A 72,089-nucleotide genomic window follows, 5' to 3' on the forward strand; every position below is an offset into this window, starting at 1 on the left:
GACCTGTCCACGACTGTTGCAATTGACGTGTACGCGATACTGCGGAAGCCGGTGAAATCTGTCCCAAGCAACCACAGATATCCTTCAAGAATCCAGTATACATCCGTTTCGGATGTAATGGATATCCATTGGAGATCCATAAATCTCCGCTGGAGCTCAATCGGACGTCCGACAGATGTTGAAAAAACACTTTTGCAGATTCACAGGATATCCAGAACGGGATCTTGTCGTGGACATTTATGGGCCTTATACGTATGTTGTACCTGAATGTACAGTGCTCACAGATTGAAACACGGCAGACATATTAAGACAAGCACAAAGCAACACTCAAATAATTAAGAGACACGTACAGAGCAAGGGCGTCTATGTTTCTGTTCCTTACTCGAGCATTTCTTTACATTTGTTCAGATGATCAAGTTATCACCAACTAGCCCAAGTGTCTGCATCAGAATAACGACTGGTATGTTCAAGTTAAGTGCGTTATTGCTACAAATGCAGCCACCAAAAGTAATATTGCCTCTGATATGAGGGTTAAAGTTAAATTTACACCAATATGACACGAACTGAAGATGCTAGGAATGAAATTGCATTCATAACTTAGCTTTAAATTGCAGAGTTTCAACTTGTACAATGCCTAAGTGTGAGGGAAGCATAAGGTTGTGGGCCCAGAGCCACTCACCAAGGAACGCAATCGACACCCCAGTGCACTCAGGCAAGTATATTATACCGGGTGTTCAAAATTAAGCTTTATAGCTTTCTTAAAATTCAACACTGGGAGGTACGTGAAAACCACCTCTGCAGATAAGTTATGTATCCAGGGGGACACAAAGTGAGACAATATTGATCGCTGTCAGCAGCCCAATTAACTAAAATTGAATAATGAACTTTTTATTGAGTGCAGCAAGCGGCCATGTTCGTATTAAACGGTTGGAGGCAGTCGCGTTTCTACGCTGTTCCAGCTGGAAGAAATCTTCTAGCATGTCTGTGCCCCGAGATATCCTGCTGCAAAGTTTAATTGCGTTTGCATGATTACGCATGCAAGACAGTGACTACTGGCGCAAAGCTCCTCCCCGATGTGCCGCGGCAATTGCGTGAGGCCTTTATTCTGACATAGGCAAAGATGATAACGAGTCTCTTTTTGCTACCGGCTGGCGATAGCAAGCAATGTCTGCTCGTCACATCAGGGCGGAAGACTGCGCCGATCCTCACGGTCTTGCATGCGTAATCATGCAAACCGCTATTAAACTTTGCAGCGGGATATTTCGGGACACAGGCATGCTAGAAGATTTCTTCCAAGTGGCACTGCGTAGAAACTCAACTGCCTCCAACTCTTTGCAATACAAACATGGCCGCTTGCTGCAATCATTAAAAAGTTCATTATTCAATCTTAGTTAATTGGCTGGCTCACAGTGATAATTATTGTCTCACTTTGTGTCCCCCTGGATACATAACATATCTGCAAAGGTGCTTTTCCCGTTCTTCCCAGTGCTGAATTTTAACAAAAGCATAAAGCTTAACTTTGAACACCCGGTATATATTTACAGATAAATAAAATACAAAACATTTCACATAAAATATATTACTCAAAAGAAAGTAGCTTATCGTGTATCGATACTGGAAACACAAAATGTTTCTACAAATGTACTGTCTCTCGCCGTTCCTTGTCTTTGTGGTGAGAGCCTCTTCACATAACAAATCCTTTGAGTTGAAGAGTTGCTTGGCTTGCGGATGTCACGATGGGTCTATTCACAGCAAAGCATGACCGGGAGCTGCTATGCTTGCCACCAACAGAAAGCCCGAAACAGCAGAAGCCACTTGGAACAGCAGATAAAACAGCAGCCACCTGGAAGAGCAACCTGAACAGCAGCCACCTTTCCTGGTCCTTGGTACAGTAGACCGCCTCACCTGGTTTGCTGGTATAATGGACCACCTCGCCTGGTCTCTGAATCAGATTCTCAGCAAGAGCACATGAACGTACATGTACAAAAAATATCGTCTGGTGTTGCGGCGGGGCCTCTGTTTGCGCCGTGATTTGACATGAGCTTCAATGCAGTTAAAATGCAGTCATTCTTGTTTACTTGTTAATGCACTGGAAGCCATCCCAAATCGCTCAGCTCGCTTCATTGTCGCTAATTACTCCCGTACTGCTAGCATCTCATCAATTAAAAATTCGATAGACCTTCCTACCCTTTCTAACAGGAGGAAACAGGCCCGCCTATGTCTCTTCCACAAAATTTTTTTCATGCATCCTGAAATAAAAGGCACATTGTTCTCGCCACCTTCTTACGTTTCATCTCGCATCGACCATAACTTCAAAGTCCATGTGCCATTCTGCCATACCAACATATACTTCCACTCCTACGTGCCGAAGACTTCATCCGAATGGAACCACCTTCCTACCTCCATCGCCAGCAACCCTGATCATGCATCATTCAAGACTGCCATCTCTAACTTGTAACCACTCCTCTCTGTAACGCCGCAAATGGCATAGAGAGTATTTAATTAAATAAATAAATAAAAAAAATGCTCATTTGCGAGAATTTTGCACTTACAACATGGCATACGATCATTATTCTAATATGCTTGCGTCAAGGATACAACTCCAGCAGCCAAGAATCAAACCTGTCTTCGAGCCCCGCTACCTCATTTGTTTTCCCCTTCCTAGGTATTCACTTGAGTAACCAACCAGTTGACTGAAGAGCTCGTTAATTTGGATTTCACAAGACTGAAAAAAATGTCTGAGTGAACCGAATCTTGGATTATGAAAAGTATCAAGAAACAAAAAGCAAATGTCTGTTACACCAATACACTTTAATTTTATTGATAAATATGTAAATAACAAAAATTTTTGGAGGCACAAAGGAACAAGGACAAGAAATGACAGGACTGGTGCCAAACTAACAACTGTTTTATTGGAAAGAACATTGCATTCCAGGTAGCTTCACGCGCATGCGCGAGTCACATTGACAATCACAGTAACAGAATGACAACCTACTTTGAGTTATCAAAACTTGTCTAAAAAGTGCAATTCGTTGCGATATAAATTCAAGGAAGGCACACTAACACATTGGGCACCCTTCTTATTTATGCAAAAAGCCTCCAACAATTCTCTGGCCACTGGCCAAGGCCAAGGGTGCCCAATGCGTTAGTGTGCCTTCCTTGAATTTATATCGCAACGAATTGCACTTTTTAGACAAGTTTTGATAACTCAAAGTAGGTTGTCATTCTGTTACTGTGATTGCCAATGTGACTCGCGCATGCGCGTGAAGCTACCTGGAATGCAATGTTCTTTCCAATAAAACAGTTGTTAGTTTGGCACCAGTCCTGTCATTTCTTGTCCTTGTTCCTTTGTGCCTCCAAATTTTTGTCAGACCATGCACCAACTAGCCCAAGAACGCGTTTTGGTCTATGTAAATAACGTATTATTCTGCATAAGAGCAGTGTAAAAACTGCAGTTTTCTTCATCCTGAGACTGGATCTTCAATGTGACCGTGGTGCCAGACTCATGAGCTCAATTAGCCCAAAACTTGCTCTGCACCCCTCCCTCTTTCAATATCGCCATCACCATCGCGCGCACCTGGTGATAGCTTTTTTGCAGCTAAAATGGCTGGCAGCTTACAGCTTGTTCATCATGGTGTAGCAAGTAAGTTCTAACCGGCATACTGGCTGTAGCTAAAACCTCTTCTTCTTTAGCATCTGCTATGTTTGAGTTTTTTTGACATTGCGTGTGCATTATATCAAGTAAAAATGAAACTGCTGTGTACCGGATTAGCATGTGGATAAAACCATGATCATTAACTGATGAAGATAGTGATGTGTACAGCGCCCACTCATTTTAGCTGTCTGCAAACTCCATTTTCGCTCTTTTGCGCCACTTGGCGTGCTCCAAGGATCGTCTGAATTAACCGGGGTGCGGCCAAATGTGACCGAAATAACAAGAGTGTGTTGCCAATAAGCAAAGCATACTCTGGCCGGGACAAGGAAACTGATCAGAGTTATAAGATTTTTCAAGTTAACGAGATATAAGTGTAATGCAAGTACTTTCCTTAATTTTAGCAAAAAAGGTTTTCTATTTTTATTATCGTAGTCACAACTTGTTTATTCACAACCAAAAAGTGTTGGTTTGATGTACCAATTTAAAGGATGTGCAGCTGTAGAACAACAAAATATTTATCAAAGCACGGGAGCCTCACGAGCTTGCGTACTTCACTGACTGACCAACAATTGGGGCCTGAAAGCTGAGAGACAGCATGAACATCAATGGTACCCGAATGAAATGGTCGTTTGTAAAAGTGCTCTTTTACCATGATCTCTCGACCAATAATAGAAGGAGCCTGTATACCTCTGAAGTAAGCAAAATTATTTACCAAGATAACTGACCCATCAGTAATGCAGCAATTATCACCCGTTGTATGCTAAGCATGAAATCGGGGAAATGTGCACGCTTGTACTGAGGTGATCTAGAAGCATCACGAAGAGGCCCATTCATATGCTCTTTTGTGAATTTCACTGTCTCAGAAGATGAACACAGTGTGAATTGGCCCCCTTTCCGCTCCTGAAGACGGTTGTACAACTGAGCAAGTGGAGTGTTGTGTGTCCTTAGCAGACGCTTCAATGCTTGCATGTTCTCGAACGGGATGGCACTAAGAGCATCCAGTGGTTCATGACTGCGCACATCATTTGCTAGATGCAGCAAGCAATGGACATTTACGACACCTGGTCATCACCATACAGCTTTGCAAATGTTGTAACAAAGTGGTGGAACAGAGACTCTGCATAGTCAACATATTTATGGCATAAGATTGGGCTGGACACAAGGAATGACCCACAGTGCAGAGTAAGGAAGTTCTTGAACCCACAGTGCAGAGTAAGGAAGTTCTTGAACAGTTCTGGAGGTAGCACTGGCTTGAGTACAACTGGACCAGTATACAGTAAAAAAAGTCTAAATTCAGTTGCTTTCCAACGATCACTTCATCAGTCCTTCTTGGCTTGCGTACCAATTCTCGTGGGATGTGACCAATGAGAGACAGGCTCAACTCTGAGAATCACCTTCTTTCAACTTGGCCAAGGCGCACACTCAAAGGACCACCCAACCATAAATTTAGTAACTTCATTACCCCAAGGCATAAGAGATGCATATAGTCGAGCGGTGCAGTGCTGATCATATTGAATAGAAGTGATGTGAGAGCTGAGACTCCAGTATGGTGGTCAGGGTCTTCCTGACGTCTAAATGAGACATCGGTGCGCAATGTGGAAATTTCTCCTGGAACAACTCTGTTGCTGATGTATGTGCCTTCTACTATACATTTCGGATGCCCAGAATATCCCATGTGTCCTTTGATACAATAAACAAAGGACCTTGCTGGTGCATCACGTATGAAACTTTTCACAGTCACCTTAATTATTTTTCCCTTGAAATCAAAATCAAATGACATGAGTTGATTTACTTCTTTTACAATCTCTGCCAGAAAATCATTTGTGGAATGTGGTTTTGAAGGTCCTGCATACACACCAACCACAAAAGATGCAGCCTTGCCGTGCTCAACAACTCTGCATTCAATAGGCCACAACTGCATTGACGAACATTTTCAGATAGGAAGACCATCTATGTTAAAGTAGAGATAAATTCACTTGCCATCATGACGTCTTTGTGACAATGTATTCCCCAATTGGTATTCAAGGCCAAAATGGCAATACTGTCCTGGTGCCATTGTGCTGATTGCAGCAGCACATAATGTGTTTCTGGGTGTTCCAAGGAGGGCGCGTGCATCATTTGGGAAGCATGCTGCGTACAAAGAATGTGACTTCAGTACCTTCAGCAGCGAAGTTAAGGCAGCCTGAGAAATATTCTCTCTGAGAGCCCAAGCCCTCAGTGCTGCTGCCATATCACCAGAATCTGCTACAGGCTGTGTATTTAGATGGTCTGAGACTCTATCAGCGTTCTGAACAAGTGAGCAAGGCATGCTACAATCCTCTAGCGCAATGTCTGATGGCTCAGTTTGCATCACTTCTACACTCCCAATTTGTAACCCCGTAAATGTGCCTACGCTTTCACAGGCTGCAACCACAACCATTCCTTAGTCACATTCACCAGACGAGTAACTGCCAGCTGAGTTAGAGTCACTGGTACTGTCCTCTGAGGTGTAGGAGTTAACGTTGCTAGTGTGTGGGCATGACCTTGCTCTGGTGCAGCAGCTGTTAAATCTTCCTGGCAGCGATGATGACCAAGCATTTGAAGTACCATCTTTGTTTCTTGTGAGGCTTTGCTACGCCTGTAAGACTTGGGCATTGTTATCTACGTTTGAGAAAATATGCAAGATGACAAATAAATAAAAAAGGAAGACTCGTGGTGCTTTTTGATGTACAACGGGATATCTGCTCCCACCTTTTCAATGCTGCAACTTGTGAAAAACTTGAACTTGACCAAGTTGATCTCTGTAGTGCGTCACATGTTGACCACTAATAGAAGATAGAAAGAAAGACCGTGTTGTCAGTTGTGTTTACTTTGTCTGCGTCTTTTATTGGCCATTAACATATCACAACGCAAAGAACAAGCTTTCTCAACCACTCCCCAGGGCCACTCTCCATACCATCAAGGGGCTCCCTAAACGCATTAAAATACCCAAACCTAAATGGACACTGCCCTCTGCGATGGCCAGGCCATCATATAGCGTGGGTTTGCACACATACCACCTATTACACGACCGCCTATAGGTGCAATATTCAGTGCGGTACCCATGTGCATGCCAAACTCCTTGCTATACGATGGGGCGTGCTGAAAGCAAGCCATTTCGTGTTTTTACTGACTTGCACACAGCTTACTCCAAAATATTTCTCCTAGTCTCGGAGGATGCTATATCTGCCGCTGTTCTACGCATGCATCGTAGGTATGAAAAAAACTAATAGGCCGATAGAAATAGGTCTATTACTAATAGGCCGACAGCCGAAAAAACTAATAGGCGGACAGCGGGAAAGGAGGAACGCTACCGTACTGTCTTACCGTATTTGCGTACCGTATTTCCGTAACTTGCTAAAAACGCTAACGCCAACTTAGCGTGCGCTATTCTAAAACTGCCTGATAGCGTACGCTAAGTTAGCGTTAGCGTTTGCGGCCCGCTATTTCCGTCGCTTAACGGGAGCCCGCAAGCGCCTAGCGTACGACGCTTGCGCAGTTGCCCGAAAAGCCGCACACACTGCAGGCTGCGCAAACCTTCGCCACTTATAACGGCAGTGATCTGTATTCGATAAATGGCCGTGAATGTCCATACAGACTTCGCAATGCACGAATTCAAACAATACACTTCATCGTTAAGCGCTGCTGGCGAATTCGAACACGCAGCTATTGCTTGCCCACTGCGGAAGTCAGAGCGGCCTGATCAGGGCGGTTTAAGGGGACTGACAAGCCATAAATAATGACCACGCACCGCCTCAGTACAAGTGACTGCTACTTCTATGAGGGAAAACCCCCATAATAGTTCGACGACAGAGGACCTGCGCCTCCCCATTTCACATTGGACTTCCGATGCATTCTCATTAACAGCTGAAAAGTCGCATTAAACCACTTACCTATGCAATGTCTCCAGTTGGTGATCTTTCGGGTGACAACTGCGGGCGAAAGAAAACTTTCTGGAGCTCTATTGCCACCTTGCAGACTTTTTACGATGCCTTCATCTGTCGCATGTCGGTCGCAGGCTTGAAAACAAGACTATGCCGTCAAGCATGCCGCCCAAGATGCCGCCAAACATGTCAAAAGATGCTCTTGGATTTGAACGTGGATTGACTTGGCTCTGCTAAAAAAAATTAGGGTCCAACGGGACAGCGCATTATTATTAAAATAAATAAATTACAAAAGCTTAAGAACCGTTCACGCATTTCAAGATTTTGCAACACTTTTTATCACATGCGAGGACTAACAAAAAAGATACGCATAATTTTTAGAGGGCACTATCATTGAGTTCACGAATCAGATGCCTCAAGCCAAGGTGGTTAAATAACCTCCTTGCCTCAAGCATTCTCTACGGATGGTAGATCCATATATCGGTTACACTAGCTGTCAGGTCAGCTGGTCAGGCGGTCAGGTTGAGACATGTTCAGAGGTCGCCATTACCCGGGAAATTTGTTGAACGAACCTTTCAGTACGTCACCACGTCACGTAGCCGACGTAGCTACAACTCCACGATTAGAACCGTCGTTCGTGATCAGCTAGCACATTTCTGTATTGAAATTTGACTATATTCTGTGGTTTGCCCCACGTATACAGCCAAAGGTGCGTGCTCCCACGCACGTTCTTCGTTCCTCTTGACTTCGAAGCTACGTAATACACACAGCTTTTGCATTGCGCGTGTCTTGCTGCGCTTGTCGCTGTAGTCTTGTAGTGCTTACACACTACGCTCTCGTAGTTGTTGCGCTTGAGCTGCACGTCATGGGCACTTTTTTGTAAAAGATTGCGCCTGTTGAGCAACATGCCGTGCGCACTGGTTTTACATGCATGTGTTACCGTGTCCCGTTGAATGGCGAGCTCCCTCAACGCACAAGCTGGAGGAATATTCATAACGATGAGCCGTCATGATAAACATTATTTTCAGATGTATGCAGTTGTGGAGCTCAAGGTTGGCAAGGCACGCGAGGTGGAAGTTGTGCCCGGTACATGGATCAGGGGTACAAAATGTTTGTGGCCTAATGTGAGTGCATATAAGGCGGCAAAAATGGTACGGAAAGGACTGCTACAGAGACCAGATTTTAAACCTTATGACGCATCTCTGAAGGCGCTGTTTGGTAAGTTTGGTCGTACAGGTGCAATCAGGGTTCAATATGATTTGTAACTGTTATGTGCCAATTGTAACCTTAGGTACATACGAGGAGGCACGAAGGAAGCTGGATCGCTCCAGGTTTTCTTCGGACGTGTCCACGTCAGAGGACGACAAACCTCGCGAAGAGGAAGAGAGCTCGCCCTGCTTGGCTGGAATCCTCCGGCGAGTCCGAGGCTGACGACCTGCCGGATGCCCCATTGGAGCTCACTGAACCGAGCAACACACGTAATGTGATTTATTTATTTGACAAGAAAGCATGCGTGACGAAGGTGCATGCCAGTTCTGTTTATGAGGACGTATGACAGCAAAGTGTCGTTTGTTATTTTTATGCCTAATGAGTAGAGCTGGTGTGGTCAAACCGAAATTGAGTTGGACTTACCGTAACATAGAATTATTACAATATCATTGTTCATTATGATCAATTTTCACGTCACTTCGAAACGCCCGCCAAAATCATGGAACACTAGCGCCCGACTATGGTAGAGGGCCATAAGATCACGTGTGCTCAAGCCTGGTTGACACTGCGAGCGCGCTTTTTCAAACGAGGCCCCACGTGCGGAGAAACGTAAAACGACGCGGGTACTGCAGTATCAGCTCCAGTGTGATGCTCCAGGCACGTAATCCTGTCAAAATTTCGGTCTACTTTAAATCACTTTCGACATGTTCCAGTGACGTTTTAAGTCAGTTGCGTGCAGCCAGCACAGCACTACAGAGTGACAGAAAAGAGGGATGAAGGCGCTCGACGTGTGCCTCGCGAATCTTTTCGTTTGTGCGTCGATATGCGAGGAAAGGTCGAAATGTCACGCTGCGCATCATGCGATGTCGCGAGGGGCAGCCAGCTTAAATGCGCAGGTGCGCTTACGTCAAAGCCATAATAAAGTATATGTTCAAGGCTGCATTCACTACTGATTCTAGGTCGGCGATGCCTGCCTATGAGATGGAACACCTAGAGTTTGAACTTTTGGTCTTAGTGGTCCTTTAACACATGGACCTTTAACACATGCACTTCCAAACTGCTCTGTGAGTGCAAAAAATATATTGAAGACATTAATTTTAATTAGTCATACTTGCTGTAGAGAAGAGAAAGTTAGCATTTATGGGCCCATCTTTCATGTCAACCTGGTGGCAGATGCAACTTCTAAAATTCATAAAGGCGATTTTTCATTTTTTGTGATCATATCCTCTGAGCAGGGGGACAATATCTGAAAATACTTTTTCCCTTAAGTTGTCTGACATCACTTCCCAAAATGAAGTCGCCAACCACGGCTAAAAATGTTTTTTGGAGCAGCCAGATGTCTGCCACCTGTGGCGACCTCATCTGCAATAAATACTGCCACTTTAAAGATTTCTTTGCAGAAAAACGCGAAAAGTTTTAGGACATTACCCAGTGTATCAAGGACCTCAAGACATTCGGGTCACCAAAGTTGCATCCACATCAATACCTTGGCCAGGGCGCACCAATAATTGTCTCCCTAACATTTATAGAGAAATATTGAACCTGTTTTCATCTCTTCCAGGAGCAGTAATAGGAATAAAACCCCGCAACTAGAAGCCTGACTTTTTGGAAGCATTCAAAACACGCTGAAGGAAAAATGATGATTTGCAGGGACGTTTTTGCTGTTGAGGTTTGACATGGGCTGCCATCTCGGCAGTTTGTCATCTGATGTCTGAAAGCCAATTGGAAATGACTACAGGGAAAAACTGTTTTCTGGAATTCTCCCAGTTACCAGCACAGCCACTCTATTAAATATTTTCAAGTTTTTTTTCTTCTTGTCATTCTGCAGTGCATATGCAAGCACCACAATATAATATTGTGATAAACATAATATCTTATCATATACGCAGTATGGATTCCGCAGTGGAATGTCAACGGAGCTTGCGCTGTTATCGCAAAAAGAATTAATCTTAAACAACTCTGAGAACAAAATATTAACTCTAGGCGTTTTCATTGACTTTTCGAAAGCTTTTGATTCTATTAACTATGAAACACTATTCTCAAAGTTGGAGCATTACGGATTTCGCGGCATTACACTCAAACTTATAAAATCATATCTTCAACACAGAAAACAGTGCGTCGCTATTGGATCAAAACTCTCATCAGCAAGATCCTTAACACAAGGTGTTCCCCAAGGTAGCGTACTTGGACCTGTTTTATTCAATCTTTACATTAATGCCATAACAAATATAACGAAACATGCTCAGTTTGTAGTGTACGCGGATGACGCCAGTCTTTTTTTTTAGTCTCCTGACATCGTACATCTCGTAAACGTAGCAAACACATCCTCGAGCATACTACAAAAGTGGAGTGACTTAAATTCATTACCAATTAATACAAAAACAACTAAGGCTGTATTGTTCACACCACCGCAAAAACATGTAAACTGCAGCAGTGCTCTTTACCTAGGTCAGACAAGATAGAATTAGTTGACAACGTAAAAATATTACGCGTTATCTTTAACAATCATTTAAACTGGGACGCACATGTTGAACGTATTGCGTCTAAACTAGCCAGAGCATGTGGTGTTATTTGCCGATTACGATACATGCTTCCTACGAAAATAAAACTAGTAAACTTCCTAGTAATAAAGGTAAGGTAAACTACTAGTAACTAGTAGGTAAACTAGTAGGTAACTAGTAGGTAGTAGGTACTAGTTGCTAGTAGGTAAACTACTAGTAACTTCCTACCAAAATAAAACTAGTATAACAGTCTCTTCCTATCGCATGTCAGTTACTGTAATCTAGTGTGGGGCACGACATCAAAAACAAACATTCATAGCTTACAAACTTTACAAAAGAAAACTATTCGGCATGTTGTCACTGCTCCATTTAATGCACATACCAACGAAATATTCCGCACTCTCAATGTACTGCCTATTGAACACTTTTACGATTATAACCTTGTTTTGAAAATCAAAAAGTATATCCGGTGCAACAATGTAATATTTTTCAACTTGTGTAACCTAGTTGTGTCACAGGAACCATTATATTGTTACGAAGTGTCACTTTTGAGGCAACTGATGCCCCTCAAGAGTTTGCTGCAGTCCAACCTTCCTTCGACACGTATGTGCTGCACAGTAGAAACGAGACGGAAACCAAAGCTTCACGCAAAGCCGTCGATGGGACTACCCTGTCCTTCAGGATAATGCACCTCTCTCACTTTCTTTAGACTCTTCTCAAACCACAGGTCCCTCCACGGAACATTTTCATACGCCTTCTACGAGGACTTTGATCAACTCAACTGTGCTTTTTGTTTTTCCCCCATTCCTGTTGGCATGAAGAAGGGGGGAAGAGAGAGGGGTTGAGGGCACTGAGAGAAGCTTAGAGCGTAAACATCATCCCCACGACAACGTCAACAACAACAACAAACAGTGGCCCCCACAGGTTGCCTGCTCCCCCGCTGGCCCCCTCGCGATTGTGCCACTGAGAAAAGGGACAGGAGCCTGCCCCCCCTCGCAATTCTGCTGCATCCGCCAAACAAACATAGAAGAAGAAATCCTCGCCACCATCACGGGATAACGTTAACAACAACAAGAATGGCTAGCCAGCCCCGCCAGCACTAAACACAGTCCCCCCCCCCCCCCTCCCCTCGAGGGCAACTCTCCCGACTCTCGTGGCGAAGAAACCATAAAAATTCCACTTCTGGGCAACACTTGGGTCGGGGAAAAAACTTGCTCTCCATCTTTCCTTGCCTTACTAGTGACAGCACATCGCTGCCGGAGTGCAATGCAGATGCAAACGGGGCTGTCGCGCAAGCAGCAGCAGCGGAGGGGGTTCATTAAATACCCCTTAAACATCTCTTGTGCACGTAACAGATTGGTGGAAGGTGCTGGGTACGACGAACCCCACGACGGAAGCACTACTACCTGGATTTCGCCGCAGCCGCCGTCTTGCCGGACTCCCACCATCGCCGATCGAGATGTCTCACGACCAGAGCGCTGGTGCTTCGAGGGCGACAGCGATAGGTTCCTTGCCTTACTATCGAGTTCCGCCGAACTTTGGCGGGACCTCTGGAGAAGACGTGGACGAGTGGCTGAAGAAATACAAGAGGGTGAGCAGAAGCAACGGCTGGGATTCGTCAGAGCAGCTCAGTCATGTTGTATTTTCACTGACTAACACAGCTCTCATGTGGTATGAGAACCACGAAGACATGTTCACATCTTGGGATCGTTTTGTTGAGGAAGTACAGAAGTGTTTCGGTGATTCCAACGCGAAGAAGAAGCGGGCGGAGCAGACATTGGCTCAGAGGGCACAGCTTCCAGGTGAGACGTGTACCACGTACATTGAAGAAATTTTGAAGCTGTGTAACATAGTGGATGCCAGGATGACTGAAGAAGATAAGGTTGGACACGTTCTGAAGGGGATAGCGGAAGATGTGTACAATTTCCAGATCGGAAAAGAGAACCTGACCTCCGTGTCCGACGTGATGCAGCATTGTCGCACATTTGAAACGCTAAAGATGCGACGGATAGCGCCAAAATTTGGCCGTCTCTCTAACGTCCCGACGGTGGCTAGTGTCGACACAATGACGCCCAATGACCTGGCATCGACAATACGGCAGATTGTGAGAGAAGAACTGTTTCGGTGTCAGCGAATCTCTCATGACCCCAGCGACTTCCAGGACAGCTATGCAAGAGACGCAGAACGCGCACGAACCCCGGCTACTGTGGCTCCATGGCAACCATAAGTTAATTCGGCAGATTCCGACGAATACAGAGGCACACGACGATCTGGGTTCTCGTATCGGCCACCCTCGAATGACGAACGACGTTTGCGCTCACCTCGTTTCCCTCAGCGAAATTCGGCTGGCTACGGTGCCCGTGAAGAGCGATATTCCCATCCTACGCCTTCTCATAGGGCTGGCTACTCTGAGCAGCCGCGTGTGTCCCGACCTCTTTCGGTGTGCTACCGATGTGGTGTTCCGGGTCACATCTCAAGTTTCTGCAACTACCGCCCTTCATACCAGCGAGAGCCCTTGCCCATGGACACCCCGCCTTTTGACCACACGTTCTCTACGCCACGGCCACCACGCACATCTGCCAGTTTACGCTACCCGTCGCCGGCCTCTGATCGAAGCTTGACTCCGCCGCCAGCTCCACGTGCTTCACGATCCCCATCGCCGCGGCGTCGTACGCAATCACCGCCGCCGGAATACTAGCAGGTGCGGCCAATGGGGGTGAGGCCGCAGGATACCAGGCACTATCGACAGACATACCTCCGTCATTGTTTATGCTCAAGAACAAAGTTCACGCGCTTGTTGATGGTGTCCCTACCATGGCACTTGTGGATACGGGTGCGACTATTTGTGTAATGAGTGCTAATTTCAAGAACCTTCTTGGGCCTAAGGTGATGTTTTGTTTGAGTCGTGGAGTGACATTACGTGGTGTGAGTGGTGACGCGTTGTGTCCTGTGGGAGTTTGTACTGTGGATGTGTCCTTGTGCGGCAAAGTGTTTCCCACAGAATTTGCTGTTATTACGCGATCCACGCATGACGTTATTTTGGGAATCGATTTCTTGCGGGAGTGTGGGGCAACCGTTGACTGCAGAAGTGGGCACCTTTCCGTGCACGGTAGTTTTCCAGCTGCGCTCTTGGAGAATTCACCGCGTGATGATTGTAGCTTTTTTGTCTCCGAGGACACGCTTGTTCCTGCATTCTCTGCCATGCGTGTTCCAGTGACTTGTTCTAGTAACGACCTCGCCACGTTCGACGCCACACTCGAACAGATTCCTTGGGCCTGTGTGAAAAAGAACATTTTAGTCCCCCATTGCGTGGTGTCTGTATTTAACAGACGCACAAGTGTGTGGGGAATGAACAATTCAATAGAGCCTGCAGTGTTGCCTGGTGGCATGAAACTTGCTGCATTCAACCCCGAATCATCTACGACGCTGGTGGCTCTTCTCGATGCTGCAGGCGAGAACGGACATGTAGCATCTCAACGGTCAGATCATTTAAAACTGCTACAAATGATCAGCAAGTCACTTAGCCAAAGCGAACGTCACACCCTCCTTAACGTTCTCTCCAAGCACTCTAAAGTGTTCGACTTCTCAAAACGCAGCCAAATGCCCTCAATTCCATCGTCTCGAATACGTCATCGAATCAACACCGCGTCCGCGCATCCCATACGGCAGAAGCCTTACAGAGTGGCACCATCAGAGCGCGAGATTATCAACGAGCAAGTGCAAGAGATGCTAACGAAGGGAGTAATTCAAGAATCGGCGAGTCCCTGGGCCGCACCAGTCATTCTTGTGAAGAAGAAAGATGGTACGTGGAGATTCTGCGTAGACTATCGCCGACTGAATTCCGTTACCAAAAAAGATGTCTATCCGCTGCCGCGTATTGATGACGCCATAGACTGTTTACATTCTGCTTCCTATTTTTCCTCTGTTGATTCAAGGTCCGGTTATTGGCAAACTCCAATGCACGCAGCTGACAAGGAAAAAACGGCATTCGTTACCCCAGACGGGCTGTACGAATTCAACGTGATGCCGTTCGGATTGTGTATTGCGCCGGCGACATTCGTAAGATTCATGGACACTATTCTGCGGGGCTTGAAATGGCAGATTTGTATGTGCTACATTGATGACGTAGTAATTTTTGGACGCACATTTCAGGAGCATATTACTCGTCTGGATATTGTGCTCGACTGTATTGAAAAGGCTGGGCTTGTGTTGAATTCAAAGAAGTGCCATTTTGCTGAGCGTCAAACTTTAGTGTTAGGACATCTCGTCGATAAAGATGGCATTAGACCTGACCCACAGAAGACAGAAGCCGTTGCATCATTCGAACCTCCTAAATCTCTGAAACAGCTTCGTAGCTTCATCGGGCTCTGCTCATATTTTCGGCGGTTCATACCCGGCTTCTCGGATATCTGTCACCCCCTCACGAATCTTCTACGCAAGAACACTCCGTTTCAGTGGACCCCTGACTGTGATACCGCTTTTCGCTAGCTGAAGTTTCTGTTAACTTCACAACCAATCCTTCGGCACTTCGACCCTTCGTCTCCGACAGAGATTCACAGGCGCAAGTGGCGTCGGCATCGGCGCCGTTCTTATTCAGCGCTCTGGCAACAAAGAACATGTCGTAGCGTATGCAAGCCGTTCCTTAAGCAAGCCTGAACGCAACTACACTGTAACCGAGCAGGAATGCCTTGCAGTCGTATTTGCCGTGCAGCGGTTTCGCTCGTACATTTACGGTCGCCCGTTTACCATCGTAACAGATCACCATTCTCTAGGCTGGTTGGTCAACCTTTGCGACCCACCCGGACGCCTCGCTCGATGGGCCCTTCGTCTACAAGAATACGAATTCACTATTTCGTACAAAAGTGGCCGTCGACACGCTGATGCGGATTGCTTTTCTAGGATGCCACTACCGACGACAGATTGTGAAGCCGACAACTTTGACCATCTTATCACTTCTCTGTCAGCTGACTTTCCGGATGCTTCGACTTTCGCCGCTGAGCAGCGCAAAGACCCCAGCTTGAAAGCTCTTTTTCCTCCAACGCAAGGCTCCATAAGCGAAGGTCAATTTTGCACCCGAGATGGTCTTCTTTACAAGAGGAACTTATCAACGACGGGCGCTCGCTTTCTACTGGTTTTTCCCGAGTCCCTTCAGACATCTGTTCTGCGCATTACGCACGATGACCCGACGTCTGGTCACTTGGGGACCACGCGAACACTAAGCCGCACCAAAGACCGATTCTACTGGCCTCAAATGTGCAAAACAGTTGACACCTATGTGGCTTGTTGTACCCAATGTCAGAGCCACAAGCGACCTACCTCAGCTCCAGTCGGTTACCTCCAGCCAGTAGATCCACCCAGCACTCCGTTCGAAAAGGTCGGCATAGACTTGATCGGACCGTTTCCGCGTTCTTCGAGAGGCAACAGGTGGATAACTTTGTGTGCTGACTACATGGCACGGTACTGCGAGACGGCAGCCTTATCCTCCGCCACGGCAGCCCAGGTTTCTGAGTTTATACTCCACTACATCTTACTTCGACATGGGCCTCCTCGAGTGATAATAAGTGACCGTGGTCGCCAGTTTACTGCCGATGTTGTGGAAAAATTACTCCGTTCGTGTGCCTCCAAATTCCGTCACTCAACAGCTTATCATCCGCAAACTAATGGCCTCGTCGAGCGCACAAACCGAACATTGATAAACATGTTATCAATGTACGTCGCTTCGGACCACAAAAACTGGGATGAAGTATTACCGTTCGTGACATACGCTTTCAACACTGCGAAGCACGAAACCACAGGCTATAGCCCTTTCTTCCTCCTGTACGCACGTTCACCGCGTCATTCGCTGGACACTGTCTTTCCTTTTATTATCCATGATGATTTGTCTATCGCCGAGACATTGTGTCGTGCAGAAGAGGCTCGTCGACTTGCACGCCTACGTACATTGGCCGCGCAAGACTGCTCTAAAACACGCTATGACAGCCAACACCGGCATGTCACCTATGTTCCCGGTGATCGCGTTTGGCTGTGGACTCCAGTACGCCGACGCGGCTTGAGCCAAAAACTTCTCGCAGACTACACCGGCCCGTTCGTTATTCTCGATCGTCTAAGCGATGTCAATTACGAGATAGCGCGTCTTACTGCAAGTGGCCGCCGTTCACGCAAGACTGAGGTGACGGATGTTGCCCGCCTGAAGCCATTCACGGGAAGAAAGCAGGAATGACTCGCCCGGAGGGCTTCGTCTGAGAGAGGAGGAATGTTACGAAGTGTCACTGCCAGAGGGAATCGAGAGCAGCTGGAGAAGAGGAAGACGACGACGACGCTGCTCCTCCGATCACCACGGTCTTTTGTGCCTCGGTGTTCATTAAATACCCCTTAAACACCTCTTGTGCACGTAACAATATGAATTCAGGAAACGAAACCACTGGGTTTTGCCATTTTCAAGAACAAATTACGGCTCATATCGATTACAGTACCAAGTGCCTTGGGTATTAAATGTGTTGTATTCCTCAAAACGCGAGTTGAGCACTCTTACAAAAAAGGCGTTAAAATCTAACCTATTAAATAAGAGTACAATCACATGAATATTATTTGCAAATTTCACATTCATCTTTTGTCCTTTTTCTTCTTTAGTTTTCTTCCTTTCGTACTCCTTACTTTATCTGTGTATTTATGTATATATATTTTTTGCCTGTCTTGTTCAGCGATACAGTGTCGATTTCGATATTAAACCCTTATTAAGTATTTTTATGTATGTGCGCGTTAATCATTGCTGCATCGACTAAGTTTTTATGTGCGCAAATTACTGTATAAATTTTTTTCTATGCTGAATCGCACGTACGTATGAAAACTGTTGTATGTGAATAGATGTAGACATTTTGTGTTAATGGATAAATGGAAAAGTTTTCAGATGTTGTATATACATGGATATGTGGACATAGAAGCGTGTGAATATGTATTTTTCCCTCTATATGTATACATGTTGTATGTTTCGTAGCCAAACCAAGGGGGCAGGAACCTCGTCAAGCTGCTGTTTTGCAGCTTTTTGTTCCTTGCCCTTGCGTTTTCTTTTTTGCTGTAAAAAGGAAATGCAAGATAAACTTGAAACTTGAAACAATGTCCCCTGGAACTGGCCACTGAGCTTTCTGTGGAACAAGCGTGTATGTGTAGTTTGCTAACATGGTTTATTTATTTAACGCGGGGACTCAGGCATTGTCATCCCAAAATGTACCATATCAACCTGCACAAGCTACTTGTTGCTGTCAATTGATATATTTAACTGTAATTGGTCAACTGGCTTTTATTGAACAAGGATTCTGAGTAGTACGAATTCAGATAATGTAGTTTGTAGAATAAAGATGTTCTAATACCTACATGGTGGTAAATGCCCCTCAAGCTCTCGTTATGCTACAAAGTATTCTATTTCTCTTTCTAGAGCACATAGCCAGGCACTAAGAGAGAGTCAACTGGGAGTCCCATGAAACCAGCTGAAGGTAGTCATGTAGGAGAAACATGTAAGCGTATTTTCCAGTTACTTTTTTTCTTTGCATCCCATGATATACCCCACCATCTTGATGCTCTGCAGCTAGTAACAATGCATTGCAGCCACAACAGCCAGCTATACATTATAAAGCATTCTATCTTTCTTTCTACAGCGCCTAGCCATGCACTACCTGAGAGAAAGTCAACTGGGAGTCCGTGGACCTAGCTGAAGGGTGTCTTGTAGCAGAAATATGCAAGCATTGTTTTCATTTTATTTGTTCTCTTGTATTCCACGATACACTCCACCATCTTGATGCTCTGCAGCTTCTAACAGTTCATTGGAGCCACAACAGCCAGCATTGGTATGTGTATCAGGACGGCACCACCAAGGTATATAATTTTGCTGTTCAGATGTCTTCCTCGCACAGACTTGCATGTCACCAACTAATTCAGAATTCAAATCTAATCTGCTTTTGTTACTGAAGTACTTGAGGTTTCAATTAATAATTGTGTGGGGAACTGAAGAAGGCACATTTTGCTTGCCAATAGAGCTGCTTCTGGGGTTTTAACTCAACAAAAAACAATGCAGCATACTTTTTCTTTTTAGGTCAACCACAGAACTGCACGAACGTTCTGAGTTCTGCTGGTATGTTGACTGTCGCACGATATTCGCACTGTTTTAACTATTTTCATCGCTGCTCTGAGACTCCTACGTCCTAACACTAACGCTGCTCTGAGACTCCTACGTCCTAACGCATCCTAACAACCATGAGCATAATCAGACACACCCAAACTGAAATCATCGACATGCTGTCAACCCTGATGATCACAAGTGAAAAGCCAGCGGAAAGCTTCACGCCAGACGTTTTGGCTGAGCCACTGCAATCCGTTGAAGCTGTCAAGGCATTTGACGCCAGTCTCACTGATGAGAAACTTGAAGCCTTGGTGAGTGATCAGCATTATAATTGCAATAAAGGTTTTGATGTTTAAGCTCTCTTATTACTTTTGTCGTTTATTTGAGCATTCATCATTTTAAATGATATCATTTTAGCAGTTTGACAACGTGTTTTAACACCAGCAATGCAATAAGACCCCACTCTAAATCCAGTTCTCAATTCTAGATTGTCGAATTTACTACCTTTAGTGCAATAACATTAGATGTCACCGTGAAGACAATGTTGAATCATTTAATGAACGATGCTGCTGAAATGCAATTCAGTATGCATGGCCGCAAAGGCAAGGAACGCTTCAGAGACATCCAACTGTGGAAGGTGCTTTTTGGTTAGTATATTTTGCTGTGCAATTACGCTTGTCTTTGTTGTAATGAAACTTTTCAAGTGTTTCTGTTTATTCCAGAAGCCGTGAGGTGGACAAAATACCTGAAGGACGCAATATGGAGTGAAGTGGAGTTCCAAATAAAAGAGTGGCTGCGTCGTGCTAAAGAGCGGTACATGGCGAAGAAAACCTAAACCGTTAAAACCTTCTGTAGTCTTAATTGTGTATCTGGTTGTGCTAAAAGTATTGTCACCTTTAATTAGAAGGATTTTATCTTTTACTAAATTTGGCTGGTTCTTCAGATGACAACATGCACTGTGGATTAACAATGCATGCATAAGGTTGGAAACAGGGTGTCGGAACGAAATGTTTCTCGTTTCGGTTTTAGTTTCGTTCCACCGCAAAAAGTTCCGTTCCGTTTCTATTCCGGAACGAAAAAAAAATGTTCCGTAACGGTTCATAATAGTTTTTTGCGCACAAATTTGAACTAATCATAAAAAAACATTGGATTTGTGATGGAGTTACTTGCCCTCCTCTTTGGAAAGCGGGACAAGCGGGACAAAACACGTTCATCAGAGGAGCGGAAGCAACTCTACCACGAATTCCTACCAACTCGCACAGAGCAGTAATAATTTCAAAGTCATAGTACTTATTTATTTTCTCAAAAGACTAATACGATTTTTTTTGTGGGCTCAATGCTTTGTGTCAAGGGAGTGAACAAGATCTCAGAAGCAGCACGTCACTTAGTGTACTCTCTGATGTCCGAGACCGCTGTTCTGATAAAAGTATCGTCAAGCCTACGCGGAACACGCAGCACAGTCACTGCGAAAGCTGGAGGAGCGGACTTTGTAGAGCCCGTTGTAGACTCTCTTGGGGAAACTAATGCAAGTACACATGCAGGTACCCACTACGTCATAAATCATCGTAATTTTTCTCAAGTAGCGAAGTTCCCACTATGCAATTTTTCGTTTTGGGGGGAAACGTGGTACCCGCTACACATCTGTAAGGCAGTGCACTTTGTGCTGTGGCTGATGACGATGAGGAATTATGGCTGAGCACGTTGCAGTGAGTGGGAAGCAGTGTTGCGGAATGGGAGCCTCCATACCATTCCAGTTCCATTCCGGGGAATTAGGACTTGCCGCAATTCTATTTCTTTCAATTCCTCGGAACGAAAAAAACTTAGCCCCTTCCCACTTCGGGAATGGCCGGGCAGTTCAATTCCACTCCTGTAATTCCTCAAAGCAGGAAAGGCGCATCTTGATAGTTTTATCGAGTTAAGAATGAGCGCCTCATAAAGCTGATGCCATCAGATGCATTAAGAACTGCAAAAGTACGCAAAACACGTTACCAAGGTCGAGGGATAGCAGCTTGGTGACATCTCGTGCAGTACAACCCTCGCACTAATTCCCATAGGCGCAGTTCATCCGCTGCCTATAGTATTTGGACGGTCAGCATGTTTGAACAAATGGTGATGTTTTAATAAAGTTTACGCTTAAATGCGTTAATGCTAAAATAACGACAGAGCGTATTTTTATGCTGAAAAATGTAGTATTCAAGAAGACTAAGCAGTTTTACCACGCGTCTGGAGCGGTCGTTAATATGAAGAGAAAGCGAGAGGGAGAGAAAGAGAAAAGACATTTATTTGGTCCGGAGGGAAGAGCATGACATGTTTACACATCCAATTCATGGCTAGCCCCATATATGGAGAAAACTTAGATTTGGTTAATGGGGAGCAAAACCATCTAGATCTGCTTGTATTACTTGGAACAGTGCAGCCCTCGGGCACCTAGTGCCTTTGCATCGAATACGAAACACTGGGCCGCACTACTAGTCAGCACTGATGGTTGTCAAGCGCGCCTCGCAAGCATGGATGTGGTGAGGAGAACTTTCTGTGTTCGCCTGTGCGCAGGTATGCAGTGTTTTCCTTGTCGCAAAAGTTATTTACGTGTCACGTACTAAACTGCTCGTGAGATAAAGATCAGGCTGTGCATAGAGTATTCGCCACTTTCGTGTGGGGGTATCAATGCGAACCAACGCGCAGGGGTAGTTTGTTTCTCCCTTCACTATCTGCTGGGATAATGCATTTGTTTGTATACTAACTTATGCCTCTGTTTGTAGTAGGTGCGTTGCTTATAAATATATTGTGCTTGTGATCAGCCAAGCGATTTTAAAAATACTGCTTTATTGTTATATTCGAGGCTCTGTCTTACTGATGTTTGAAGTTTGAAAAACAGCACGTAGACGAAAACGTGCTCTATTTTCGGAAAAAGACGTAATTTCATTCCCATTCCATTGCGTGCAAAAGAACCTTAATTCCATTCCCGTTCCATTTCTTCAAGCGTTGTCCGCATTCCATTCCGGAGTCGCGAAAATGTGGAATGATTTCGGAGTCATTTCACTACTGGAGTGGCAACTCCGCAACTGGTGGGAAGCATTCTGACACTGCACTGGAGCCATTGATAGCGCCCCTGACTGGCGTTTCCCGGTGCGGTTTAGCCATGGAGAAGGAGAGCGCAAATGCTGCTCAACGGCGTAGAAGAGCGGAGAAGCTTATCTCGCTTAACTCATCGGATCCCGAAGTAGTTGCTTGGCAAAATAAATATACATGTGCCACATAATATGTATACCATGTGTGTGTCATTGGAGCAGCAGTAAGCATGATAATCAAGCTAATACTAGACAATCAGGAAAGCTAAGAACAATCAGCTGAACCTTTGCTAACGCTACGTTATCCTGGCATAGCCGAGCTAAGCCGCTGTAACATTTTTTTCTTATTTCACGCGTTAGCAGTCATGGACAACGACTGCGGTGCACAACTATGGCGCCAAAATCAGCTGTTGTGATCTCATAACAGCTTTCGCTGTAACAAACTTCAGCGCCGACCATGCCCTCTCCACTTTGGCATGCGTGGGAGGCGCGAAAAAGTCCACTTGCCTTAATATAAACATCTCTGGTTGCCACACTTTTCGTTTTTCGCACAATTTCAACATATTGCTTTGGAATTCCTGCCTGAGGTACGTGCTAATACTCTACCCGGAGATATGCTCACATTGCACGAGCTCAGTTGTTCCGGATTGCGAAGTTTTCTCGTGAACCGAAAACCGATTGAAAAAATGTCGGTTTCACTCCGGAACGAAATAATATATAAAGTTTCGGTTACGTATTCGTTCCGGTCCAAAATATCGTTTTTTTCGTTTTTCGTTTTCGGTTTTCGTTCAGTTCCGACACTGTGGTTGGAAATATTTATTTTCACACAACAATTGCATTGTGTTGTGCTCTTTCTTTTCCCTGTCGTCTCAATGCTTTACGTATACAATTATGAACCAGTACCAACTGGCCCGCATTTCTGTTTTGCTTCAGTTAAAAGCAAAGCATCTTAACACTCACATTGTGAAAAAAAGGAACGCTAGGTGCATGTATAGCCGTGTGCACAAGGAGGGCAAGGGGGCTGCCGCCCCCTCCCCCCTGTGCCATACATTAATACTTTGAGAAAGTCTGTGCCATACATTCATACTTTGACTTCATAGGGTGCTGAGATGAACCCTTGCCTGCCCGCCCCCGTTGAAGGGGAACCCTGCTCAGCACGGTGTTAAGACAACTCATAAAGTATGTTCTTCCAGATAACACTGAGTACTGTAGAGATCTTAATTCAACCATGCAAATTAAATTTGGTATCCTAATTATAGACCAGAAAAGCACAGGCATTGCATGTAAATTCAAGCCAGTGACATTTTCGTAGGTCTTCAGTAATGTTGCGCAGGCTTTTTAAATGAAGTAGAAGGCGAGCAGAATATGCATATACTAGTTCATATTTTAGTCACTTGGGCTGCCAGTTACACAAATAAACTGTTTACTGGCAATTAGTTTATATTATATAACAATCAAGCGAATAAGTCAATATTATATTGCGATCAGTATGGGGTATACATGAAAATACTTTATTGTACGTGGTACCTCAATCATGTATCTGGGTTCTAAACCTAGTAAATAATGTTCTCGTCATGACTTGTGATGATGCGCATTGCCATGTGTAAGAAAGATGCCGTTTCAGCATATGTAGTGAATACACGTTCATTTGTGGACTTTTTCATGAAGGCATACATGAATATCCTTTGAAGATCCATAATCGATTAAAACTCGTATGTACGTCACAACTCCAAAAAATGGATATACACTATGGTATCTCTAATGTACATCCACTGAATGTCCCATACTGGCACTCGACATTGGGCTCTTGCATGAATACTGAGCGGATATCCGTGGTTGCTTGGGGTTTAAATAGGCGTGCGCTCTGCTAGCTGCCAAATAGCTGCGACGACGAGTGCGTTGTTTTTTTTTCAGCTCAGCAGGGCATAGGTGGTTTGCTGTGGGCGGTCGAAATGGTTTCTCAGTGTAGACACGCCAGTTGACCCGTCCATGACTGTTGCAATTGACGTGCGCGCGATAAAGTGGAAGCCGGTGAAATCCGTAGAAGTAGCCGTCCGCTCTGCAAGCTGCCTCCGCTACCAAGTAGCTGCAACGACGAGTGCATTGTCTTCCTCAGTTCAGGAGGGCACAGGTGGTTTCCTGTGGGCGGTGGGAATTGCTTGCCAGTGTACACACGCCAGTTGACCTGTCGATTGCTGTTGCAATAAGCGTACACGCGGTAGTGCGGAAGCCGGTGAAATCAGTAGAAATAGGCGCCCGCTCTGCTCGCTGCCTCCGCTGCCAAATAGCTGCAAGGACGGGTGCGTTGTGCTCTACAGCTCGACAGGGCACAGGGAATTTCCTATTGGTGGTCCAAATCGCTTTTCAGCTAGATACGCCGGTTCACCTGCGAATGATTGTTTCAATTAACGTGCACGCGATGCTGCGGAAGCCGGTGAAATCCGAAGAAGTAGCCGTCCATTCTGCTCGCTGCCTCCGCTGCCAAATATCTGCGACGACGGTTGCGTTGTCCTTTTCAGCTCAGCAGGGCATAGGTGGTTTCCTGTGGGTGGTCAAAATGCTTTGTCAGTGTAGACATGCAAGTTGACGTGTCCATTACTCTTGCAATTGACGTGTACGAGATACTGCTGAAGCCGGTGAAATCCGTAGCAATAGGCGTCTGCTCTGCTCGCTGCACAAGCGCAAAATAACACAGGGACGAGAAGGGAGGACAGAACACCTTTTTGTTCAAAGTTAGCGCACGTGTTGTGTCCTCCCTTCCCGTCCCTGTGCTATTTTTCGCTGCAAAATTTTTCCTACTGCTCGCTGCCTCCACTCACGGTTCGTGGTGGAGATGGAGGCAGACTGGAAAGTACATTTTTAAACGTATTGGTAAATTGGACTAATGGGGCGTTTTTTCGCCGTCTACAGAAGGAGTGCGCGTTGCCCAGTACTTGAACATATTATTGTGGATCCAGACACTTGCCAAAGGTCGGTAGTACGTGCTTCTGCTACAGTCGTATTTGCATGAAACCTAAAGACCAGGCTTCCTAAAAGCAGGAAGCCCAAGAACTTGTCGACGAACAGTTTCACCCCTGTGTTCATGAAAACTGCAGAGCACCATTTGTCGAAACCCTCCGAGCTTGCCAGTGTCCGACAGAAGTAATGCACTCCGATTCCTTACGTGCTAGGGTAAGCGAGAGCTCATCACCCGTACTCTTTAGGCATGATACTGAGGTTGGTGATGCTCCTGTGTACACATTGAGGCATGCACTTGTAAGCGGAAATGACATGCTGCCAAAAGAAATTTGTGATGGCAAGGTCCCCTGAGCAGACTGGGAGAGTGTTACACTAGAGAGATGGGCAACCTCGAACAGCAGCTACCCCAGCATGAGAGTTACGGAACCGAGAAAAGAGTGGTGCCAAAAGGTATAGCAGAGCACGCAGCAAAAATCAGGCCTAATAATGACTAGATGAAGTCTAGTATAATGAGTGAGGAAAGAAACCGGAAGTCAGTTCCTCATATGGAATCCTGTCAGGTACAATAAAGAGCATACACACTCAATCAGAACAAACGAACTCTTTCTTCATCTCTCACGCGGTGCTAGAGTCATGCACCAAACCTACTTAAACAGGTACATTTATTAGTTACTTCATTGCAGATAAGCCTTCTTTAAGGAAGATGAAGCACCTTGACCAAGTAAGGTTTTGTTTCTCACTGTGCGTAATTATTGTGTCGTGCTTTGTTTGTTCAGTGTACGTATTCGTTTTGTCATGCATCAACGCGTCCACATGTGCTTCCGTCAAACTTCTGATTGAATTATCTCATTTTATGCGAATTACTTCATGTATATGCATTCAAGGTTGTTACTTTTATTATATTGGCATACAGTCAGGAATTTCTACTTGAACACTCAAATGTTTCTAAGACGACTTATTTTAAAGGGGTACTGACACAAAATTTCGCAGCTGAGATAGCCTATGGGATCGATTTCCATAGACATGCATAAATCATCTACCAAATCTCAGCGGCAAATATAGCTTGGAAGGTCATTAATATGAAGTTTGAAGTTCACATGCACAATCTAAAGCTATTCGCTACACCTGGCGACATTGACATTAGCTAAAGTGACCCCAAACTTCTGCGACATCACTTCTGTAGTCGAGCTCGGAGCTAGTGCAGCTAGTAATGACGACGTCATTCTCACAATTGCCATTTTGCCGAGCTTGCTCTAGGAGACTATAATTCGGCTTCTGATGACGAGTACCCGCAGTGAAGTAGTGGATACTGTTGAAACCTCAAGAAATTCGTTGCCACAAAATAACAATGATAATGACGACAATGATGACGATGACGCCAATGACATCGCAAAAGCCGTGCGGCACGTGAAAGAATGCAAGCAGACAATGCAGGCAGCGCAGAAGTGCGCCACAGTTCTGTGTGCGACGTGGTCGACTTGTTTGCCATGTTTCCACACCTGATGGTGTTAGTTGTACCTGGCGGCTTGCTACACTTGGAGCTCTAGCAAACCAAAAGAGAGGCTGGTCGGTAATAAACAGTTTCATTAATTATGTGTTACGCGCTGTAGCGAGTGATGTGTGGCGCTATGAGTACTTGGCCGCCAGTAACATATTGCAGCAACAAGAAACACCAATAAAAAATTATTGCACTTCATTTAACGAGTGAATGTATTGCTTAGGTTTTTTGAAATAAAGTCCGTTTGGACACGTCGTTTATCTGTAGCGACAGCAATAAATTTTGATTGTGTGTAGATAAACATAGGAGAGAGAGGGAAATCTTTCCCCACACTTGTGAAAAAGTTGATACGGCATTGCACCTGATGCACTGGAGGTGGTCAACTGATTGTGCGGCGTCCATGGTGCAACGACTATTTATTTTTGCCATGCCTCCCTATAGTGACCACACTCATATTACTGAGGTGCTGATGATAAGAAGTCGACGTGCGCTCACGAGGCCTCTCATAAATAAAATTGCAGTACTTAGTTTACAGTGACATCTTTGACACTGCGGAATAACTCAGGATGGTGCACAATGCTGGCAGCTCCAGAAGAAAGCCAGACATAAGGTTTTCCCTGACTAACTGGTACATTTACAGGTTTCAGACGGAGCTATAGTTGCTTGTGACGGCAGCTGCACTCTTCTGCAGATGTACTCTTCTGCACTCTTCTGCAGATGTCGGACGCGGCGGTGGCGCACAAACGGACCGGCCATAATTCTGCAGGGTCAGTCTGGGGAAGGAGTGCGGGAACCTCCGTCTCGCCAGCTCCTCTAGTGCGGAACGCGGCGGCTGTGTGCGGGCCGGCTGGTGGTAACAAGCAGGTGTCAGTCTGGCGTAGCGCGGGGGCTCGGCCCAGGGACCGGCGTCTACCGCCTGGTCTTTTAGCGCAGTCAGAAACCGATGAGGAGGAGGCGCCTGTGTTCTACAGAGTAGCCTCCCAGGTGCCTACACAGGAAACGGCTACCTCAGATGACGGCAACTCCAGCTCTGCAGCCGTGGGAGCGAATGTTAGGGGGACGCTATCTAATGGCAGCTCGACAAGGACGACGGCGACCCACTTCGTGTGCCGAGAATGTGACAGGGCCTTCGGAACAAAGATCGGGTAGAGGCAGCGCCCAAAGCATGCGCACGAGGAGGAATATAACACCGACATCAACGTCCAAAGGAGTAAACCAAGGTGGCGCAAAAAGGAGGAGCACCTCATGGCTGTGTATGAAGCAGAATTGACAAGACAAATAGTGTACAACCTGAATCAAAGACTCCATAAAAAGTTCCCCATGCGTACGTTCGACAGTATAAAATCCCACCGCAGGGATGCCAACTACAGGAAGTTAGTGCACGAGCTGATGGCGAGACTAACTCATGATCCTGGGCATGATGACCATGATGGCATATGTGGCAATACGGATGTACAGAGTGAGGGTCCAGAGCATACGAGAGCGGCTGTATGCGAGGAGATACAACTGACGTCCAAGCCCCCTCCAAAATTAGGCAAGCGGTACATTAGCGGTGAGCATATCCGCATCGAGCTCAATGCATACCTACGTGAATGCTTCTCAGTAGACAACGTTCGGCCTGCGATTCTTCGGAACTGCGCTGAAGAGAGCAGAAGGAAGAAAAAGAAGGAGTATGCATGATACCAGGATTGGTATAAAAAGGATCGCTCCCCCTGCATTCTCCAAATCTTGGATGATACTGACGAATCGAAGGTGGATGACGCAGACAGCTTTCTGGAGGATTGGAGAGAGGCATTGGAGGCGCCATTCCCGAATGTTGGCTTGGCAATGGAGCTGAGACCTAACAGATTCAAGCCATTTGAGCCGAGATGCCTCAATACGGCCGCCGAAGTCAAGTATGCTATGCCGGCACGGAACAGTGCGTCGGGACCGTGACGGGTTTTCGCGGTTGCATACTTTGCCAATGGCTATCCTTAGGGTATTACTGAACCTGGTAATGCTTTAACGCCGTCTGCCTTTGGTTCTGTGCAATGCCTGAACCATTTTTATTCCCAAGGTTCCGGGGGCCTCTACAGCAGCCTTGCATAGGCCCATCACGGTCTCACACGTACAACCCGGGTAGTGCACAGTACATACGCCAAACGGCTCATGGCAGAAATCCAACGACCTACGTCAGAGGCTCTTCATACCAGCTGATGGCTGTGCCGAGAATGTGCTATTATTGCAGACGACTATGGACGAGGCAAGGCACAACCTCGTTCCACTGGCGATGGCGTCGGTGGATGTTGCAAAAGCTTTTGACAATGTGACGCACAACGCAATCCTACATGGTTTGAAACAGAGAGGAGTCTCTCATGAATTTTGCGATTACATCAGGGACTACTATTCGACGGCTACCACGGTGTTGGGCATGAATGGGAGAACGTTGCTAGTCCACTCAACAAGAGGTGTAAAGCGTAGCACGGGGGAGGGAGTGCGGGCACCTTATCACCGCTACTTTTTAACTTGGTGCTGGACTAGTTCTTTCAGAATCAGGCAGCTGCAATCTCGTTTTGGAGTAACGGCGTCTGTGCGTCCGTAATGGCATTTGCAGATGTCATCTTCACAGCGGCAACGCCAGCTGGACTGCAACCCCACCTTAACTCGCTATATAACTACCTACAAGAGCGAGGGTTGGAGGCGAATGCGAGGAAATGCCGGACGTTGACGATCGCTCCCAGTGGCAAACACAACAAAGCGAAGATTGTCACAGATCGCAACTACACCGTCGGTGGCGAATCCATTGAAGCTAAAACCTGTACCTCCACCCACCTGGAAGTATCTGGGCATACAATTTAGTGGCGTTGTAGCCAACGATGATACTGTGCGGAAGGACCTTGCAGTCTTGTTGGATCGCCTCGCAAAGGAACCACTGAAGCCTCAACAACGACTCGTAGCATTGCGTTTCCACCTGATACCACGCATCATTCACAGATTGGTACTTGGTCCCAGCGAAGGTGCTGCTGGGTCTAGACAGGAAGATACGGGCAGCAGTAAGAAGTTGGTGGAATGTGCCACATGACGTGCCGTTGGGGTTCCTACATGCCCCAGTTACGGCGGGAGGCATCGACATTTTATGTCTGAGAACAACGATCCCAGGTGGGCGCATAAAGCGGCTCAACAGCTTGTTGGAATCCACGCATTACCCCTGTGCAACAGCGGCAACAACTGACACTATGATCAAGGCATCTCAACAAGCCGTGAGCCTGGCACACTTTAGAGGAGACGAAATGCGGAACTCCAAAGATTCCGCCAAATACTGGACAAAACAGTTGCAACAAAGTTTCGTCGTCATGCGCCTTCGATCATGCACAAATGCAAAGGGATCGACTGCGTGGCTGGAAGAAGGGACGACATTCCTCACAGGAAGGGAGTTTGTCAAGTTGGTGAAGTTCCACATATCGGCAGTGCCTACCTTGACCCGTTTGAAAAGAGGCCAGGATGCCCCTGTGGCATGCAGGGCAGGATGTGGCTCTAGGGAATCACTAGGCCACGTGCTGCAGCAATGTCATCGGACGCATCACCAAAGAATACAGAGGCACGAGGGTATTGTCCGTCACCTTACAACCCGCCTTAAAGCAATAGGATTGGCAAGTACAGCAGGAGCCTCATTATCGAACATTTCTTGGAACAAGGATCCCTGACATAGTTATCTACCGAGACAAGGAGAGTGTGGTGCTTGATGTGCAGGTGGTAGGGACACAGGTTGCTTTGTCAGAGCCCTATCGTATGAAGAGATACAAATACCTCATTCCCGACCTGTTGACACAAGTCAACCCAAACTCCTCCGCTGTCGTGGCAGCAGCTACGATGTCGTACCAAGGAACTTGGGCGAAAGAATTGGTGACATTGATGTCGGATTAGGCCGCCACGACCTCAAGATCATGACTATTTGGTGTCTACAGGGAGGCATGAGGGCCTTCCATGTGCACCAAAAGACGACGGCGATGCACCCGCCTCAGTTGTAATAGGGATCAAACGGTCTGGTCCAAATCGCAGATGGCAGTTACCCATGGCTGGGCAGAGATACTCGGCAAAGTATTCCGGAATACAGATATCAAAATATATGGACTGGAAGCCTAAAATACAGATACTGAGATACATAAACCTTTAGTGTAACGGGATATTTCGGAGATACTTTCGCAATAGGACAAAAAAGTATTCCGGAATACAGATACAGCAATACAGATACTGGAATACGTTCTTTTTTATTTCAAGGATGCTAGCTCATACTCCGCAAAGACATTTATAAGTGCACCATAATGTTATAAGTAATGTTGCAGCGCACTGATACATTCATACTTTCAGTTCATTTATTTATTTATAACAGCACCCTCAGCGCCATTAAGACATTACAGGTGGGGGGGTTACAAAGTACATAATTAGTAATAATTGCATAAGCACGTATCAATTGCAATAAAAAGTACGCTATTTCAAAGCAAGAGTAATAAGCATTGACACCGAAATCGACATACTTGGTGACAACAAAATGTGCTATGCTAGAAATTGCACAGTTTAAGCAAAATCACTCGAATCATTAATGAACACCAGTGAACTGAGAAAAAGTATACAATTATTTCGCACATAAATTCTGCTTTGCTGAGAAGGTTGCTGTGTGAGCATCTCAAATAGGCTGTCTTCTAGACAGCGTCGGTTCGGCCTCAGCACAAGACTCGCGACAGATGAAAAGCCTCCCTGCCGCTGCAGACAATCACAAATTCGCGTTATAGTGAATAAATACCGCCTTCATAGCCGGATAGCCCTGCAGCGTGGCGAAATCTCTTCTCGGGTCATCTGTATACCGCAACTCTTCCGCTCTCACGTGAGTTGTTCTGACCGTTCAGAAGCCGAAGTCGGTCCCCATCTTTCGGGTGGCAAGCCAGTAATGGCTTGCCACCCGAAAAAAAAAGTAGGCGTGCTGCACTGGCCTTGACAGACCGCGACTTTCGTCGGCAGAGGCCGACAACATTGTCTCCGCGGTTCTGCCGTCTGTGGAGTCATGCGCTTTACCACATGGGCCATTCTGCGCATGAGGGGAAAGCATCGCCGCCCTGTCTGTCGGCGACCAGCGGCGCGCCTTTGCTTGTCTTGGCACAGAAACAAACAGAAAAAAACGTCACTCCCCCCTTGGAAACACGCCTCAACTCATTCCCGACAAAAAATGTAACGGGATACTCGTGTCCTGCATATTATCGCGATACAAACGATACATCGTAAAAGTATTTCACTACTGAGATACAAATATATTTTTCAACTGTATCTCGATACAGAAATACAGATACTCAAAAGTATCTCTGAAATACTATCGCGATACTCTTGTATCGCGATACTGCCCAGCCCTGCAGTTACCCAGTAGCCGGCAAGTAACGGCTGCTGCTAACGGATCCCTCTGCCCTTTCAGAGTGTCAGTCTAACACCCTCTGAGGGCCGCGTTGCTCCTTGAGTAGGTGCCGAATGATGATGTTAAAAAAACAAAACATGAAAGCTGCTCTTAATCTACCTTCCCTAGCAACGCGTAGAAAACAATCACGCATTTGTCTTTTTCATAAAATATACTACCTTTACCCCGCTCTTCGTTCCTTGTTCATACACCAAACTCCATTTCGCTCACACCAACTTGATCATCATCATAAAGTTGACATACCCTATTTTTCAACTACTGCAGGCTCGCAATCATTTGTTCCCAGGACAGCAGGTGACTGGAATCACTCACCAGCCTTCATAACTGATATAAATGATAGAACTGCCTTTTAAAATGTCTTATGCAACGTACTGTAGCACTACATGTTTATTTCTTCAAGGTATTGTACTTTACTAGATTTTTGTGATTATTTTGTATAATGCTTCCAGTTTTACTTTTTTTGCTGTTATAGTTCATACTTTTGTTTACTATGTGCACCCCCACCCCCTCTGTAAAGTATATATACCCTGAGAGTACTATAATAAAAAACATGGCTGGCCCCTCTGTCATAGGAATCGGTATAACACGAAAGTGAAACGTGTCTTCACAGATGTAGTTGAGCGTTTGTTGCGCATTCTTTCGCCCCGAGGGCGAAGGAATGAATGCTACAGCAACAAATCGTAATGTCACGCTATGAACGGCAAGCAGCCCGAAACTTGCAACGTGCTGCTCAAGCTAAAACGACGCACGGAACGAACATACACAGGATGAGAGCGAACTAACTGTCACATTTGTAACTTATTTCTGCCTGACCACCGCGCTCCTTTCGCAAAAGCGGCCGCTGCGATGAGCCAAGTGACCTTCGTGCTCCAAACGCGAGACGTACAGGGTTGTCCACTCTTGGTACGAACACGGCGCAGCGTGGCTGGGCTCCGCGGGGCGCCAGCGCTCGCGGTGCGGCCGCGCATCGAAGCTAATCAGCGCAGGCGCACGGGCTTGGAGGCGGTGCTTCGTTTTGTTTGAAAAGCGCGGGAACGCGCCTTTGCTGCTTTGCTGTGAAGAAAACTTCTGTATCTGCGTTTTTGTAGTGACCGCTAACGCTTTGTGGGAAAGCGCGCTTGGCGCACTGCAGCGTGTTGTGTAATTGCAGCGTTTGACAACTGAGCGGTCCGTCTTTTCGGGAGCATAACAGCAGTTCAATGCTTACATTACTGCAAACTTCTGAGGAGTGGTTTCGCTTCGCCTGTAATGTTTAAATTCACGGTGCGGCTTTGCGATTGAGACACCCGGGTTTCCGGATAGTGAAACCCGGTGATCTTTAACGTGCACTGAAATTACGTGCACACGGGAGCTCTTGCATTTCGACTGCATTGAAACACAGTACCTCCTGCCAGGATACGTAAAACTTGGGTTTCTCCGCTCATTACAGCCGAGTGCTCTAACCACTGAGCCACCTAAGCGAGGCATTCTGAGCACTTGACTACATGTATCGAGGTTCACGGGGCAAACGCCTATTCTTCGCGTGCTTACAGCTGGTAATTAAGGCCATGCGCCCGGGCTCTTTTTGCTAAGTCGGCGTAATAAAATCCTCAGTCTAATGCAAAGGCGCTGGGATCGCGCTTCATGCGACTTTGAATGTGACCACCGACCTCATGGAAGTAAACAACGCACCACGTAAATATAAAAACAGGAAGTTTTCAGTTTACAATGTAAATGCACATGTTTTCTTATATATGCGAAGCATTGCTTGCATTATTAAGCACGCTCAATGACAAGATATTTGGCCGGAAGCTCATGCCATCACAACAAAAACGTAATCCTATTGTTGGAATGAATTATAATGGGTAATCCAATCAAGACAGAAGTTCAACGGAACATGCATGCTTGAACTGTTAAGAAATTGTTAAACAGGGAATATCACTGGAGCCAACGTTTGCACAAGCGGCTTGTCCTTGTTGGGTGTCAAGGCTCCCTTTGCGTCCCATTGCCTAGATGAAGAAAAGTCCGTTCGTCGAAACGTTGCCTCTACCCGCATTCGATGTTCAACGGTTTCTCACTATTTATAATGGGTTAGTCATTCTAGTGGTCTCAGCTGAAAGCTCTTCGCCAACACAGCTCTTTGGGAACAGGCGAAATGTAGCTCAATGCATGAAACAAGCGTAAAGAATGTTAAAGACAACAAATATTTTGTTGCTAATACGGCAACTGAAACTGCAGGGTTGCGTGGTCGCTTACTTTAGCGTGTGGGGTGCTTTTCCCGGAGTTTGCAATGATCAGGCCAATAGACATGAAGACCAAGGTCGCGGAACAAAATTGCAGCCGATATTACCAAATCTTCGTCGACGCAAAAAGCAAGAGCTCCCGTGTGCACGTAATTTCAGTGCACGTTAAAGATCACCGGGTTTCACTATCCGGAAACCCGGGTGTCTCAATCGCAAAGCCGCACCGTGAATTTAAACATTACAGGCGAAGCGAAACCACTCCTCAGAAGTTTGCAGTAATGTAAGCATTGAACTGCTGTTATGCTCCCGAAAAGACGGACCGCTCAGTTGTCAAACGCTGCAATTACACAACACGCTGCAGTGCGCCAAGCGCGCTTTCCCGCAAAGCGTTCGCGGTCACTACAAAAACGCAGCAAAGCAGTCAAGGCGCGTTCCCGCGCTTTTCAAACGAAACGAAGCCCCGCCTCCAAGCCCCGGTGCGCCTGTGCTGATTAGCTTCGATGCGCGGCCGCACAGCGAGCGCTGGCGCCCCGCGGAGCGCAGCCACGCTGCGCCGTGTTCGTACCAAGAGTGGACGACCCTGTACATAACACCGCGATCACGAGATAAGCGCACGCATAGGCTACCACGCCCTGCAGACGCGGGCGCTCGTCGCAACGGCGACGACTTTTCAAGCGCGCTCTTCTAAAGTCACTGGAACGGGAAAAGTACCGCGACCGTCGTGCGCGCCGCCATATTTGGTCCAGCGCCGCCGAAGCTGCGGTGGTGCGGTGTTGATTTCACGTGGAGTAACGCATGTTTTACGCATTGCGTGCGCTTTTGCAGCCCCGAATGAAGCATACCGTTGTTCTCTGACTGATTAGGAAAGAAATAGCGGCAATTTTCACTTGCCTACATGCGCACGCACGCGTACTAACGCGATAAAGAAATGCGAACTGCGCGGCATTTACGCGCTAGCCTGTCTGCATTTATTAAATGCGAAGCATTTCTTAGCGAATTTCTGTGACTATCTATCTATCTATCTATCTATCTATCTATCTATCTATCTATCTATCTATCTATCTATCTATCTATCTATCTATCTATCTATCTATCCGCCAACGACTTTGCGCTGTCCTGGCCGCTTCGTTAATGGGAAGTACACCAAATTTGGTATGACATAACATGACTGTATGACAAATTTAAATTAAGGTGATAACATTAAAATAATGATATGTATGCCATGTACGGCATGATTTACATGCCACGCTCATGGAGCGCTCGCGACCGCTTCGGTAGCTTGACACACAACAAAATTAGTATGGCGTGACAAAAGTGTATGACGAACATAAGTGACTGGTTATAACGTGCAAATCATGACAGACATGCCATGTAAAACATGATTTACATGACATGGTTTCCGGGCGCTCGCGGTCGTTTAATGAAATGCATATATACCAAAATTTTTATGACGAGCTATTTCTGTATGACTAACGTTAGTGATAGGTGGTAACATGAAAATCATGACTTCCATGTCATGTACGGCATGACTTACTTGCCACGCTCATGCTGCGATGGCGGGTGTTTCGCTAGCTTGAAATGCACCCAAATTGGTATAGCGTGAGGTGACTGTATGACGAACACGAATGACAAGTGGTAACGTGAAAATCATGACGGTATTTATGTTGGTCATACAGTCGCGTCATGCAATACCGATTTTGGTGCATATCAAACAAGCGAACCGGCCGCGAGAGTATCATGGGCATGACGTGTAAATCATGCCATACATGACATGCGTGCCATTAGTTTCATGTTACCGTACGGTATTTATGTTGGTCATACAGTCACGTCACGGAATACCGATTTTGGTGCATATCAAACAAGCGAACCGGCCGCGAGAGCATCATGGGCATGACGTGTAAATCATGCCATACATGACATGCGTGCCATTAGTTTCATGTTACCGTACGGTATTTATGTTGGTCATACAGTCGCGTCATGCAATACCGATTTTGGTGCATATCAAACAAGCGAACCGGCCGCGAGAGCATCATGGGCATGACGTGTAAATCATGCCATACATGACATGCGTGCCATTAGTTTCATGTTACCGTACGGTATTTATGTTGGTCATACAGTCACGTCACGGAATACCGATTTTGGTGCATATCAAACAAGCGAACCGGCCGCGAGAGCATCATGGGCATGACGTGTAAATCATGCCATACATGACATGCGTGCCATTAGTTTCATGTTACCGTACGGTATTTATGTTGGTCATACAGTCACGTCACGGAACACCGATTTTGGTGCATATCAAACAAGCGAACCGGCCGCGAGAGCATCATGAGCATGGCATGTAAATCATGCTTTACATGACATGCGTAACATTATTTTCATGTTACCGCACGGTATATATGTTGGTCATACAGTCACGTCACGGAATACCGATTTTGGTGCATATCAAACAAGCGAACCGGCCGCGAGAGCATCATGAGCATGGCATGTAAATCATGCTTTACATGACATGCGTAACATTATTTTCATGTTACCGCACGGTATATATGTTGGTCATACAGTGACGTCACGCAATGCCGATTTTGGTGCATATCAAACAAGCGAACTGGCCGCGAGTGCATCATGAGCATGGCATGGATATCATGCCTTACATGACATGCGTACCAATATTTTCATGTTACAGCACGGTATTTATGTTCGTCATACAGTCACGTCACGCAATACCGATTTCGGGGCATATCAAGCAAGCGAACCGGCCGCGACAGCATCAGCCATTATTTTCATGCTACCATCTGTTATTTGTGTTCGTCATACAGTCACGTCAGGCAGTACCAATCTGTAGCAGTCAGTTTTCATGGCGCGCTGATCATTATATGTGAGCCCAAAGGCGTCAATTTTACGCCAAACATAATAAAATGTTATTGTGCATGAACCTCCTGCGACAACCACGCGAAACAAGCTGCACTAGTGCAGGGTAGGCGCCAACATTCCCCGAAACATTCGCGAATTCTCAATAAAGCGCTTACCTCACAATGCGGGTATCAGTCGTGGGAACAAATCTTTCCCGCCTTATTCTGTGCAGCCACACAGCCCGTCGTTTGGCATCCTTTTTCCCGCTGGGAATGGAAAACAGGGCCTTACCTGGGCATTCTTCGATGCCTCGATAGGCTTCCGATGAAGTCTCAAAACGATACGGGATGTCGTACTGTTCCTGTACGCTTTCCTGAGCATATAAAAACAATCGCCCTCCAAAGCGCCGTGCGTCTGCGGCCGGGAGACACTAGCGAGGCGAGCGAGCTGGACCATTTATGTGGCGAAGCCGCCGAAAGGGCGCGGCGGCGAAGAGAAAAGGAACGCGGTACTTTTCCCGTTACAGTGACTTTACGCTCTTCGAGCCCTTCGCGCCATCTCGCTAGTGATAGGGAAAACACGCTGTAACACCGATCTCTGAGTACCGCCACCAGCCAATGGTGTATATAAATAGCTCGCCGTTAGCACTGCGAAGAACGTGCTGTCCGTGGCCGAATAGTCTCCCGCTGCGCGCTGCGGAGCGAGGGGTCGTTTTTTCTTTGCCCGCTGTAAGTCTTTATATTTTACAACGTCCTATCCATGACGGAAATACGTCAGTGGAGCCGTGGTGGACTCCGGCATAAAACACATTCATGTTAATAAATAAATAGATAAATAAATGAATAAATGAATGAATGAATAAATAAATAACTAAATAAATAATCAATAAATAAACAGCACTTCTTCGGGCCACTAACAGCAAGCAAGCGAAAACGATGACACTGCCTGACAAGGCAAATCTCCACACTTGCACAGCACTTGTGATCCTGAATCTCGAGTTTGATCAGTGTTTCTTTGCCTATGGCATAACAAAAAGAAAAACCATTCAGCCACTCACGCTGCCGTGCATCAAATTTCTCTCAGGGCGATGACGTTGCTCTTTGACGAAAGAGCAGCATGGGGAACAAGTGATGCTCTAGTTGTGCTTATTTATGATGTGGCACAGTGTCTATGCTGTTTCTCTGACAAAGAGCATCACCACCGCCAATCCTGGTTTTTCATTTCAATTCCTGGGCAACGGCCAACCTGCACCAGCTCGCAGATGAGGCCTTTAGAATTGTAAAATATGACATCTGAACTTCTGCCGAAGAAAACGCTTCAATTGTAAAGCGGAAAATTCAGGCATACTTTCTTAGCAGTTAAGATCTGCACTTGCAACCTACATTTTACCTATCTTTCAGGACTACCATAACCCACCCATCTGAAGCTAACCACGACTTTCAAGGTGCATGTTTACTTTATACTGTACGTAAAGAAACACTAAGGTCACTCTAGCACAAGCGCAACTCCGGTTAACGGTATTATCAGGACAAATACCTTATTTTGACGCTGACTGTGCAACTACGTTGAAAAATATGCAAATATTACTCCAACTGGAATGTGCAAAACGTTTAGCCGCAATAGAAGGGAGACGAGAAAGAAACGAGCCCAGTTTTCATCTACTTTCTTGGTGCTCACGCATCTGATAACGCTCCCATTTGATACCCATTCTAGAAGGCATGAATGATCAGAACAATGTTCGCGCGCTCGCCGACTGCATAGCTTAGGCTTAGTTGAAGGGTGTGCCTTTCTCTCGTAAGGTTCTTAGGCTATGGTTCGATTGTCCCTTTAAGACATACATCTCGTGCATGTGGCCGGCAGCTGTGGACAAATTACAGCCCTTTCACACCTGGTTGCGTGGGTGGCGGGGGAAAGGGCGGCGACCCAGCGGACGCGGACTCTGCAGTGGCGCCTGCCCAGTGCCTTGGATGGTTGCGTATCGGCCGGCATTCCTTGAATATACGAGTTTTCTCCGCGGTAATAAAATTTTCTACAAAATTTACTAGAGGAAAATCTGGCACTGAGATCGCTCAGCCCCTGGAAACGATAGGTAGTACATGTATTTTGCCTAGTTTTCGTGCTTTCGGCTTCGAACGTGCTTTTGGCTTTGTTTTGTGTTGTGTTTTGGCTTTTGTTTCGGATAAATGAATGACTCACTGTGAACCTCGCGAGCAGATTTGGATTAGTCAGCCTAAATTGGTCAAGGTGGTCGAGTGGGACCTCTGAACTTCTGCTGAACTTTGTGAACTTCATTCTGTTAGAAAGCTACTGCAGGCGGCTGCTACACGGAGTCCCCTTGATGCGCCTGAGCAGTTCACGAGGTACTGCACATTGCCATTCGGCGCGGAACCACTAAAACTTTTTCTTTTATTAAGCCTTGTGGTGTCACCAGAAAACTATCACCATATTGCCGTTGCCAGGTTAAGCCACGTTAAGCCAAGGTAAGTATAGCCAAATCTAATGTACGATAGTTGTGCATGGTATTACCTAGTTAAATATATTTAACCCTAAGCGCAATTAATCCAAGTCGAATTCCCAAAGAGCCGATATTGAAGCCAAGCTGAGGAAGATACTAAATACTACTGACCCAGTCGAGCCTAATTGGCTCTTATTAATGGTAATTGAGTCAGCCTAAATAATACTACCAAGAACCAAGCCCGCTCGAGGTGCCCGAGTTTCATGCGGCCTAATTAAGCTAATTGCCTAATTGAGAGTGAGCCATGCCGGGACTAGCAAGGAGATGACCAGCTCCACTGTGACTACTCAGCCTTGCCCCTCTAGTGCAAGCTGACCACTTTTATTTTCTGCGGCCTTCAGCTTGGTTGGTGCGGGTGTGAAGTAGCAGTGCAGCAGAAACACCAGACGACGTCGCTTTCTTTAGTGTGTTTTCAAGCCGGAGTGCAATTGTTGTCGCACTTGCTTTATTTCAACACAGAATAACTGTAGTCACAAGCTACAGATCAAGACACTCGTCGGTAAGAAAGTTAGTTTAAGTGCATACCAAATAAGGAAAGAAAAGAGCAAGGAGGCGTGGATCCGCGAGAATTATTTCCGCGATTAACTCATCACTTCGGCAAGACTCATCAATAGGCTAGATTTCTTGCGATCCTTGGCATTGCACATCCCAACATACGCTCTTTTTCATGCAAGACAGAATATTCATGATTGACATTGGTTACGGCAGCTACCAAACGTGGAAGCAATGTGATTTGAGCTAAAAAACTGCTTAGTAGGACATCTGACTATAACGAAGAACCAAATGAGCACAGTTTTGTTACATGGTATTACACATCCTTTTCTTAAGCGCCTAAAAACAATAAATTTCAATCGACCTCAAGTCATGGCGTATTGTACCTAAAAAAGTATACGCATTTCCTCCTCAGGCCCTTGCGAATTGCTGCTAAATCTAAACCTCAGCACAAAAAGCGACATTGAAACTTCTGGAGAAAGGTTTGCGAGACGCTTACCCTACGAGGCGACCGGCAAGGGACGCGATGTTCTCCTGAACGAACAAAGACGCTACGATTGGGTTCGTCGACTCCAGCACGGCGCAGAAATGGCACTCGAGGCAGGATGTCAACAAACAACACGGGTTTATTAACCCGAGATGCAGCACAGTACGACAGTCACGCGCTTGCAAGCCGTAAGGGGAACTCCGCAAGACCAATCGATGGCGCTTGCCAGAGGCGTTACGACTAACACACAAAGGGCAGCGGTCGAGCACACGAACGAGACGCCGCCTGCTTGAGCAGCGCGTCAACCTCTCGTGCCAGCCTGAGAGCATCTGACGCGGGCAAGCCTGCGCCAGACAGAAGCGAGCTCAAGGGGGAAGGAGGTTGTCACTCGTGGCCAATGAGGACAGGCGCATCGCAGTGACGTAGGCTAGCGGGGTGGCGTGAGCATGTGCGGACGCATGCCCGCGCGCCGGGAAGCCGACACATGGCTCGCCCCAGACAAAGAGGGCTGGCGCTGCCGCCATGGTCGCCATACTGCCGATTAACGGCGGTTCCCGGCGCTCGAGCCGCGCGGGGCCAACACACGCGCTAGCTGGAACAAGGTGCCAAAGGAGAGGGCCTTCTACCACTTCCAGACGTCTGTCTGGGAACCTTAGCGGTAATTCTCCATTCACTATCATGGTATGGAATAAAGTCCAGCTACCTGTTAGCGGGAGAAAAGTTGCTTAAGGTGCGTTTCCGCAGGCTGTACCGATGGTGTGGCTTGGAGTCAGCCTTCTGGTTTTCCTGCGGTTCAGTGACCGCCCCCCCCCCTTCTAAGTCATTGCTGCGGAAAACAAAAGGTTTGAGGTCGGATACGTTAACAGGACCGCCGACTTGCCTCCCTTGGGAGACCGCCAGCTTGAACACCAGAGACGACACTTTGCACTCGGTATGGGCCCAACCACTTGGCCGACAAGTAGGCAGAGATGCCTTTGGCGGCGTCACTCAAGACGTGATTGCGCCTGAGGACGAGATCGCCGACATCGTAGTGCACTTCGCGAAGCGACCGGTCGTATTGGGCCTTCTGTCCAGCTCGCGCTTTTGGTAGCTTTGAACGCGCCAGGTCGAGGGCTGCGTCCATCCGTGAGCGCCGTTCTGCCGCGTAGCCAGACGGGCCGGCTTTCGCGGCGGACGCCCCGCTGTCGCCCCGTAAAACGCGGTCTATGGGGTTAGGCAGCTCTCATCCGAAGTTGAGAAATGCGGGCGTGTACCCCGTCGAACGGTTCACCGTGGACCGCAAGGACAAGCCTATCTCATTTAGACAGGCATCCTAATCTCTGTGTTGCTGCGCAAAGGCTGCCAGCAAGGGCTTGAGGTTCCGGTTTATCCGCTCAGTCGGGTTGGCCTGTGGGTGATACGTGGTTGTTTTGCGGTGCTTAATGCCAAAGGCAGCACACGCATCCACAAACACCTTCGCCGTGAAGCAGGATGGAATTTCCGTGATCAGCTACGCCGCAAAGCCAAAACGGGTAAAGACCTCGGTCAACTTGTCCCGATTGCGCGTGCCGATAGCTTCCGAAGGGAAGACAGCTCTACCCACTTCGTGAAGTGATCTGTGATAGCCAGGAGAAAAACATGGCCTCTCCGGCTTCTTGGGAAAGGTCCCATAACGTCACAGGCCGCAACTTGCCACGGTTGTTGGCTGTCGATCGGCTGCATGAGCCCGGGAGGCTTGCCCCCACGAGGCTTCACGCATTCGCACACGCGGAATGAGCGGGCGTAGTGAAGGGCATCACGCTTCATGCCAGGCCAGGTAGCAGAACAGCATAACTTTTCAAAAGTCTTAAGGCCACTCGCATCTCCGGCCAACCGCGAGTCGTGGAAATAGCCGAGGGTGGCTTTTCTTATACTGCGGGGTATCAGCACCTTGAAAGACTCCTGGGGAGCTTCTTCAGATGGGACATAGCGCAGGAGAACGCCATCAGCATCAAGCAGATACGAGTCCAACGCGCCCGCAGCAATACCAGTCTGCGTCCGGCACTCAGCGCCGACAGCAATGCCAGCTGTCAGTTTGCGCCCGGCGCCTTGACCGCCACGCTCCGCTTGGGAGCTCAGCTCTTTGAGCCCGTCAGCAAATTAGTGACAAAACGGATCGTCCTGCTGTGCCTTGAGTAGGTCCTCTCTGCTGAAGACGATACCGGCGGACGTGACAGGGTCTACCAGGTATGCGTCCTCACCCGAGGCGGTCGACTCGAAAGCCACCGCGCCGTCGGCGTTCGCGCCTTTCGACCCATTGGAGACAGGGGCCCCTGAGTCTACTTGGTGCGACTGCTCGTGGGAGTGGCGGACACAAGTGTCAGACGCCAAAACGGGGGCACGCGTCAAGGCGTCCGCCACGACGTTCGAGCTCCCTTTCCGGTGGCGCACAACAAAGTTGTACCGCTGCAAGGTGAACGCCCAGCGCGCGAGGCGGCCGGAGGGCTCGCGCAAACGCCTAATCCAGGTGAGTGCCATGTGGTCCATCTGCACCACGAATGGCACACCGTCGACGTAGCAGTGGAACTTCCGGAGAGCAAAGACTATAGCGAGACATTCCCGTTCAGTCACGCTGTAGTTGCGTTCGGCGGCGTTAAGTGACCGGCTCGCAAAGGCGACTGGCCGGAGGACGCCGCCGTGCTCCTGAAGCAGTACCGCCCCGACCTATGTCGCTCGCGTCCGCTTGTACAACGAATTCCCTGTTGAGGTCGGGCAGCTTCAGATCGGCTGTGGCCACTAGAGCTTCAGCTAGAGCCTTGAAGGCTCGCTCTTGCTCTGGCCCCCAGCTCCAGCGTACCGACTTTTTGAATAGTGCGGTCAAGGGCGCTTGGAGGTCCGCGCAGTTTGGGGTGAACTGTCGGTAGTAGTTCATCATGCCCAAAAAGCGCCTCAGGCCCTGAATGTTCGCCGGCGTTGGGTACTCCACAATGGCACGTACCTTCTCCTCGCACGGCATAACGCGACCGCTCTCGATGCTGAAGCCCAATAGCGAAATGCGTGTCTTAGCTATTTGAGCTTTCTTCGGGTTCAAGGTCAACCCGGCGGCACGCAACCTCTCGAGGACATCCTCCAAGTGGCGGAGGTGCTCCTCGAACGCTCGAGAGAAGATGACGATGTCATCCAGGTACGCCATGGCGAATTGCCATTTAGCGTCCCCGAGGATGCGGTCAATCAGTCTTTGGAACGTAGCTGCAGCTCCAGAACAGCCAAACGGCATGCGGGTAAACTCGCACAGACCTCTGTGAGAGGTGAGCGCAGTTTTCTCCGCGTCAGCCGGCACCATCTGAACCAGGAGGTAACCGCGGCTAGCATCCAAGGTGCTGAAGTAGCAGGCACTACCTAGAGCAGCCACGATCGAGTCAACGTTAGGCATAGGATAGGCATCCTTCCTCCTGACCTCGTTCAGCCGGCGGTAGACCACACACAGCCGATAGGAGCCGTCTCTGTTGGGGACCATTACCACCGGTGAACCCTAGGGACTGTTTGAGCGTTGGACAACTCCTGTCTCAATCAGCTCATCCAATGCCTGGTGAATTGTTTTCCTCTTGGCCACACTGGCGGGGCGAGGATTGCATTTCCACGGTTGTGCGTCGCCTGTGTCAATCCGATGCCTCACAAGAGAGGTGCAACCCGGACGTTCAGTGAACATGTCACTGAAACGAGTCAGCAGCGACGAATGGCGTGCCTTCTCATGTGTCGACAAGCTGTCCGGCAAAGGCGGCAGCGAGCAATCCGAGCTGCTGCTTACCGGGGTGTTCACCGGCGTAGCCGAGACCTCGTCCACCACGGTAGCGCTATGCTCGAGAGAAAGCGGTAGGCACGGATCGTTTTCCGCCGCGCCGGCCGAAGGGCCAGTCTCTGCGTCGGAGTGAGAGAGATGGGGCGACGCGGGGCACGCTTTGTCTCCTCTTCTCATGCTCTCGTGGCGTCCGGCGACTTACGGGCAGCCGAGAGCAAGGGAGGTGTACCGAATCGCCGTAGGGCGCCGTAAGGGGCGTTCCTGTAGCCTCCGCTCGCGACGTCTATCACGATACCCGTGCGCGCGAGGAAGTCGCGACCAAGAATCAGGGGCACGTAAAGACCCGGGAGATGCACGAACGGCTGTCGGCGCGGGCGATTCTCCCAGCGCACAACCAACCGCGCAGCGCCGCACGAGATGGCGGTACCGCTGGCGAGATGGAAGTGTCGCAAGCTCAAATGCGGACAGAGCGGTCGCGCAAATGAGCCATGACCTCTTCGCCGAACAGCGAGATCGAAGCCCCGCTATCCAGCAACGCCGCAAACTCTCGACCAGCGATTATAAGGGCGATGAGCGGTGGTGGCGTGGCTGGAATGTCATGTCCAGCGCGACACGCCATCGGTGCCAGAGGTTGGGTTACACCCCCTATGCTCTCGTACTGCTGTAGCCGCCGGCGAGGGGGAGCTCACCGACGGCTCACCCCGTTTCCTGACAGGCGAGCAGGCCCTTGCGCAGGTGGGGCGCGTTGCATGATCGCGCGGTGTGACCACGCTCATGACAACGGTAGCAGACGATGCCTTTTCCCCCATCAATGAGGGATTTTGGCGACCCATGAGAGCTAGGAGGCCTCCGTTCGCTAGCCGCAAGGGGGGCTCCGCGATCGGATCTCACGTCGTGCATTGGGGCACGGGGGTTCCGTTCTCGTTCGCCCTGCAGTGCAAAGGGGCACTACCGGGTGTACGAGTACGGGTCGAGAGCGCGGTCCGAAACGTCTGGCGCGTCACGTTGCTCTCTCACGGTCGAGGCCACCTCGTGTGCAGGGGGTTACAAGTGACGAGTCACCATCAGCACACGCACAACGAGGCTCGAGAGCAGCGGACGGCGGTGGCGGCGGGCGGTAGGCTCTTGCCGCCAGTATGTCGCCCTGAATACGCTTCGCATCGGAGGCCAGCTCGTTCAGGTTACGATAACGGGCGCTCTGAAGGTAAGCGGCGAAGGTTGGATGAGCCTCGCGAATGGCTCGCTCTACCTTCTCAGCGTCTGACGCCGTAGAGTCGGCAAGGAGGTAGAGCTCCTGCAAAGCCCGGACGTACTCGAGGAGAGATTCGTCGGGATGCTGTGTTCGAAGCTCTAGCTCGCGACGCATGCGGCGCTTGTAGTCGGGAGGAAGGAATTCCCTACGGAAGAGCGCCCCAAACTCCTCCATCGAACGAGCTTGGTGGCCGACAAGTCGGTACCACCGCGCCGATTGGGCTGTCGGCGATACAGGCAATACACTACCGAGCATAGCGCTGTCGTTCGGCCCCATCGCCCGCTGATAGCGGAGCAGCGCCTTGAGGTACTCTGTGGCACTCATGCGGTCCGAATAACCGCTGTACTCCGGCAGAGGTAGCCTAAGGCTACTCGGTGCGCTTGGCTGAGAGGACTCGTGGTCTCCCTTTAAAGCACAAGGCTGCGAGCGCGCCGCTTCCAATAGGACGTTTAGGAGCTGCGCCGCAGTTGCGTGCAGCGGCGATTGCTCCGACGCAGGCGCGGCCGTAACAGGGTCGCGCGCCTGTTCTCCGGCAGGCACGTCAGACCGAAAAGGGCCAGTAAACGGCATGAAGGAGTGTAGGGTTGTCTCCGCTCCGGCGGGCGCATGAGGCCTCACACGATAGGCAAGCGGATCGACCGAGTAGCACGGTGGCTCACGTCTGTCGAAAGTGCCGCCTACGTGAGTCTGAGGCATGCAAGCGTCGGGAAACACGGCGACGTTGTCGGCCAAGCGAGCGGGCTCGCGCACGACATTGTCAACCCTTTGCGCTCCTGACCAAGGTGGGTCAGTGAGAGCGTGCATGCCGACACCTAAGTGGCTTAGGTAGGAAGGCTCGGGTGCGGCGGTTTGGGCCGTCAACTGCGCTGCTGATAAGGAAAGGCCAGCGAGCGGACACGACGCATAGGAGGGCCTCGTAAGCGCGTACTCCGCGTGCGTCTCGAACAGCTGATAAAGCCCACAAATGGCTTGGCTAGGACTGTAGTCACCATTCGAGCGGTTAGCATCACCATAGGGGGCCCTAAAGAAGGGATCTCTCCCGGTGACCGAAAGCAGAGGGCCGCCGAGGCGACCGTAACTCGTGCTGTCGGGTTCGTCCACATCGAATGAGATCAAGTCCGTCGCCACGGGATCAAGCAGGAACGAGCCCCTCGAGGGGGACTGCTCTGATGCCATGCCGAAACCAAGTTCGGCGCCAGTTGTGTGGAGATAGGTTTGCGAGACGGTTATCCTACGAGGCGACCGGCAAGGGACGCGACGTTCTCCACTGCCGCAACGAACAAAGACGCTACGGCCGGGTCGTCGACTCCAGCACGGCGCATAAAAGGCACTCGAGGCAGGATGTCCACAAACAACACGGGTTTATTAACCCAAGATGCAGCACAGTACGACAGTCACGGACGTGCAGGCCGTAAGGGGAACTCCGCAAGACCGATCGATTGCGCTTGCCAGAGGCGTTACGACTAACACACAAAGGGCAGCGGTCGAGCACACGAACGAGACGCCGCCTGCTTGAGCAGGGCGTCAACCTCTCGTGCCAGTCTGAGAGCATCTGACGCGGGCAAGCCTGCGCCAGATAGAAGCGAGCTCAAGGGGGAAAGGGGGTTGTCACTCGTGGCCAATGAGGACAGGCGCATCGCAGTGACGTAACCTTGCGGGGTGGCGTGAACATGTCGAGACATGTGCGGGCGCATGCCCGCGCGCCGGGAAGCCGACACATGGCTCGCACCAGACAAAGAGGCCTGGCGCTGCCCCCGTGGTCGCCATACTGCCAATTAACGGCGGTTCCCGGCTCTCGAGCCGCGCAGGGCCAAGACACTTCCTAGCTGGGGAACGAGGTGCCAAAGGGGAGGGCGCGCTCGATTCGCAGAAGCTGTTGCAACATTATTCGAAATTTCTGAGTGATCGTGTCTTTTTTAAACGTGTTGATGCAAAAGGTATTTGTGCAAGTCGTATTAATTACAGTGTTTTATGTGTACTACAATTATCATCAGTTTTAAAAGTAAAAAACATGGCTGATCCCTTTGTCATACGAATCGGTATAAGATGAAAGTGAAACATGTCTTCACAGATGTAGTTGAGCATTTGTTGTGCATTCTTTCGCCCCAAGCGCGAAGGAATGAATGCTACAGCATCAAATTGTAATGTTACGCGAAGAACGGCAAGCCGCTCGAAACTTCCAATGCGCTGCTCAAGCAGAAAGGACGCGCGGAACGAACATACACAGGATGAGCGCGAACTGTCACAGTTGTAACGAAACGTTAAAAGACACCATATCTAAAATTGAATTTTTAGACATCACACGTAAAGCGTCACCTGTTAGTTTGAATTTGTTTAGTACGTAGTAGGTCATACTGTAATAGCTGTGAACCATAGTTTGTATGTGGTCGTGGAATGTGCCAGTGAACAGCGTGTCTTCTTGAACGCGCCAATGGATTTAAAGATAAGTTTTTTTTATGTACAGGGTCGACCACAGCTAAGCTGAATACCTCATTAGTATTCAAACCGGTAAAACTAGAACGTTTCTTATACTTCACGAGTGAAATGCCCGTTATAGAACGTCTAATCATGGTGTCGACAAACACAGTAATGATTTTCCGAATTATGTATTAAACAACAGCTTAAACGTGGACGACTCCGTACGTATGCGGCGGCTGTCACGGATTAGTTCTGATCGAAATGTTGTTAAGAGGCAAGTTTGACACAAAAGTTCAATTATTAAAATTTTAAATTTTGCAAAAGATTTAGACATATGTGCATCTTTTGGAACGGAATGCAATTTTCCGTCTTGCGTGGAACCTGAACTGGAACGTATTGCGTTTCTTTTGCGCTATGATTTGGTTAATGATTTCTCAGTCCTGGTACAGTTTCTGCTGTTCTCGTAAATGCGTTTTAACGCGATAGCGTTAGAGAGCTCGTGTCGCAGAAATTCCGGTGTCGGTGTCGGTACCGTTGGTTGTGAGCGAAAAATCGTCCGTGAGCGAAAAATCGAGAAAGAAGCAAATAAAATAAAGAATAAAATCTTCGGTCTCATTGAGGATCGAACCCGGGCCGTTCGCGTGGCAAGCAGGTGTCCTACCACAAAGCCACGATGTTACTTGCAGCTGCTTCAGAAAAAAACACTACATAAATGTCATGTAGTGAAGGAGTCTGTCTAACGCATTTTGTTCGGCAGGAGTCACGACAAAAACGAGCCCACTCGGGTTTTTCGAACTACGTCGAAAAAGGCCGAGATAGTGCAGACATCGCCGCTAAAAACACACACGAACAGCTCTAAAAATGGACAACTATGTCCATCTAGCGGAAAACATATCAAGCCCACGCTGCCTTTCTAGAGGAGGCGTTGATCAAGCAAACAGCAAACGCTACAGGGATCCTTCATGTGTGCGCGCTAAAGCCCCTTGATGTTGGAAAGTAGCGACGCTCTTATCCACGCCGGCTCATCCTCGCCGCGCCGTCAACCTCCTCTTTTTTCACCCTCTCTTTCGCGGAGCCGGCGCATCCGCAACGCTGAATGGCTGCGACGCGCGATAGCTCCCAGTCAGGTGACCCTGACGTCACGAGAAGCGAGCGCAAGCAAACTTCGCGCGCTTTCAGCTGCTCACGCCCGCCATGAATCCTCCAGGCGTCAACACTCCAGGCGTGTGTGTACGGGTGTGTGCAAGTGTATGCGTGTTTGTATGTGCGCATGTGTGCGCGTGCGTTTGTATGTGCGTGTGCGCGCGTGTTAACGTGTGAGTGCATGTGCGTGCGTTTGTGTATTCGAGGTGTTTGTGCGTGTACGCACGTATGTGTACGCGTGCGCCTGCGCGTGCGTGTCTGTATACTCTGTATCACTTGTGCATGCGCGTGCGTTTCTGTATCGCTGTGTATGTGCGTGTGTGTCTGTATCGCGTGTGCATGTATGTGCGTGCGTGTCTGCATTGCGTTTGTATGTATGTGCGTGCGTGTCTGTATCGCGTGTGTATGTATGTATGTGCGTGCGTGTCTGTATCGCGTGTGTATGTATGTATGAACGTGCGTGTCTGTATGGCGTGTGTATGTATGTACGAGCGTGCGTGTCTGTATCGCGTGTGTATGTATGTATGAGCATGCGTGTCTGTATCGCGTGTGTATATCTGCGTGCGTGTCTGTATCGCGTGTGTATGTATGTATGTGCGTGCGTGTCTGTATCGCGTGTGTATGTATGTATGAGCGTGCGTGTCTGTATCGCGTGTGTATGTAGGTATGAGCGTGCGTGCCTGTTTCGCGTGTGTATGTAGGTATGAGCGTGCGTGCCTGTATCGCGTGTGTATGTATGTATGTGCGTGCGTGTCTGTATCGCGTGTGTATGTATGTATGTGCGTGCGTGTCTGTATCACGTGTGTATGTATGTGCGTGCGCGTATATATCGCGTGTGTATATATGTATGAGCGTTCGTGTCTGTATCGCGTGTGTATGTATGTATGAGCGTGCATGTCTGTATCGCGTGTGTATGTATGTATGAGCGTGCGTGTCTGTATCGCGTGTGTATGTATGTATGTGCGTGCGTGTCTGTATCGCGTCTATATGCGCGTGTATATGTATGTATGTGCGTGCGTGTCTATATCACGTGTGTATGCGCATGTGTATGCAAGTGCGTGCGTGTCTGTTCGCATGTCCACGCACGTGTGTCTATAACACGTGTGTACGCGCGTGTGTATGTATGTGCGTATCTATATTGCATGTGTATGAGCGTGCCTGCCTGTATCCCGTGCGTATGATCGTGTGTATCGTGTGTCACTTTGTCTGTATCGCGTGTGTATGCATGTCCGTGTGTGTACATATGTGCGTGTCTTTATCACGTGTGTATAGGCGTGTGTGTGTGCCTGCGTGCATGCATCGTGTGCGTGCGTGCGTGTCTGACAGCGGAATTGACACATAAAGGCTTCGGGCTCACTCATTTGGCCCAATTTAAGTAAACCACCACATTCCTTCTTCGGTGCCTTCTTTTAGCTCATCAAGACCACAATTATGAAAAAAATTCTCGCCTACACTTTATGCTGGTTACATTATATGCGTTAATACACCGTGTTAAGGACAGCCCAGGCGGCGACGGGAATGTAAACCGCTCAGCCGCCAGTTGATATACTCATTTTTTTTTCGAAGCGCTTATTTGTATATACCGCGAAGCGTCTTTAAAAATATATTTGTCACTTTGTTCTATCGGAAGCCCACTTCGGTTCTCATATGACGCTTCAAGGGGCCGATTAAACAAGCGCGCGCAGCGATTTCAATGCGGCTGCGGCGAGCCAGTGGAGGGTTCAGCGTGCAGTGCGCAGCGCGCCGGCCAGGAAGGGGAGAAATCCGAGGAGAATTGAGGAGGAAAACGCGCGCGCGGAGGAGAGTGTCGCTACTTTGTAGATCAAGGTAGAGGTGTGCACGGGCTCCGGGTAGCCCGGAAGCCCGAGCCCGACCCGGCCCGCGGGCCGGGCTCGGGCGGGCCGACGTATTTTCACCTCGGTCCCGGGCCGGGCTCGGGCTACTTGGAGTTTTATCGGGCCGGGCTCGGGCCCGGCGCAAAGCCCGACTCAAGCCCGAAATATAGAGAATGAGCGGGAATTGTTTGCAGCACGCACGCAGAGCCTTTTCCGCGACCGCCCTTTACCGTTTTTCCTTTCCATTCGCTACAATTAACAAAAGGGGAGCAGGTACAGCACTGCCTCTGTTGCACTCCGACAAATAGAGAAGTAACGCTAACTGAGCTAGCATGGCGCCACGCGACTGTTCGCGTTAGATTTAAGGCCAAATCCCATATGAGTAAAAACGCACGCGACAGCGACGAGCGACCCGACGTAGATCGCATTCGTGCAAGCTGACGCTTGCATGGGCATACCCCATACACGTGACGGCTTAGGCGAGCGAACTCCATTGTTGCTGGCATGAGGCGGTCTACTTGTATAGCAAAAGTACCGCGAACGATCTCTATTAGAGACTGTTCGTCGTGTGTCGTTTGATCATATTTGATATGTTCAATAAAATGCCAAATTGCCGGAAAACGATGTTTCGTTTTTGCAGCAAACCTTCAGAAAGCCGGGCCGGGCCGGGCCTGGGATTGCGTTTTCGTACGTCGGGCCGGGCCGGGCGGGCTCGCAGCCCTTTGCCGTCGGGCTCGGGCGGGCCTTCGACAAAGACAGCGGGCCCGGGCCGGGCTCGGGCTCGGAAATACGGCCCGTGCACAGCTCTAGATCAAGCGGCTTTAGTGCGCGCCCCCATGTTCTGCCATCTGTGAGGCATTGTAAGAAATATGTCTCGACTCTTTATGGCCTCCGAGACGGTGAGCGCGCGGCGTGCATCTTGGAGGCCATGCGATTCTTGTTTTAGATCGAAAACCTCTACCATTTGCGCGCGCGCGCACATGTGTATCTGCCGTGCGTGTGTGTATAACAATACAGATTAATAAGTATGCACTTAGTGGATGAAGTGCGCACTAGGGGCCGGATTTCGCTATCGCGTTCAACTCTTAAAGGTGAAGATTAAGGGTCCTTCATTTTTTTTTCTTAGGATTTCCACAATTTTACAAAATTTATTCTATTAGTTACTGGCTTGATGCTCCCATGTCACGTGCTCGTAAAACACAGCTTTGCAAACGTTGAGAATACTACTTTAACAATATTTAAGTATAATGACTCAAGCATACACTCTAGGCTAATTTACCTGAAAGTGGAGTAACGGAGCCCAATGGTCCACGGGACTGGGAGTCCCGTGGACCTAGCTGAAGGGTGTCTTGTAGCAGAAATATGCAAGCATAGTTATCATTTTATTTGTTCTCTTGCATTCCACGATACACTCCACCATCTTGATGCTCTGCAGGTTCTAACAGTGCATTGGAGCCACAACAGCCAGCATTGGTATGTGTATCAGGACGCCACACCAAGGTATATATTTTTGCTGTTCGGATGTCTTCCTTGCACAGACTTGCATGTCACCAACTAATTCAGTATTCAAATCTCATCTGCTTTTGTTACTGAAGTACTTGAGGTTTCACTTAATAATTATGTGGGGAACTGAAGAAGGCACATTTTGCTTGCCATGTGAGCTGCTTCTGGGGTTTTAACTCAACAAAAAACAATGCAGCATAATTTTTCTTTTTAGATCAACCACAGGACTGCACGAACGTTCTGAGCTCTGCTGGTAAGTTGACTGTCGCACGATATTCGCACTGTTTTAACTATTTTCATCGCTGCTCTGAGACTTCCACTAACGCATCCTAACAACCATGATTATAATCAGACACACCCAAACTGAAATCATCGACATGCTGTCAACCCTGATGATCACAAGTGAAAAGCCAGCGGAAAGCTTCACGCCAGACGTTTTGGCTGAGCCACTGCAATCCATTGAAGCTGTCAAGGCATTTGACGCCAGTCTCACTGATGAGAAACGTGAAGCCTTGGTGAGTGATCAGCATTATAATTGCAATAAAGGTTTTGATGTTTAAGCTCTCTTATTACTTTTGTCTTTTATTTGAGCATTCATCATTTTAAATGATATCATTTTAGCAGTTTGACAACGTGTTTTAACACAAGCAATGCAATAAGACCCCACTACTAAATCCAGTTCTCAATTCTAGATTGTCGAATTGACTACCTTTGGTGCAAGAACATTAGATGTCACCGTGAAGACAATGTTGAATCATTTAATGAACGATGCTGCTGTAATGCAGTTCAGTATGCATGGCGGCAAAGGCAAGGAGCGCTTCAGAGACATCCAACTGTGGAAGGTGCTTTTTGGTTAGTATATTTTGCAGTGCAATTACGCATGTCTTTGTTGTAATGAAACTTTTCAAGTGTTTCTGTTTATTCCAGAAGCCGTGAGGCGGACAAAATGCCTGAAGGACGCAATATGGAGTGAAGTGGAGTTCCAAATAAAAGAGTGGCTGCGTCGTGCTAAAGAGCGGTACATGGCGAAGAAAACCTAAACCGTTAAAACCTTCTGTAGTCTTAATTGTGTATCTGGTTGTGCTAAAAGTATTGTCACCTTTAATTAGAAGGATTTTTTCTTTTACTAGATTTGGCTGGTTCTTCAGAAGACAACATGCACTATGGATTAACAATGCATGCATAAGGTTGGAAACAGGGTATCGGAACGAAATGTTTCTCGTTTCTGTTTTAGTTTCGTTCCACCGCAACAAGTTCCGTTCCGTTTCTGTTCCGGAACGAAAAAAAAAATGTTCCGTAACGGTTCGTAACAGTTTTTTGCGCACAAATTTGAAGTAATCATAAAAAAACATTGGATTTGTGATGTAGTTACTTGCCCTCCTCTTTGGAAAGCGGGACAAGGGTAAAACACGTTCATCAGAGGAGCGGAAGCAACTCTACCACGAATTCCTAGCAACTCGCACAAAGCAGTATTAATTTCAATGTCATAGTACTTATTTATTTTCTCAAAAGACAAATACGATTTTTTTTGTGGGCTCAATGCTTTGTGTCAAGGGAGTGAACAAGATCTCAGAAGCAGCACGTCACTTAGTGTACTCTCTGATGTCCGAGACCGCTGTTCTGATAAAAGTATCGCCAAGCCTACGCGGAACACGCAGCACAGTCACTGCGAAAGCTGGAAGAGCGGACTTTGTAGAGCCCGTTGTAGACTCTCTTGGGGAAACTAATGCAAGCACACATGCAGGTACCCGCTACGTCATAAATCATCGTAATATTTCTCAAGTAGCGAAGTTCCAACTATACAATTTTTCATTTTTGGGGGAAACGTGGTACCCGCTACACATCTGTAAGGCAGTGCACTTTGTGCTGTGGCTGATGACAATGGGGAATTATGGCTGAGCACGTTGCAGTGAGTGGGAAGCAGTGTTGCGGAATGGGAGCCTCCATACCATTCCAGTTCCATTCCGGGGAATTAGGACTTGCCGCAATTCTATTTCTTTCAATTCCTCGGAACGAAAAAACTTAGCCCATTCCCACTTCGGGAATGGCCGGGCAGTTCAATTCCACTCCTGTAATTCCTCAAAGCAGGAAAGGCGCATCTTGATAGTTTTATCGAGTTAAGAATGAGCGCCCCATAAAGCTGACGAGGGTGGCGATGCGGGCTTGTTGGTTGGTCATACTTGAATGAGTTGAGCGCATACGAGGACACGGACAGAAGGAAGAGACGTACACACACTGGCGCTCATGCCATCAGATGCATTAAGAACTGCAAAAGTACGCAAAACACGTTACCAAGGTCGAGGGATAGTAGCTTGGTGACATCTCGTGCAGTACAACCCCCGCACTAATTCCCATAGGGGCAGTTCATCCGCTGCCTATAGTATTTGCACGATCAGCATGTTTGAATGAATGGTGATGTTTTAATAAAGTTTAAGCTTAAATGTGTTAATGCTAAAATAACGACAGAGCGTATTTTTATGCTGAAAAATGTAGTATTCAAGAAGACTAAGCAGTTTTACCACGCGTCTGGAGCGGTCGTTAATATGGAGAGAAAGCGAGAGATAGAGAGAGAAAAGACATTTATTTGGTCCGGAGGGAAGAGCATGACATGTTTACACATCCAATTCATGGCTAGCCCCATATATGGAGAAAACTAAGATCTGGTTAATGGGGAGCAAAACCATCTAGATCTGCTTGTATTACTTGGAACAGTGCACCCCTCGGGCACCTAGTGCCTTTAGATCGAATACGAAACACTGGGCCGCACTACTAGTCAGCACTGATGGCTGTCAAGCGCGCCTCGCAAGCATGGATGGGGTGATGAGAACTTTCTGTGTTCGCCTGTGCGCAGGTATGCAGTGTTTTCCTTGTCGCAAAAGTTATTTACGTGTCACGTACTAAACTGCTCGTGAGATGATCAGGCTGTGCATAGAGTATTGGCCAATTTCGTGTGGGGGTATCAATGCGAACCAACGCGCAGGGGTAGTTTGTTTCTCCCTTCACTATCTGCTGGGATAATGCATTTGTTTGTATACTAACTTATGCCTCTGTTTGTAGTAGGTGCGTTGCTTATAAATATATTATGCTTGTGATCAGCCAAGCGATTTTAAAAATACTGCTTTATTGTTAAATTCGAGGCTCTGTCTTACTGATGTTTGAAGTTTGAAAAACAGCACGTAGACGAAAACGTGCTCTATTTTCGGAAAAAGACGTAATTTCATTCCCATTCCATTGCGTGCAAAAGATCCATTCCCGTTCCATTTCTCCAAGCGTTGTCCGCATTCCATTCCGGAGTCGCGAAAATGTGGAATGATTTCGGAGTCATTTCACTACTGGAGTGGCAACTCCGCAACACTGGTGGGAAGCATTCTGACACTGCACTGGAGCCATTGATAGCGCCTCTGACTGGCGTTTCCCGGTGCGGTTTAGCCATGGAGAAGGAGAGCGCAAATGCTGCTCAACGGCGTAGACGAGCGGAGAAGCTTATCTCGCTTAACTCATCGGATCCCGAAGTAGTTGTTTGGCAAAATAAATATACATGTGCCACATAATATGTATACCATGTGTGTGTCATTGGAGCAGCAGTAAGCATGATAATCAAGCTAATACTAGACAATCAGGAAAGCTAAGAACAATCAGCTGAACCTTTGCTAACGCTACGTTATCCTGGCATAGCCGAGCTAAGCCGCTGTAACATTTTTTTCTTATTTCACGCGTTAGCAGTCATGGACAACGACTGCGGTGCACAACTATGGCGCCAAAATCAGCTGTTGTGATCTCATAACAGCTTTCGCTGTAACAAACTTCAGCGCCGACCATGCCCTCTTCACTTTGGCATGCGTGAGAGGCGCGAAAAAGTCCACTTGCCTTAATATAAACATCTCTGGTTGCCACTCTTTTCGTTTTTCGCACAATTTCAACATATTGCTTTGGAATTCCTGCCTGAGGTACGTGCTAATACTCTACCCTGAGATATGCTCACATTGCACGAGCTCAGTTGTTCCGGATTGCGAAGTTTTCTCGTGAACCCAAAACCGATTGAAAAAATGTCGGTTTCACTCCGGAACGAAATAATATAAAAAGTTTCGGTTACGTATTCGTTCCGGTCCAAAATATCGTTTTTATCGTTTTTCGTTTTCGGTTTTCGTTCAGTTCCGACACTGTGGTTGGAAATATTTATTTTCACACAACGATTGCATTGTGTTGTGCTCTTTCTTTTCCCTGTCGTCTCAATGCTTTACGTATACAATTATGAACCAGTACCAACTGGCCCGCATTTCTGTTTTGCTTCAGTTAAAAGCAAAGCATCTTAACACTCACATTGTGAAAAAAAGGAACGCTAGGTGCATGTATAGGCGTGTGCACAAGGAGGGCAAGCGGGCTGCCGCCCCCTCCCCCCTGTGCCATACATTAATACTTTGAGAACGTCTGTGCCATACATTCATACTTGGACTTCATAGGGTGCTGAGATGAACCCTTGCCTGCCCGCCCCCCTTGAAGGGGAACCCTGCTCAGCACGGTGTTAAGACAACTGATAAAGTATGTTCTTCCAGATAACACTGAGTACTGTAGAGATCTTAATTCAACTATGCAAATTAAATTTGGTATCCTAATTATAGACGAGAAAAGCACAGGCATTGCACGTAAATTCAAGCCAGTGCATTTTCATAGGTCTTCAGTAATGTTGCGCAGGCTTTTTAAATGAAGTAGAAGGCGAGCAGAATATGCATATACTAGTTCATATTTTAGTCATTTAGGCTGCCAGTTACACAACTAAACCGTTTACTGGCAATTAGTTTATATTATAGAACAATCAAGCGAATAAGTCAATATTATATTGCGATCAGTATGGGGTATACATGAAAATACTTTATTGTACGTGGTACCTCAATCATGTGTCTGGGTTCTAAACCTAGTAAATAATGTTCTGGTTATGACTTGTGATGATGCGCATTGCCATGTGTAAGAAAGATGCTGTTTCAGCATATGTAGTGAATACACGTTCATTTGTGGACTTTTTCATGAAGGCATACATGAATATCCTTTGAAGATCCATAATTGATTGAAACTCGTATGTACGTCACAACTCCAAAAATGGATATACACTATGGTATCTCTAATGTACATCCACTGAATGTCCCATACTGCCACTCGACATTGGGCTCTTGCATGGATACTGAGCGGATATCCGTGGTTGCTTGGGGTGTAAATAGGCGTCCGTTCTGCTAGCTGCCAAATAGCTGCGACGACGCGTGCGTTGTTTTTTTTTTCAGCTCAGCAGGGCATAGGTGGTTTGCTGTGGGCGGTCGAAATGGTTTCTCAGTGTAGACACGCCAGTTGACCCGTCCATGACTGTTGCAATTGACGTGCCCGCGATACCGTGGAAGCCGGTGAAATCCGTAGAAGTAGCCGTCCGCTCTACAAGCTGCCTCCGCTGAAAAGTAGCTGCAACGACGGGTGCATTGTCTTTCTCAGTTCAGGAGGGCACAGGTGGTTTCCTGTGGGTGGTGGGAATTGCTTGCCAGTGTACACACGCCAGTTGACCTGTCGATTGCTGTTGCAATAAACGTGCACGCGGTAGTGCGGAAGCCGGTGAAATCAGTAGAAATAGGCGCCCGCTCTGCTTTCTGCCTCCGCTGCCAAATAGCTGCAAGGACGGGTGCGTTGTGCTCTACAGCTCGACAGGGCACAGGGCATTTCCTATTGGTGGTCCAAATCGCTTTTCAGCTAGATACGCCGGTTCACCTGCGAATGATTGTTTCAATTAACGTGCACGCGATGCTGCGGAAGCCGGTGAAATCCGTAGAAGTAGCCGTCCACTCTGCTCGCTGCCTCCGCTGCTAAATATCTGCGACGACGGTTGCGTTGTCCTTTTCAGCTCAGCAGGGCATAGGTGGTTTCCTGTGGGTGGTCAAAATGCTTTGTCAGTGTAGACATGCAAGTTGACGTGTCCGTTACTCTTCCAATTGACGTGTACGAGATACTGCTGAAGCCGGTGAAATCCGTAGCAATAGGCGTCTGCTCTACTCGCTGCACAAGCGCAAAATAACACAGGGACGAGAAGGGAGGACACAACACCTTTTTGTTCAAAGTTAGCGCACGTGTTGTGTCCTCCCTTCTCGTCCCTGTGTTATTTTGCGCTTGTGCAGCGAGCAGAGCAGACGCCTACTGCGAAATTTTTCCTACTGCTCGCTGCGTCCACTCACGGTTCGTGGTGGAGATGGAGGCAGACTGAAAAGTACATTTTTTTAACGTATTGGTAAATTGGACTAATGGGGCGCTTTTTTCGCCGTGTACAGAAGGAGTGCGCGTTGCCCAGTACTTGAACATATTATTGTGCATCCAGACACTTGCCAAAGGTCGGCAGTACGTGCTTCTGCTACAGTCGTATTTGCATGAAACCTAAAGACCAGGCTTCCTAAAAGCAGGAAGCCCAAGAACTTCTCGACGAACAGTTTCACCCCTGTGTTCATGAAAACTGCAGAGCACCATTTGTCGAAACCCTCCGAGCTTGCCAGTGTCCGACAGAAGTAATCCACTCCGATTCCTTACGTGCTAGGGTAAGCGAGAGCTCATCACGCGTACTGTTTAAGCATGATACTGAGGTTGTTGATGCTCCTGTGTACACATTGAGGTATGCACTTGTAAGCGGAAATGACATGCTGCCAAAAGAAATTTGTGATGGCAAGGTCCCCTGAGCAGACTGGGAGAGTGTTACACTAGTGAGATGGGCAACCTCGAACAGCAGCTACCCCAGCATGAGAGTTACGGAACCGAGAAAAGAGTGGTGCCAAAAGGTATAGCAGAGCACGCAGCAAAAATCAGGCCTAATAATGACTAGATGAAGTCTAGTATAATGAGTGAGGAAAGAAACCGGAAGTCAGTTCCTCATATGGAATCCTGTCAGGTACAATAAATAGCATTCGTTATGTCATGCATCAACGCGTCCACATGGGCTTCCGTCAAACTTCTGATTGAATTATCTCATTTTATGCGAATTACTTCATGTATATGCATTCAAGGTTGTTACTTTTATTATATTGGCATACAGTCAGGAATTTCTACTTGAACACTCATATTTTTCTAAGACGACTTATTTTAAAGGGGTACTGCAACAAAATTTCGCAGCTGAGATAGCCTACGGGATCGATTTCCACAGACATGCATAAATCATCTACCAAATCACAGCAGCAAATATAGCTTGGAAGATCATTTATATGAAGTTTGAAGTTCACATGCACAATCTAAAGCTATTCGCTACACCTGACGACATTGACATTAGCTAAGGTGACCCCAAACTTCTGCGACATCACTTCTGTAGTCGAGCTCGGAGCTAGTGCAGCTAGTAATGACGACGTCATTGTCACAACTGCCATTTTGCCGAGCTTGCTTTAGGAGACTATAATTCGGCTTCCGATGACGAGTACCCGCAGTGAAGTAGTGGATACTGTTCAAACCTCAAGAAATTCGTTGCCACCAAACAACAATGATAATGACGACAATGATGACGATGACGCCAATGACATCGCAAAAGCCGTGCGGCACATGAATTAATGCAAGCAGACAATGCAGGCAGCGCAGAAGTGCGCCACAGTTCTGTGTGCGACGTGGTCGAATTGTTTGCCATGTTTCCACACCTGATGGTGTTAGTTGTACCTGCGGCTTGCTACACTTGGAGCTCTAGCAAACCAAAACAGAGGCTGGTCGGTAATAAACAGTTTAATTATTTATGTGTTACGCGCTGTAGCGAGTGATGTGTGGCGCTATGAGTACTTGGCCGCCAGTAACATATTGCAGCAACAAAAAACACCAATAAACAATTATTGCACTTCATTAACGAGTGAATGTATTGCTTAGGTTTTTTGAAATAAAGTCCGTTTGGACACGTCGTTTACCTGTAGCGACAGCAATAAATTTTGATTGTGTGTAGATAAACATAGGAGAGAGAGGCAAATCTTTCCCCACACTTGTGAAAAAGTTGATACGGCATTGCACCTGATGCACTGGAGGTGGTCAACTGATTGTGCGGGGTCCATGGTGCAACGACTATTTATTTTGGCCATGCCTCCCTATAGTGACCACATCATATTACTGAGGTGCTGATGATAAGAAGTCGACGTGCGCTCACGAGGCCTCTCATAAATAAAATTGCAGTACTTAGTTTACAGTGACATCTTTGACACTGCGGAATAACTCAGGATGGTGCACAATGCTGGCAGCTCCAGAAGCAAGCCAGACATAAGGTTTTCCCTGACTAACTGATACATTTACAGGTTTCAGACGGAGCTATAGTTGCTTGTGACGGCAGCTGCACTCTTCTACAGATGTACTCTTCTGCACTCTTCTGCAGATGTCGGACGCGGCGTTGGTGCACAAACGGACCGGCCATATTTCTGCAGGGTCAGTCTGGGGAAGGAGTGCGGGCACCTCGGTCTCGCCAGCTCCTCTAGTGCGGAACGCGGCGGCAGTGTGCGGGCCGGCTGGCGGTAACAAGCAGGTGTCAGTCTGGCGTAGCGCGGGGGCTCGGCCCAGGGACCGGCGTCAATACCGCCTGGTCTTTTAGCGGAGTCTGAAACCGATGAGGAGGAGGCGCCTGTGTTTTACAGAGTAGCCTCCCAGGTGCCTACACAGGAAACGGCTACCTCAGATGACGGCAACTCCAGCTCTGCAGCCGTGGGAGCGAATGTTAGGGGGACGCAATCTAATGGCAGCTCGACAAGGACGACGGCGACCCACTTCGTGTGCCGAGAATGTGACAGGGCCTTCGGAACAAAGATCGGGTAGAGCAGCGACAGGAGATCGGGTATAACAGCGACATCAACGTCCAAAGGAGTAAACCAACGTGGCGCAAAAAGGAGGGGCACCTCATGGCTGTGTATGAAGCAGAATTGAGAAGACAAAAAGTGTACAACCTGAATCAAAGACTCCATAAAAAGTTCCCCATGCGTACGTTCGACAGTATAAAATCCCACCGCAGGGATGCCAACTACAGGAAGTTAGTGGACGAGCTGATGGCGAGACTAACTCATGATCCCGGGCATGATGACCATGATGGCATATGTGGCAATACGGATGTACAGAGTGAGGGTCCAGAGCATACGAGAGCGGCTGTATGCGAGGAGATACAACTGAAGTCCAAGCCCCCTCCAAAATTAGGCAAGCGGTACATTAGCGGTGAGCATATCCGCAACGAGCTCAATGCATACCTACGTGAATGCTTCTCAGTAGACAACGTTCGGCCTGCGATTCTTCGGAACTGCGCCGAAGAGAGCAGAAGGAAGAAAAAGAAGGAGTATGCATGATACCAGGATTGGTATAAAAAGGATCGCTCCCCCTGCATTCTCCAAATCTTGGATGATAGTGACGAATCGAAGGTGGATGACGCAGACAGCTTTCTGGAGGATTGGAGAGAGGCATTGGAGGCGCCATTCCCGAATGTTGGCTTGGCAATGGAGCTGAGACCTAACAGATTCAAGCCATTTGAACCGAGATGCCTCAATACGGCCGCCGAATTCAAGTATGCTATGCCGGCACGGAACAGTGCGTCGGGACCGTGACGGGTTTTCTCGGTTGCATACTTTGCCAATGGCTATCCTTAGGGTATTACTGAACCTGGTAATGCTTTAACGCCGTCTGCCTTTGGTTCTGTGCAATGCCAGAACCATTTTTATTCTCAAGGTTCCGGGGGCCTCTACAGCAGCCTTGCATAGGCCCATCACGGTCTCACACGTACAACCCGGGTAGTGCACAGTACATACGCGAAACGGTTCATGCAGAAATCCAATGACCTACGTCAGAGGCTCTTCATACCAGCTGATGGCTGTGCCGAGAATGTGCTATTATTGCAGACGATTATGGACGAGGCAAGGCACAACCTCGTTCCACTGGCGATGGCGTCGGTGGATGTTGCAAAAGCTTTTGACAAGGTGACGCACAACGCAATCATACATGGTTTGAAACAGAGAGGAGTCTCTCATGAAGTTTGCGATTCCATCAGGGACTACTGTTCGACGGCTACCACGGTGTTGGGCATGAATGGGAGAACGTTGCTAGTCCACTCAACAAGAGGTGTAAGGCGTAGCACGGGGGAGGGAGTGCGGGCACCTTATCACCGCTACTTTTTAACTTGGTGCTGGACTAGTTCTCTCAGAATCAGGCAGCTGCAATCTCGTTTCGGAGTACCGGCGTCTGTGCGTCCGTAATGGCATTTGCAGATGTCATCTTGACAGCGGCAACGCCAGCCGGACTGCAACGCCAACTTAACTCGCTATATAACTACCTACAAGAGCGAGGGTTGGAGGCGCATGCGAGGAAATCCCGGACGTTGACGATCGCTCCCAGTGGCAAACACAACAAAGCGAAGATTGTCACAGATCGCAACTACACCGTCGGTGGCGAATCCATTGAAGCTACAACCTGTACCTCCACCCACCTGGAAGTATCTGGGCATACAATTTAGTGGCGTTGTAGCCAACGATGATACTGTGCGGAAGGACCTTGCAGTCTTGTTGGATCGCCTCGCAAAGGAACCACTGAAGTCTCAACAACGACTCGTAGCATTGCGTTTCTACCTGATACCACGCATCATTCACAGATTGGTACTTGGTCCCAGCGAAGGTGCTGCTGGGTCTAGACAGGAAGATACGGGCAGCAGTAAGAAGTTGGTGGAATGTGCCACATGACGTGCCGTTGGGGTTCCTACATGCCCCAGTTACGGCGGGAGGCATCGACATTTTATGTCTGAGAACAACGATCCCAGGTGGGCGGATAAAGCGGCTCAACAGCTTGTTGGAGTCCACGCATTACCCCTGTGCAACAGCGGCAACAACTGACACTATGATCAAGGCATCTCAACAAGCCGTGAGCCTGGCACACTTTAGAGGAGACGAAATGCGGAACTCCAAAATTCCGCCAAATACTGGACAAAACAGTTGCAACAAAGTTTCGTCGTCATGCGCCTTCGATCATGCACAAATGCAAAGGGATCGACTGCGTGGCTGGAAGAAGGGACGACATTCCTCACAGGAAGGGAGTTTGTCAAGTTGGTGAAGTTCCACATATCGGCAGTGCCTACCTTGACCCGTTTGAAGAGAGGCCAGGATGCCCCTGTGGCATGCAGGGCAGGATGTTACTCTAAGGAATCACTAGGCCGCGTGCTGCAGCAATGTCATCGGACGCATCACCAAAGAATACAGAGGCACGAGGGTATTGTCCGTCACCTTACAACCGGCCTTAAAGCAATAGGATTGGCAAGTACAGCAGGAGCCTCATTATCGAACATTTCTTGGAACAAGGATCCCTGACATAGTTATGTACCGAGACAAGGAGAGTGTGGTGCTTGATGTGCAGGTTGTAGGGACACAGGTTGCATTGTCAGAGCTCTATCGTATGAAGAGGAACAAATACCTCATTCCCGACCTGTTTTCACAAGTCAACCCAAACTCCTCCGCTGTCGTGGCAGCAGCTACGATGTCGTACCGAGGAACTTGGGCGAAAGAATTGGTGACATTGACGTCGGATTAGGCCGCCACGACCTCAAGATCATGACTATTTGGTGTCTACAGGGAGGCATGAGGGCCTTCCAAGTGCACCAAAAGACGACGACGATGCACCCGCCTCAGTTGTAATAGGGATCAAACGGTCTGCTCCAAATCGCAGATGGCAGTTACCCAGGGCTGGGCAGAGATACTCGGCAAAGTATTCCGGAATACAGATATCGAAATACATGGACTGGAAGCCTAAAATACAGATACTGAGATACATAAAGCTTTAGTGTAACGGGATATTTCGGAGATACTTTCGCAATAGGACAAAAAAGTATTCCGGAATACAGATACTGGAATACGTTCTTTTTTATTTCAAGGATGCTAGCTCATACTCCGCAAAGACATTTATAAGTGCACCATAATGTTATAAGTAATGTTGCAGCGCACTGATACATTGATACTTTCAGTTCATTTATTTATTTATAACAGCACCCTCAGCGCCATTAAGACATTACAGGTGGGGGGGGGTTACAAAGTACATAATTAGTAATAATTGCATAAGCACGTATCAATTGCAATAAAAAGTACGCTATTTCAAAGCAAGAGTAACAAGCATTGACACCGAAATCGACATACTTGGTGACAACAAAATGAGCTATGCTAGAAATTGCACAGTTTAAGCAAAATCACTCGAATCACTAATGAACACCAGTGAACTGAGAAAAAGTATACATTTATTTCGCACATAAATTCTGCTTTGCTGAGAAGGTTGCTGTGTGAGCATCTCAAATAGGCTGTCTTCTAGGCAGCGTCGGTTCGGCCTCAGCACAAGACTCGCGACAGATGAAAAGTCTCCCTGCCGCTGCAGACAATCACAAATTCGCGTTATAGTGAATAAATACCGCCTTCATAGCCGGATAGCCCTGCAGCGTGGCGATATCTCTTCTCGGGTAATCTGTATACCGAAACACTTCCGCTCTCAGTGAGTTGTTCTGACCGTTCAGAAGCCGAAGTCGGTGCCCATCTTTCGGGTGGCAAGCCAGTAATGGCTTGCCACCCGAAAAAAAAGTAGGCGTGCTGCACTGGCCTTGACAGACCGCGACTTTTGTCGGCAGAGGCCGACAACATTGTCTCCGCGATTCTGCCGTCTGTGGAGTCATGCGCTTTACCACATGGGCAATTCTGCGCATGAGGGGAAAGCATCGCCGCCCTGTCTGTCGGCGACCAGCGGCGCGCCTTTGCTTGTCTTGGCACAGAAACAAACAGAAAAAACGTCACTCCCCCCTTGGAAACACGCCTCAACTCATTCCCGACAAAAAAATGTAACGGGATACTCGTGTCCTGCATATTATCGCGATACAAACGATACATCGTAAAAGTATTTCACTACTGAGATACAAATATATTTTTCAAATGTATCTCGATACAGAAATACAGATACTCAAAAGTATCTCTGAAATACTATCGCGATACTCTTGTATCGCGATACTGCCCAGCCCTGCAGTTACGCATTAGCCGGCAAGTAACGGCTGCTGCTAACGGATCCTTCTGCCCTTTCAGAGTGTCAATCTAACACCCTCTGAGGGCCGCGTTGCTCCTTGAGTGGGTGCCGAATGATGATGTTAAAAAAACAAAACATGAAAGCTGCTCTTAATCTACCTTCTCTAGCAACGCATAGAAAACAATCACGCATTTGTCTTTTTCATAAAATATACTACCTTTACCCCGCTCTTCGTTCCTTGTTCATACACCAAGCTCCATTTCGCTCACACCAACTTGATCATCATCATAAAGTTGACATACCCTATTTTTCAACTACTGCAGGCTCGCAATCATTTGTTCCCAGGACAGCAGGTGATTGGAATCACTCACCAGCCTTCATAACTGATATAAATGATAGAATTGTATTTTAAAATGTCCTATCCAACGTACTGTAGCACTACATATTTATTTCTTCAAGGTATTGTACTTTACTAGATTTTTGTGATTATTTTGTATAATGCTTCCAGTTTTACTTTTTTTTCTGTTATAGTTCATGCTTTTGTTTACTATGTACACCCCCACCCCCTCTGTAAAGTATATATACCCTGAGAGTACTATAATAAAAAACATGGCTGGCCCCTCTGTCATAGGAATCGGTATAACACGAAAGTGCAACGTGTCTTCACAGATGTAGTTGATCGTTTGTTGCGCATTCTTTCGCCCCGAGGGCGAAGGAATGAATGCTACAGCAACAAATCGTAATGTCACGCTATGAACGGCAAGCAGCCCGAAACTTGCAACGTGCTGCTCAAGCTAAAACGACGCACGGAACGTACACAGGATGAGAGCGAACTGTCACATTTGTAACTTATTTCTGCCTGACCACCGGGCTCCTTTCGCAAAAGCGGCCGCTGCAATGAGCCAAGTGACCTTCGTGCTCCAAACGCGAGACGTACATAACACCGCGATCACGAGATAAGCGCACGCATAGGCTACCACGCCCCGCAGACGCGGGCGCTCGTCGCAACGGCGACGACTTTTCAAGCGCGCTCTTCGAGCCCTTCGCGCCATCTCGCTAGTGATAGCGAAAACACGCTGTAACACCAATCTCTGAGTACCGCCACCAGCCAATGGTGTATATAAATAGCTCGCCGTTAGCACTGCGAAGAACGTGCTGTCCGTGGCCGAATCGTCTCCCGCTGCGCGCTGCGGAGCGAGGGGTCGTTTTTTTTTTGCCCGCTGTAAGTCTTTATATTTTACAACGTCCTATCCATGACGGAAATACGTCAGTGGAGCCGTGGTGGACTCCGGCATAAAACACATTCTTGTTAATAAATAAATAGATAAATAAATGAATAAATGAATGAATAAATAAATAAATAAATAAATAATAAATAAATAAACAGCACTTCTTCGGCCACTAACAGCAAGCACGCGAAAACGATGACACTGCCTGACAAGGCAAATCTCCACACTTGCACAGCACTTGTGATCCTGAATCTCGAGTTTGATCAGTGTTTCTTTGCCTATGGCATAACAAAAAGAAAAACCATTCAGCCACTCACGCTGCCGTGCATAAAATTTCTCTCAGGGCGATGACGTTGCTCTTTGACGAAAGAGCAGCATGGGGAACAAGTGATGCTCTAGATGTGCTTATTTATGATGTGGCACAGTGTCTATGCTGCTTCTCTGACAAAGAGCATCACCACCGCCAATCCTGGTTTTTCATTTCAATTCCTGGGCAATGGCCAACCTGCACAATCTCGCAGATGAGGCCTTTAGAATTGTAAAATATGACATCTGAACTTCTGCCGAAGAAAACGCTTCAGTTGTAAAGGGGAAAATTCAGGCATCATTTCTTAGCAGTTAAGATCTGCACTTGCAACCTACATTTTACCTATCTTTCAGAAGTACAATACTCCATCTAAGCCATCTGAACTTCTGCAGAAGACCAGGCTCCAATTTTCAAGACGCCAATTTAGGTATCCTTTCATAGCAGTTAAGCTCTGTGCTTGCAACCTACATTTCACTTATTTTTCTGAACTACCATAACCCACCGATCTGAAGCTAACCACGACTTTCAAGGTGCATGTTTACTTTATACTGTACGTAAAGAAACACTAAGGTCACTCTAGCACAAGCGCAACTCCGGTTAACGGTATTATCAGGACAAATACCTTATTTTGACGCTGACTGTGCAACTACGTTGAAAAATATGCAAATATTACTCCAACTGGAATGTGCAAAACGTTTAGCCGCAATAGAAGGGAGACGAGAAAGAAACGAGCCCAGTTTTCATGTACTTTCTTGGTGGTCACGCATCTGATAACGCTCTCATTTGATACCCATTCCAGAAGGCATCAATAATCAGAACAATGTTCGCGCGCTCGCCGACTGCATAGCTTAGGCTTAGTTGAAGAGTGTGCCTTTCTCTCGTAAGGTTCTTAGGCTATGGTTCGATTGTCCCTTTAACCCTTTCGGCCCTGGCGTCGTCAATTGACGACACCGCACAAAAGTTCCCTTAGAACCTCGGAAATGAAACCAAAACTGCCCATTCTTGGGGAAATACTTCTTCAATGATCCCCACTGTGATTGACACAAAAGTTGCGACATATTTGCGGAGCTGGGAGCCACAAATACGAAAAAGCTTGACCGAAGTCATGGGTGACGCCGAGGCGGGTCAGGTGAGGCGGCTAAGCGCCGTTTTCGGGGCGTCGTACAGAAGCTGGTTCAAGGAGTGTCACACTGAAAAATGACACGTGGTTCACATTTTGTGTACTCTAGCGAGTAGCAGAAATAAAGAAGCCATTTTCCTAATTTCACAACCACTGAGCCCTGATGACCTAATTTGATTCCATGCTAATTAATTCTTAAATACTTGCACTACTGGCACAATTTTTTGTGGCCTTCTGAGGTCCTAACTATTAGAAAAACACGCAAGAGATATGTATCTGGCCAAAATAAAAAATCCAGGGCTGAAAGGGTTAAGACATACATCTCGTGCATGTGGCCGGAGCTGTGGACAAATTACAACCCTTTCACACCTGGCTGCGTGGGTGGCGGGGGAAAGGGTGGCGACCCAGCGGACGCGGACTCTGCAGTGGCGCCTGCCCAGTGCCTTGGATGGTTGCGTATCGGCCGGCATTCCTTGAATATACGAGTTTTCTCCGCGGTAATAAAATTTTCTACCAAATTTACTAGAGGAAAATCTGGCGCTGAGATCGCTCAGCCCCTGGAAACGATGGGTAGTACATGTATTTTGCCTAGTCTTCGTGCTTTCGGCTTCGAACGTGCTTTTGGCTTTGTTTTGTGTTGTGTTTGGCTTTTGTTTCGGATAAATGAATGACTCATTGTGAACCTCGCGAGCAGATTTGGATTAGTCAGCCTAAATTGGTCAAGGTGGTCGAGTGGGACCTCTGAACTTCTGCTGAACTTTGTGAACTTCATTCTGTTAGAAAGCTACTGCAGGCGGCTGCTACACGGAGTCCGCTTGATGCGCCTGAGCAGTTCACGAGCTACTGCACATTGCCATTCGGCGCAAAAGGTGCAGAGAGGTGCAGCGCGGGATTACGATTTTACAGCGGAACCACTAAAACTTTTTGTTTTATTACGCCTTGTGGTGTCACCAGAAAACTATCACCATATTGCCGTTGCCAGGTTAAGCCACGTTAAGCCAAGGTAAGTATAGCCAAATGTAATGTACGATAGTTGTGCATGGTATTACCTAATTAAATATAATTAACCCTAAGCGCAATTAATCCAAGTCGAATTCCCAAAGAGCCGATATTGAAGCCAAGCTGAGCAAGATACTAAATACTACTGACCCAGTCGAGCCTAATTGGCTCTTATTAATGGTAATTGAGTCAGCCTAAATAATACTACCTAAGAACCAAGCCCGCTCGAGGTGCCCGAGTTTCATGCGGCCTAATTAAGCTAATTGCCTAATTGAGAGTGAGCCATGCCGGGACTAGCAAGGAGATGACCAGCTCCACTGTGACTACTCAGCCTTGCCCCTCTAGTGCAAGCTGACCACTTTTATTTTCTGCGGCCTTCAGCTTGGTTGGTGCGGGTGTGAAGTAGCAGTGCAGCAGAAACACCAGACGACGTCGCTTTTTTTAGTGCGTTTTCAAGCCGGAGTGCAATTGTTGTCGCACTTGCTTTATTTCAACACAGAATAACTGTAGTCACAAGCTACATATCAAGACACTCGTCGGTAAGAAAGTTAGTTTAAGTGCATACCAAATAAGGAAAGAAAAGAGCAAGGAGGCGTGGATCCGCGAGAATTATTTCCGCGATTAACTCATCACTTCGGCAAGTTCATCAATAGGCTAGATTTCTTGCGATCCTTGGCATTGCACATCCCAACATACGCTCTTTTTCAAGCAAGACAGAATATTCTTGATTGACATTGGTTACGGCAGCTACCAAACGTGGAAGCAATGTGATTTGAGCTAAAAAACTGCTTAGTAGGACATCTGACTATAACGAAGAACCAAATGACCACAGTTTTGTTACATGGTATTACACACCCTTTTCTTAAGCGCCTAAAAACAATAAAGTTCAATCGACCTCAAGTCATGGCGTATTGTACCTAAAAAAGTGTACGCATTTCCTACTCAGGGCCTTGCGAATTGCTGCTAAATCTAAACCTCAGCACAAAAAGCAACATTGAAACTTGTGGAGAAAGGTTTGCGAGACGCTTACCCTACGAGGCGACCGGCAAGGGACGCGATGTTCTCCTGAACGAACAAAGACGCTACGATTGGGTTCGTCGACTCCAGCACGGCGCAGAAATGGCACTCGAGGCAGGATGTCAACAAACAACACGGGTTTATTAACCCGAGATGCAGCACAGTACGACAGTCACGCGCTTGCAAGCCGTAAGGGGAACTCCGCAAGACCGATCGAGTACGGTTGCCAGCGGCGCTACGACTATCACACAAAGGGCAGCAGTCGATGACACGAACGAGAAGCCGCCTGCTAGAGCAGCGCGTCAACCTCTCGTGCCAGCCTGAGAGCATCTGACGCGGGCAAGCCTGCGCCAGACAGAGGCGAGCTCAAGCGGGAAAGGAGGTTGTCACTCGTGGCGAATGAGGACAGGCGCATCGCAGTGACGTAGGCTAGCGGGGTGGCGTGAGCATGTGCGGACGCATGCCCGCGCGCCGGGAAGCCGACACATGGCTCGCACCAGACAAAGAGGCCTGGCGCTGCCGCCGTGGTCGCCATACTGCCGATTAACGGCGGTTCCCGGCGCTCGAGCCGCGCGGGGCCAACACACGCGCTAGCTGGAACAAAGTGCCCAAAAAGAGGGCCTTCTACCACTTCCACACGTCTGTCTGGGAACCTTAGCAGTAATTCTCCATTCACTATCATGGTATGGAATAAAGTCCAGCTACCTGTTAGCGGGAGAAAAGTTGCTTAAGGTGCGTTTCCGCAGGCTGTACCATGGCGTGGCTTGGAGCCAGCCTTCTCCCGGTTTTCCTGCGGTTCAGTGACCGCCCCCCTCCCCTTCTAAGTCGTTGCTGCGGAAAACAAAAGGTTTGAGGTCGGATACGTTAACAGGACCGCCGACTTGCCTCCCTTGGGAGACCGCCAGCTTGAACACCACAGACGACACTTCGCACTCGGTATGGGCCCAACGACTTGGCCGACAAGTAGGCAGAGATGCCTTTGGCGGCGTCACTCAAGACGTGATTGCGCCTGAGGACGAGATCGCCGACATCGTAGTGCACTTCCCGATGCGACCGGTCTTATTGGGCTTTCTGTCCAGCTCGCGCTTTTGGCAGGTTTAACGCGCCATGTCGAGGGCTGCGTCCATCCGTGAGCGCCGTTCTGCCGCGTAGCCAGACGGGCCGGCTTTCGCGGCGGACGCCCCGCTGTCGCCCCGTAAAACGCGGTCTATGGGGTTAGGCAGCTCTCATCCGAAGTTGAGAAAAGCGGGCGTGTACCCCGTCGAACGGTTCACCGTGGACCGCAAGGACAAGCCTATCTCATTTAGACAGGCATCCTAATCTCTGTGTTGCTGCGCAAAGGCTGCCAGCAAGGGCTTGAGGTTCGGGTTTATCCGCTCAGTCGGGTTGGCCTGTGGGAGATACGTGGTTGTTTTGCGGTGCTTAATGCCAAAGGCAGCACACGCATCCACAAACACCTTGGCCGTGAAGTGGGATGCATTGTCCGTGATCAACTACGCCGCAAAGCCAAAACGGGTAAAGACCTCGGTCAACTTGTCCCGATTGCGCGTGCCGTTAGCTTCCGAAGGGAAAACAGCTCTACCCACTTCGTGAAGTGATCTGTGATAGCCAGGAG

At 47.8% G+C, this 72,089-nt stretch overlaps 1 pseudogene; it reads left to right on the plus strand.

Annotated features, from left to right (window-relative positions):
* Window positions 1-8,585: 8,585 nt before the first annotated feature.
* Window positions 8,586-53,855, plus strand: LOC125757791 (uncharacterized; annotated as a pseudogene).
* The last annotated feature ends 18,234 nt before the right edge of the window (window positions 53,856-72,089 follow it).

This window comes from Rhipicephalus sanguineus, chromosome 3 (assembly GCF_013339695.2).
Source record: "Rhipicephalus sanguineus isolate Rsan-2018 chromosome 3, BIME_Rsan_1.4, whole genome shotgun sequence".
In the NCBI taxonomy this organism is placed as follows: Eukaryota; Metazoa; Arthropoda; class Arachnida; order Ixodida; family Ixodidae; genus Rhipicephalus; species Rhipicephalus sanguineus.